This window comes from Poecilia reticulata, chromosome 9 (genome assembly GCF_904066995.2).
Source record: "Poecilia reticulata chromosome 9, P_reticulata-male-v2, whole genome shotgun sequence".
NCBI lineage: Eukaryota > Metazoa > Chordata > Actinopteri > Cyprinodontiformes > Poeciliidae > Poecilia > Poecilia reticulata.
In genome coordinates this window covers 34,051,837-34,122,105 of record NC_088838.1, presented here as the reverse complement: position 1 = coordinate 34,122,105, position 70,269 = coordinate 34,051,837, and the positions used below count along the sequence as shown (strand labels likewise).

General features: G+C 42.1%; 3 protein-coding genes and 2 long non-coding RNA genes across 6 annotated transcripts in view; 3 read left to right on the top strand and 2 right to left on the bottom strand.

Moving 5' to 3' along the window:
- sncaip (synuclein, alpha interacting protein) overlaps positions 1-1,489 on the top strand; it is a 12,298-nt gene extending 10,809 nt beyond the window's left edge. Inside the window, exon 12 of the mRNA XM_008419493.3 lies at positions 388-1,489. Within this exon, the coding sequence (XP_008417715.2) occupies positions 388-1,330 (943 nt within the window). The 3' untranslated portion in view covers positions 1,331-1,489. The remainder of the gene's footprint in view (positions 1-387) is intronic.
- Positions 1,490-9,595: 8,106 nt separating this feature from the next.
- Positions 9,596-16,028, bottom strand: rnf214 (ring finger protein 214). Its single transcript, XM_081610998.1, has 6 exons — positions 15,676-16,028; positions 13,591-13,820; positions 13,389-13,522; positions 11,876-12,104; positions 11,200-11,409; positions 9,596-10,551 (listed from the first exon to the last, which is right to left on the bottom strand). Exons 1-6 carry the CDS (start codon positions 15,794-15,796, stop codon positions 9,808-9,810), a joined length of 1,668 nt encoding a protein of 555 aa, XP_081467124.1. The 5' UTR covers positions 15,797-16,028; the 3' UTR covers positions 9,596-9,807.
- Positions 16,029-17,081: 1,053 nt separating this feature from the next.
- On the top strand, positions 17,082-43,465 carry snx2 (sorting nexin 2). The gene is made up of 15 exons (XM_008419495.3): positions 17,082-17,281; positions 26,274-26,373; positions 27,501-27,661; positions 27,784-27,850; positions 28,743-28,786; positions 29,123-29,264; positions 29,549-29,627; positions 31,275-31,350; positions 33,896-34,009; positions 34,403-34,496; positions 35,137-35,342; positions 36,248-36,391; positions 40,643-40,723; positions 40,801-40,872; positions 41,130-43,465. Exons 1-15 carry the CDS (start codon positions 17,180-17,182, stop codon positions 41,178-41,180), a joined length of 1,533 nt encoding a protein of 510 aa, XP_008417717.1. The 5' UTR covers positions 17,082-17,179; the 3' UTR covers positions 41,181-43,465.
- On the bottom strand, positions 38,210-38,569 carry LOC145552925 (uncharacterized). Of its 2 annotated transcripts, none has more exons than XR_014089059.1 (3): positions 38,508-38,569; positions 38,362-38,434; positions 38,210-38,288 (listed from the first exon to the last, which is right to left on the bottom strand). It is a non-coding gene; the product is annotated as an uncharacterized LOC145552925 (long non-coding RNA). The 2 variants fall into 2 exon arrangements; XR_014089060.1 differs by having other exon boundaries at positions 38,221-38,310; positions 38,384-38,434.
- A 251-nt stretch (positions 43,466-43,716) lies between the features above and the next one.
- LOC103470820 (uncharacterized) lies at positions 43,717-46,567 on the top strand. The gene is made up of 4 exons (XR_534532.2): positions 43,717-43,810; positions 44,689-44,840; positions 45,309-45,359; positions 46,140-46,567. It is a non-coding gene; the product is annotated as an uncharacterized LOC103470820 (long non-coding RNA).
- The last annotated feature ends 23,702 nt before the right edge of the window (positions 46,568-70,269 follow it).

Genomic DNA, 70,269 nt, shown 5'->3' with positions numbered 1-70,269 from the left:
CACAGCAATTTTAAGAAAACTAGTTTTTTTTAATTAAAAGTTTTGGCACTAGGATGAGGTGAGTTTTTTTTTTATCGTATTGAAACTGGCTTATTTAAAACACTGAGATGGAAACGATTTGATCAACAACCAGATGTTACTACTGGAGGAAACCATGAAGAAGACGACAGGAAGTGGTTGGTGGATGATGAGATGATGATGATGATGGTGTGGCATGTTTTTAATGCCTTAAACTGATTTCCATTGTTATTTAATAGAAAAACAAAATTTTGTAGAAACTTGACAGTTTTGAACAGTTATAATGTGAAGAGTTCAGGACGTTCAGCTGGGAGCTGATTGGTCGATGTTGATGATGGTGTGTGATGTGTGTCCCTCCCTGGCCTCCAGTTCCCATCAGCCCCTGGTGGAGGCGTGTCCAGAGCTGCTGCTGACGGCCGAGGCGGCGCCTGGCGACGGACACTGGCTGGTCCGGCAGGGGGGCGTGGCTTCAGACTCGGTGCTGCGGCAGCTTCTGGGGAAAGATGGCGACGGCGTCAGAGAGAGGCTGCAGCCGGGGGCCGGCCAGGGCAGAGAGGGCCCCGGCGCCGCGGGGGCCCCCGGGGCCCACAGGACCGGCCTGCTGGAGAGGAGGGAGCTGAAACTGGCCAGACTCAAACAGATCATGCAGCGCTCTCTGAGCGAGTCCGACTCCGAGGGCTACCCGCCGGAGGAGGGGCGGAACCAGGCCGCGCTGCGACCCGATAGGCCGACCCACCTGCCAATCACAGAGGAGGAGCCGGCGTCCAACCACCTCCATCAGGTGATGAGGAAGCACCTCCCCTCCTCGTCCTCGACTGAGAGGAAGCTGGCCTTTTCTCTCAGCGGGTCAAAGTCTGTGGACAGCATCGGCTACACGCCGTCGCCCACGTCCAGCGACCCGGACGCCACGGAAACCAGAACCCCGGAAACCCCCGCCGCCGACGGCCAGAAGGTCGCCACCAGCCCCAAGAGCGCCCTGAAGTCGCCGTCGTCCCGCAGGAAGACCTCCCAGAATCTGAAGCTCCGGGTCACCTTCGACGAGCAGGTCCACAAGAGCTCGTCCAATCAGGAGCCAGAACCCAGCCGGGCGCCGCCGGGCAAGGACAGGACTGCAGCCGCCAGCTCAGAGGGCAAGAGGTCGTTTGGGACGTTCCGCTCCATCATGGAGACGCTGAGCGGGAACTCCAACCACAGCAACAACAACGGCAACGGCGGCGGCGGTCCGGTTAAACCGTCAGCCTATCAGAACTCACCTGGCAGGAAGTCCGTCGGGGGCGGAGCCAAAGGCAAGAGCCGAGTCAGCAACGTCTGACCGGCCTGAAGCAGACGAGGCACAGAACATGAGAACCAATCAGATCGTAAATATTTAGGTTTTCATGGAAACTGATCAACACATAAAAATAAAAAATAATAATTAATTTGAGAACAAAATGATTGTAGCTCATAATAAACGGATCATTTTCCTGTTAAATCATCCGACTTTAAAGGGATCCAGAACTAATAGGCAGATCTAACATGGAGGGAGCTAACACCCTTAGCTAAATCTGACAATGTTAGCTAGCACCATGAACTGGAGCTAATACCGTTAGCAGGAGCTAATACCGTTAGCTGGAGCTAAAACATTAGCAGGAGCTAATACCGTTAGCTGGAGCTAAAACATTAGCAGGAGCTAATACCGTTAGCTGGAGCTAAAACATTAGCAGGAGCTAATACCGTTAGCTGGAGCTAAAACATTAGCAGGAGCTAATACCGTTAGCTGGAGCTAAAACATTAGCAGGAGCTAATACCGTTAGCTGGAGCTAAAACATTAGCAGGAGCTAATACCGTTAGCTGGAGCTAAAACATTAGCAGGAGCTAATACCGTTAGCTGGAGCTAATACCGTTAGCAGTAGTCAAAGTGAAATCAAAACAAATTGTAAGTTAATGAATGGATGTTTAAAGTGACGATCATCTTTATTAGAACAAATTGTTCTAATTGATCAGAGAAATGTTCTGATCGCGTCGCTAACCGTAATCAGCCTGCGTCAGGAACCTGGTTTCTTGACGCAGGAAACCAGGTTCCTGACCTGGTTTCAGAACCTGATTAGAAACCAGGTTCTGGTTTCTAATCAGGAACCTGGTTAGCATTTCCAAGCAGCATCACAAACAGCAGCTTTCTTGTTGACATGTTCTTGAGTTTTTCACAATAACCTCTTCATTATGAAGCAGTTAATCCTGACGGGTCGGTCCCGACCCAATCCTCCAGAAACAGTTCTAGGTTTGTCCAAAGAATTTCATTTCTGATCCATCTGTCCAGACCGAACCGTCAGATTTTTGTTTTCAGCTCTGAGTGAAAGAACCCAGTTGGTTCTGAACCGGTTCTGAACATCTCAGGTTGTCAGAGGTCCAAATTCAGGGCTGATGGTCAGACTTCTGGTTCTGGATGACCAGAGGATCCAGATTTTTAGTCTGGATTTGGACCCCAAACCTTTCAGTGCCTTTTAAGCCAACAGGACTTCCAGGCGGCTGCTGATCCGGTTTCCTGGTTCTGGTCGGGATTCTGGATGAGGTGCTGCGTCTGCTTTCCTTCTCTTTTTCTACAGTGTTTTATTATAATCTTTAAATCAGTTTCTTCATGAAACAAATCGTTGTGGAGATCTGTAATGAAATCCTTTACGGCTGATTCTGACTCTCTGGGTTTCAGTCTGATCCGGTCTGCTGGTTCCCTCCTGCCTCTAAACTTTTTAATAATCTCCATTTAGACACTTTTAGTTTAAATGTTTGGATTTTACAGTAACTTCCAATCATTTCATTATTATAAAATAATTGGAAGTTACTGTTACTGAAGTTATTATTATACAGGAGGAAATGTTCAATAAAAGTGACCCGAGGACGGAGCCTTGAGGAACCCCACGTTTAATTTACCTAAAGAAAAAAACACTCCCCGTTTCACTGCTGGATGTTCTGGACCATATTTAGAGTAAAACCAGATTCCAGGCGGCTGGATGAATCTTTCTCACACAAATTGTTCATTTCCAACACTTGTGTTTCATTTTCACGTCTCGGTTTTGTGTTGAAGGTTCTCATGTTCTTTGCCTCAACTCTTCAACCTTTTTAAACTTTTCATAGACAAACTATTTTTTCAGATCTGCCTGTATTTGTGATGAGTCTGAACACTTCAGATCATTTTTAGTTCATTTTCACTGGGAAACGTTTGAACCGATTCCTGTTTGTTTCCTGAACGCCACTACAGACGAAGTATTTATGTTTCTGCCACAGTGTTACGGTTCAAAATGAAATGTTTTAATCACGCACCAGCACAACAAATACTACACAAAACCCACTGTATATATTTTATTAGTATTTAAATTGTTTACGTTATATTCCACGTTTTATTTCTTTCTTATCTATGCAGTATTTTTGGCATGAGGTAGACGTTAGATGACGGGGAGGTTTGAAGAAGCACCTTCTACATTTTTATCTGCATGAGGTTTGAAGTGAGAGGAAAATGTTTTCTGCAGCTCGATCGATTTGATGAACAACTCCAGGAGTCTGATTCTGGATTTTTAAAGTTTCTGTTTGGCACCAAAGTTATTAAATGATCTCCTTCAGTGAGTCCAGTTAGTTTACATTCAAAGTGCTGAAACGTTCAGCCACATTTCTGAGCTTCGCCTGGATTTTCAGGTTATTTTTACAGATCTAGCGCCCCCTGGTGAGAACTAGGGGATGTAACTTCTCAGAGTTCAGCCTCTGTTTTCCATTTTGTCTCATTCACATCCTGGGTTAAAGGTCGGCGCTGTGAGCTTCTGCTGTGCAGTTAGCTCCTTCATGACCTCAGCACCACTTTAAGAGGACGTCTGTCTGTTTCCAGAAATCTCTCCTGATTCTGGTTGTTTTTTTGTAAGTTAAAGTTTATTTTGGGATCAAGTTCTGACAAAAACATTTTCAGATGATTGCAGAAAAACTCCAAACTGACTGTTGGCAAAAAGAAAAGCCCTGAACCTTGTTGAATGAAGGAGTCTGTGGTCACTGATCTGAGGTCGGGTTCATTTCTCTACCCAGCGTTTTCAGAGTGTGGAGAGTTTCACACAAACTGAAATAAACTTTTATTTCTGGACTTTTATTTGGAGTCATGTTGATTTTCTCTGAGTTTTATTTTCACTATGACTATAAAATATTAATCTCTTTTGTTTTTTAATTTCAGAAAGTCTCAAAATAACCTTAAACTGTTGTGACTAAGGAAAGTATGACGAGCAAAATGGCCTCGATGGCAGGAAGGAAAAGTTTTTCCTCTGATTTAGTTTGAATTTTTAAGAGTTCACTGAAAAACTGTTTTTTTTTCATCACATTCATAGCAAAACGTGTTATATAAAAGTGAACATATCACCTTTAATAACTTTTTCATTTCTGTTTTTTCATCCTATCCCTTTTTGTAGAAAGTGCCTAACTTCATTAAGTTGCTAATGAAATATTTAGTTAGAAATCTTAATGTTTAGCTTGTAAAATAAATAGATATTTAGTTAACACGCTTTTAGTATTATTTAACAGCAAAATATTTGGTTAGCAGGTTAATAGGCTAAATATTTAGTTGAAGTTAAATATTTATTTAGCTTTCTGGCTAAATATTTAGTCTACTAACTAAAATATTTGTTTGAAACTAACAAAAGAATAAATAAGATGGTAAAAGAATTATGTCTTATTTACCTGAGAGGCTAAATAACCCAAATTGTTTAGATCTTTACAAACAGCATCATGTTATAAACCTGATCGAGTTCAAACCACCTTCCATCAAACTGCCATTTACAGCAGCAGTAATAAGGGTCAAAGGTCAGACAGTTATTAACTCATCACAGGGTTTTCCTGAATCCCCGGCAGCAGAATATCAGCTTCCATCTCTCCGATGTTTCCTTCCCTGTCCCCCTGCAGGCCTGTTAGAGGCCCTCCACGGGTCCCAGGACCCCACTTTTGGCCACCCGGATCAAGACGGATGCGTTGTGTGAATTGTTCTCACCGCTAGTTTAATGGACGATTCATAACGGAGCGTGTATTTATTTCTGCAGCATCAAAAACAGTCACTTACCGGCGGTCAGGATTTATGGTGTTTGGAGGGCAAATTGGTCTTTGATGGTTCCCACGCAGCGCCGCCGCTTCCCCACGGAGCCTCATGGGCCCGCTCTAATGGCCGCCCTCCATCATGGCGGCAAATATGAAACACGAGCCGCCGCGTGACAATTAGTAAAACAACAAGTCGAGATGTGAGGGAGGCTGAAGGAGCTCACAAAACAAAAACCACAAGCTGTTTGTTTTCTTTCCTCCGTCCTGCAGGGGGGGGGGGAGTTAAGCTGATAAATTAGACCTCATTTATTGGACAACAGTTTGAGTCGATACCCAGGGGCCTCTGGACGAGGCTCCACAGCCGCTAATTGGTTCACTCTGTTAGCTGGGGGGGCCTCACACACCGGCTCCATGAAACTGGGAGAGACGAGCCGCTGATTTGACAGGCGGGGAGGCGAGGTGGGGGGGGGCGGGGGGGGTCATGTATAGATTTTTGTGTCTGTTGTTTCGGATTATTTGTGTGCTTCTTTTACTCAGTCAATCAAATTTAATTGACACCGCTGGGCTGTGGCCGGGGGCCCCGCGGCATGCTGGGATATGACAGGCCTTTAATGCCAACGAGCGAGAGAGTGAGAGAGAGAGAGAGGTTCTTCTGTTTCTGAAGGATGGGGGGCAGAGGGGTGAGGGGGGGGGGGGCGGTGACCCGTCAACGGCATTAATTGATGTAACGACGGCGATGATGCTAATAAATCCAACCTTTAAGAAAAAAGGTAATTGGACGACGCCCTGGTCAAAGAGCCGCACTGATAAACACCATTCATCTTCCAGCAAGACACACACACACACACACACACACACACACACACACACACACACACACACACACACACACACACACACACACACACACACAGTTAATATTCATTTTGGTCAGGACTGAACGTCGAGTCAGCAGGAAGCGTTTTGTTCCTGTTCCAAGAGTCCAAAGAGAAACCGATCATCACGGCTAAATATTTAGCTTCAAACTAAATTAGCAAGCTAAATGTTAGCTTTCCAACTAACTTACAAATTAAATATTGAGTTCAAAGATAAATATTTAACTTGCTAACTAAATATTTAGCTCCAAACTGCTTATTTAGCTAGCAGGCTAAATATCTATCTCTGAACTAAGAATTTACTTTGTAAGTTAAACGTTTAGCTTGAAACTGTGAAACTTATAAAAGAATAAATAACTAAAACACAATCATCTCGATGAACTTTGAGATTTTCTTGTAAATATTTCGTGGACTAATGAGACAGAAGTGAACCTCCAATCACCTAAACCCAAACGGACCATTTCAGAACATTTAGCTACAGTCGGGCATGGAGGTGTCAGTGTGATGATCTGGGCCTGCAGGAGAAAAAGGGGAAAGTCACCAAAAGGCATTGCAACGAATGTCCAAGCATATCAATGGAAAGTTGAGTGGAAAGAAAAAAGTTTGGTAGAAAAAGATGCACAGGTTGCAGAGCTGTTGAGTTGTTGAGATGAAAACTAACATGTTTAACGTTGTTCATGTCACAGTGATGTTTGGGTCGCCTTGTCTGCTGGTTCTGGTCGGCTGGGTTCTTCCTGGACTCCTCAGCAGAACCTGAACAGAATCAGGATGTTTGGGCCAACAGCTGCGTTTCCAAACTGGAAGAATTCAAATTATGGGAAAAGTTCACATTATTTTCAGTCTTTATTCATAAAATGACATTAATTGTCACCTCGTAGAAAATGTTTGTTTTTTTATTTTGTTGTTTTTGTAACAATTTGCTCAATTTTGCACAGAGAAAGAGTAAATAAAATTACAATACAAGTTTATCAAGTTTTCATATATATACTAATTATATAATTTTTTTGGCTTTTTCATGCTGCTGAACTTGGATTTAATTCTTATCAATATTCCCTCAAACATTTAGGTAGATGATTGTGTTATATGTTAGATTAAAATTTAATGTATTATTTTTCTTATTCTACACCTGTCTTTGCATCATTCCTTTAATTTTGTAGTTACATTTGGTGAAGCATCCAAGTATAATATCTACCTACGTCATTTTTCGGATATAACTGTATTCCCTGTAGTTCCGCTGCAGGGCCAGCAGGGGGCAGCATTGATCCGACCTGCAGCAGCAGTTAATCCGCCCATCGACTCCAGTCCAGATGGAGTTGATGGTGAGTCTTGAACCAGCAGCGGCTCCTTGTTGACGCGTTTTTCTCCTGAAGAGCCCAGATGGGAACACGCTGCCGTAAACCGGTTTGTTTCTGTAATTGCCAGTCAGGCTCAGTTTCACGGCAGTTTGTGACTCCGATCGTTGCTGATGTTCTGCTGAATGTCACGCAGCTTTACTCTCAAACTCTCCATCGATTTCTCTGCAGACTTTCCTGAAAGTCTGGATGTTTTTAGCGCAGATCTTTAACGAGCTGAATTTCGTCACCTCCTGAAACATCCGGAGAAACCGGACAGTGGTTTATTGATGGAAGAATCTGCTGCAGGAAAACATCAGAAATGATTCATCTCCTCTTTTAAAAGTTTAGATAAGTTTATAAACTGTAAGCAGATGTTAACATTAACATCTGCTTCATACATTGGGTTCTGTCAGAGGTTTGCAAACCTGAGGCTCCTGAGCCACAAGTGGCTCTTTGGATGTTCCACGCCGGGTCTTGATGACTTTGTCTAAAATTGCGAAGTAAAGATTTTAAATAATAAAGTAGATTAATTTTGAAACTTCCAAAGTAGAATGGTGCTAAAATTGCCTGGAAAATATTATTGATTCTGTTTTTCTTCTCAGGTTGGGGAAAAATTAGCCTGTTGATTTGAAAACGTTGAAGAAAATGTATCTATACTTATTTAAAATTTTTATCTTTTCTCTATTTAAAATCTAATAATAGAAGTAAAGTTTTAGATCTACAATAATAAGTATTTTTTTCCTTTTTGAAAGGCCATGTGACATTTCAGACTAAATTTATTTAACTCAAAAGCAACATGGCTGCAGACCTTTGGTCTATTTGAAGAAGGAACGAAAGAAGTAAAAATAAATTAAAAGATCAGATATTTTACAGATTTATCAAACGTTGGCTGGGGGCTTTTGGCCCCTTTAGCCCACCCTTGGGTCTGTCAGTGGTCAGTAATTTCATTAATGAGAAAATCAGTTTTTTCTTTTCCAAATAATGATTCTCACCCGTTTTAAAGACGCAGCAGTAAATAACTCTCTGTTCCTCCTGAGAAGGTTTTTCTCTGTAAGGAAATGAGACTCTGAGGGCTCAATTACCCAAAGTGACCGATCAGAGGAGGCGCTTCTCCTTTCTCTGCCCGTTTGGTTTTTACAGGTGTGCTTTATGGCAGACCTTCCCTTTAACTCCATCCTGGATCACAGATCCAGACTCAACCCTCTGCTCTCACCCTCGGTGAAATAATAGTCAAATAAAACTCTCCCATTTCACGGAGGGGCCCGGCGGGAGCCTGGTAAGGGCCCCTGAGGGTCCCCACTCCGCATTTTGGGAGCAGTCAGTCAGAGCCGCGTTTACAGGCTGCAGTAATGATGCTTGTTTGTCCAGCGGTCTGTAAATCACACCGACATTAGAGCTGAACAGGAGACACAGCAGAACATGGGCAACACCCCGGAGACGACCCGATCCATAACACACACACACACACACGCACACACACACACACACACACACACACACACACACACACACAGGAGTTCTGTCAGAGGTTTGCAGGAGTGTTAAACCCACGGCGGCCATCTTTAACAGCAGAAACTGGAAGCTCAGCTGAAACTGAAACGAAGATGTTTCAAACAAATTCAAGAGGAAACAGATGATTTAGCTCCTAATGAAACTCGATGCCAGAGTTTGTTTCTGTTCCGGCCAGCAGGGGGCAGCATGCTAACAGGTCCTTCCTCACACTGACCTTTAATAAGAATTTCTTCTTCCTCTGAACTCAAATCAGGACTTTGAGGTGGATCATGAGATTTTGTGGGATTTTATCACGTTATCAAGCAGCTGTTTCACCTTCAGTTATTATAAAGATGCTTTAAATATCAAACATGACTTAAAAGAAATTTGACTTTATTATTTGACACTTTGAAACTAAACCTCTGTCCCTTTAAGAAGCTCCGACTCCACCTTCAGGAAGTCAAACATGGCTCCTCCATTAACCCTTTAATGTTTTGACCAGCGTTGCTCTGAGCAGCAGCTCCTATGAGCTCAGCAGGTGTTTGCTAATTGCTGCTGGCTAGTCTGAAGGAGCTGAGTGGGGGAGTCATGTTCTGCAGGGTTTGATCCACCCAGGTGTTTTCCCACTGAACAGTTGCCATGGGGATGAAAGCATTTCTCAGAATCGAGGCGACACTCCAGGTTTGTTTTTGATGAGGGAATAAATTATAACATGATATGGAGCTAAAAAGAAGTCAAGTTTACAAAACACTGCCCCGCCCAAAACGTCATAAAATAACTAAAGTTTGATCTAAATGAACCTGAGCTCATTTAAAACCGATCAGGAATCAACAGAAATGGATCTTTTTCTTATTAAAGTTGATCATTTATTGTTTCTGAACAAACTAATAACATCAATAACTTCACTGATTTTCACGGTTTCTGGGTTCAAAAGAAGAACCGGAACCGAGACGCAAAACATGAAACATGAAATCAGGCTTCAAGGAAACAGAACCGGGAAGCGGTCCGATCTGGGTCCTGCAGCGGTCCGGTCCAGTCCGGTCCAGTCTGGTCCGTTACTGACCCGGACAGAAAGGACAGGAGTTGTTCTTGCTGGACTGGAGCCACATCTGGATGCAGTCTCTGTGGATGGTGTGTGAGCAGCTGAGCGGGTGCCGGTTCTCCGGGTCCACGTGGTTCTGGCACATGAGGCAGAGCTTGCGGGGCCCGGTGGGGGGCGGGGGCCTCTGGATGGGCCCCGGGGCGGGCCGGCTTATGGGCCCTGGCGCCGAGCGCTCGCTCTGGCTCAGCTTGAAGCCGACCTGCTCCATCAGGTCCTCCACCGACATCCCGGCCAGCGTCCCGCGGGAACTCTTCACCTGCTGCAGCAGCGACATCAGCTGCGGCTTGCCGCACTGCGGGAACCGGGCCCCCAGCTTCTCCAGAACCTTCTCCAGCTTCTCCGCCGGGGCCGAGGGCGCGGCGGGGGCCGGGGCGGCGGCCGGGGGCGGGGACGGACCCACGGGCAGGACCGGAGGGGACGGGGACAGGCTGGGAGGGGGCGTCACCCTCAGCGGGGGGCGGTTGTGGAAAGAGGGCGGAGCCTGGTGGTGAGGAGGGGGATGGGCGTAGTACACGTAAGGCGGAGTGTGGTAGGCGCCGCGGTGCATTGGGTGGCGTGGGTGGGGGTGTCTGTGGCGGGGGGCGTAGTACTGTGGGAGGGGGGGCTGGTAGAGCGGGTGCTGGGGGGGCGGCGGCGGCGGCATGACTTGGGGGGGCTGGGTCACCACCTGCATCACCTGTCTGAACTTGAGGTCAGCCTGAGGAGACAGGAAGCGCTGCGTTAGTCAGAGAGGAGCTGAGACGGCGCCCCCAGGGGGCGGCTGGGTGCCTCACCAGGGGGCGCCAGAGACGGACCAAACAGTTTAATGTTTTATTGGAGTCACAGGAAAAATTCTGTGGGAAATCCCAGACGGTTTAAATGACTTTCAACATTTACTGTCCCTTCAGAATCAAAGTATTTCTGAACTAGACCGTGAGCTGAAGCCTGGAGTTCCTCAGGGCTGTGGGCTCAGCCCGATGCTGTTCTCTCTGTAGCTTCTGCCTTTTGGTTTTCTTTATGTTTATTTAATCTTTCACTGTTACCATGACGACCTGCAGCTTATCAGCGATAAGCAGCTGCTCACCAATAATTTCCTGCTTTTTAATCACTGATTAGACAACAGAAGAAGATTAGAGCCACTAAAAAAATAAAACAAAATTCTGATATTTTTCTCAGGATTTTGACTTTGATCTTCTGAGATCAAAGTCAGAAAGTTCAGAAAAAATAATTCTTAAAAGAAAAGTGATAATTCTGAGAATAAAGCCAGAATTGGAAATGTTTAGTTTTTCTTCAGTGACCCTGATCCTCCCCGGTGGGACCCGGTGGGCCCCAGCAGGCCCCTCTGCGGGCCCCCGGCGTGTCTCACCATGGGGACGTGCGGCAGCGTCGGCACGTTGATCCTGGGCAGGGACTCCAGCTCCCTGCCCTGCTGCAGCTGCTGCAGAACCTCCTGGAAGCGGCTCTGCAGCTCCGCCTGGCTCTTCCGGACCAGACCCTCCTTCTTCTCCCACTTCCCCCGGTCGTGATGGTACTGCTGAGGAAACTCCACCCGCAGGGTGTTCAGGTACTGCGCCACCTAGAGGAGACAAGCGGGGATAAAAAAAAAAACACATTTAGGACGTTTGAATGTTTCTGCACTACAAAAACCCAAAAAAATCTTACCAAGATTTTCTGTTTAGTTTCTAGTACAAATATATTAAATTTGTCTCATTTCAAGTAAACCAACTACAAAGTAACCAAGTCAATAATTCCTTAATATTGATATAAAGTTCTAGTTCCACTGGCAGATTATTTCACTGTAACATTGGAAAAGCAGGTGAAATAATCTGCCAGTGGGACGACAATGTTAAGGAATTATTGGTCTAAAAAAAGCTCCCATGTCTCTGAACAACCGTCTAGTTTTGTCTCATTTCAGGTGTAGTAAAATATTTGCTCTAGAAACTAAACAAGGAATTCTTGGTAAAAATTAGTTGGTTTTTTTTCAGTTTAACGTGTACTGTCCCTTTAAGACAGATTGAGTGTTTCTGAAAGGTCATCTGAACCTCTTTGAGCCAGGACTCGATGCGGGACATGGCGCCGTCTCTCTGCTTCTCCACGGCGGCGATCTCGTCCCGCAGGGCCTGCAGCTGCGCCTTGGCCGCCTCCTTCTTCACCCGCTCCATCTCGCTCCTCAGCTGCTCCAGCTCCTCCGCCCAGCGCCGCTGCTCCTCGCTCTGCTCCTCGCTCAGCGCCGACAGCTTCCTGTCGCTGTCCTCCAGCTCCTTCGCCAGTCTGACGGAGGAACAGGTCGGGTCACATGGTTTACACCGTTAGGCTTCGTGTTGCTTTAGGTCATACTGCAGCTTCACATCAAAGCATAATGTTAGAGTGGCCTAGTCAAAGTCCAGACACAAATGTACTTGAAAATCTGTGGAAAAACTAAAGATGCACCGATTTGATATCGTGTATCGATGCAGAACGTGAAAAACATTCTAGATTGGATATTAGTAAAAATGTTCCCAATCTATTGCGTCTAATTCTACGCTTTACTCTTTATTTGACATTATATTTATATGCCTATTTGCACTTTCTGAACCATTTGAAAGGTTTATTACGTTGAACCTTTTGTTTCTGTCAGTTTCAGTCCTTTGTTATATATTTTATATCGTCTGTTATTCTCCTGACTCAACCGACTGAAGCTGTTTTTTCATGTCTGACCAAAAAGTTCAAACATTTATTTTATCAAAGAAATTTATAATTCATACATTTATGTCCGTGTTTAAAAGAAGAAACATTTTAAGTGAATTAAGTTGGTTTTTTGTATCAGCTGATAATAAACCTCAGATATCGGTAGTGAAAAACGTGGATCGGTGCTTCTTTAGGACAGACTTGAGCTGGACTTGTTCATCGGAAGCCAGCAGACCTTCCTGCAGCCGCAGACGTTGCTGCAGCCACAGACGTTGCTGCAGCCGCAGACCCTCCTGCAGCCGCAGACCCTCCTGCAGCCGCAGACCCTCCTGCAGCCGCAGACGTTGCTGCAGCCGCAGACCCTCCTGCAGCCGCAGACCCTCCTGCAGCCGCAGACCTTCCTGCAGCCGCAGACGTTGCTGCAGCCGCAGACGTTGCTGCAGCCGCAGACCTTCCTGCAGCCGCAGACCTTCCTGCAGCCGCAGACGTTCCTGCAGCCGCAGACGTTGCTGCAGCCGCAGACGTTGCTGCAGCCGCAGACCTTCCTGCAGCCGCAGACCTTCCTGCAGCCGCAGACCCTCCTGCAGCCGCAGACCCTCCTGCAGCCGCAGACCCTCCTGCAGCCGCAGACCCTCCTGCAGCCGCAGACCCTCCTGCAGCCGCAGACCTTCCTGCAGCCGCAGACCTTCCTGCAGCCGCAGACATTGCTGCAGCCGCAGACCATCCTGCAGCCGCAGACCATCCTGCAGCCGCAGACATTGCTGCAGCCGCAGACATTGCTGCAGCCGCAGACATTGCTGCAGCTGCAGACCGGATCCCGTCTATCAACAGTTTCACCTGCAGAAGGAGACTTTGAGGAAGCAGTCGGGACGTCAGGCGGCTCCTCACCTGTTCCTTTCCTCCTCCGCTCTGTTCCTCTCCGTCAGCAGCTCCCGTTTCTTGCTCTCAAAGTTTTTCCTGGTGGCCTTGGAGTTGTTGAGCTGCAGCTTCACCCGCAGCGACTCCAGCTTCTCCAGCAGAGCCTGGAACAACAGACGGTCAGAACCCGGCAGAACAGCAGCAGCAGCGAGATGAAGCCCGTCTGGGTCACCTGGTGCTGCCGGATGCCTTCCTCCCTCCTCTTCTTCAGCTGAACTTTGTGCCTCTCCTGCACCTCCTTCTCCTCCTCCTGCTCCCTCTGCAGACTCTCGTAGCGCTCCTTCAGCTGGGAGCCGAACTGGAACACGGCAGCCACCTGGCTCTCCCAGTCTGGCTCCGTGTTGACGCCGGTGTCCGTCGTGATGCTGTCCGTCTGCACAGCCTGGACCTTATAGATCAAGTCTGGGAGGAAACGGACGGATCATTAGGAGACGACAGTCAAACCAGGAGGAGTTTAATTCACAGATAAAGTAAAACATTTTGCTTTAATCTGACTTTATTGTTCAGCCTATTTTCTTCCTTCCACTAAGTGTTCCATACATATGCTTCGATAAAACACAATTTCTTTTGCAGTTACTAGAGCTGTGTCGATCAGGTTTTTTCCTGCCGATCACCGATACCGATCACATAATTATTATTATCATAAGCACTACCGGTTACATTATGTGGAAAAAGGAACCATGAATTCACCTTAATTTAGACAAAAACTTGTTTTTAATAACTTTTTCCAAGAAGAAAACTAAACAAAACAGCATTGTGCAAATTGTCCTGCTATCAGTAAAACTATCTTTAACAGACTGAAAACATATGGAGGCTCTGAAGAGGCTAAATTATGCAAAGAGCCAAAATAAAACCTCTCAACATTGCCAAAAAATTCAAGTATAAAACTTAACATTCAAAGGCAAAAACAGGATCCATTACAATAAACAATCCAGAGTTACTGAATGAAAACTTCCTGTTAGCATGGCGGCTAGCTGATTACTGCTAGTTCTGAGTGGCTGTTTCTGACTGAGCGGAGTAATTATGCAGAGCAGGGAGGAGATCGATTATTTTTTTTAGAGATTATCTGTCTCATGTTAGGACAGCGAAAGTTTTAATACGTATGTAAAATGTATTTTTTTAGGTTAGATGCTGCAGCTTTAAGCAGAGGTTCGGTGTGAGAGTCACTACCAGGTGGAGCAGAAGCGGCGCTCCGTCTGTGAAATATTACTACCTGTAGCGTAGCAGCGGTTCAACAGCGAGAGCAGAACCAGCGTCTTACATCGCAGCTCCAAGACTTAAATCATTTTATTTGTTTAGCTTTCTGACCGTCATGCTAATCCGGGTGAGTGTTTGTAGCTGTGCTGCTTTACCTGCTATCTGATCCTCCATGTGTCTTTTTTACTGCAGTGAGCCTCGATGTAGCCAAACTCCATCAAGTATAACATTGTTTTTATGTCGTATTAGATTCGTTGTGTTGATACATTTTGACCTGCTTCAATTTTCCGCCGCAACACGCAAACGTCCCCATTCACTCAGTGCGTTATAGTTCCACATCGCTTAGGATTTGTTGCTGCGCGTTTGGCAGTGTGAAGGAAAGAGGAGACCAGCTGCACAGGCAGGCTGAGAAATGAGATGCAGGTGATCCGTATCGGCAACAAGAGCCAATGATCTCCGATCACCGATCATGCACTTTTTCACGAAAATCGGCCCGATTATGATCGGTGACCGATCAATCTGCACACCTCTAGCAATTACCCTGCAAGTCTACAGTCATAAATTTGTAGGCAGTAACATTCATGCATCTGTATTAAGAATGCTGCATATGTTGGTCTGATAAACTGAATTTGAGGTTTTCTTAGCTCTGAGCCATAAATATTTACTAGAAATAAATGTTCACAATATATATGGAATACAAGTTTTATTATATTTCCAGTTTATGGGGATGTTTATATACAACTTTGGAAAAAGATTCGGAGTGGTGAAACTTTATTGCATCAATAAAAACGAAGGAAAGTAGAGATTCTTCTTTTTTTAACACATTAAAATTATTTGAATAGAAGGAAGAAACGTGACAAAGTTATTTTAACGAACTCTATTTAATTCAACATAGCAAAAATGTTGTTTACGTTCAGTTTGACGACATAATGAGACTATTTTAACAACAACAGTCTTTAAGTTTTGTTTTCCTGGAAGTTTCTTCTTCTACTCTTGATATAAAACAGAACCAGAACCGGACTACAAATACATTATCCTGACATGAACACCGAGATTTTACCTTCTACCGTCATTTTAGCCAATTCCAGGTCCAGGTCTAGATCCAGGTCCTCCTCCTGGATCCGGTTTCCCAGCTCCCCGTCCTCTTCATCAGGAGCAGCTGTTTCCCAGCTAGCATACATGCTCCTACCTGAACTACAAAAACAACCGTGGAGACTTCCGGTTGACCACAACACGCCGAGCTACCGGTCCATCCGCTTGGTGGATGTCTCAGAGGGATTTATCTTCGTTTTAAAAAAAAAAAACGCTTTTGAAGAACAAAAACCGATTTGTTTTAACTATTTCAACACGCAGTTTACAGTTTCCGCCAGTTGGACACACGGATGTTTGTGCTTCCCTAAAAGAGGTCCGGCGGAAATACCTTTACCGTTGGGACGTTACGGAACAAAGATCGTCTATAACATCAAATGAATTCACAAGTAATAAAAACGTTCACATAATAAATGTGATAACAAGAGCAGATTTTTAAGACATCTTGGATATGGTCGGTTTGTTATACGTACTAGCTAAAGGAATCATTAAATTCCAAATAAACTAAACGAAAATTATGGGATGAGGTTAAATATAAAACAGTGTTTAAAGCTAGAAACTGTTAACTTCCAGAAAACTTTCCTTTTTTCATTCTACATTGAGAACCAGGGAGGGCACTGACCTCCTCAGTACATGTTTCCTGACTAGACAGACATTTCTGTCAATTCCTCCATTCATTTCTTCATGATGTGACCATCCAACTACAAACTCTGTAGAAACATTTGGGTTAAATTAATGATGAGGTTAAACTTTAACATGGACTTGGAACCCACACATCCTGGACACAAACTCTTTCAACAAAACACTGTATATACATTTACAAGATGAACAAAATGTTTGTTTGTTTTTTACCTTTGTATATGTTTATATTTTAAATGTCTTTACACTGAGTGCAAAGCAGAACTGACATCAAATTCCTTGATTTTGTTCCCCAACACGGTGAGTAAAACTGATTCTGATTTCGCTTTTCTTATCAGTGTGAGGGAGAAAGAACTGAACATTTATTTGGGGAACATTAAATGTTCTCATTCTGTAGTAATTTGGTCAGATTGCAAAGTCTCCTTACAGAAAAAGTTGGAAAGAACATCATATTATCATAATTGATACAATTCTTTGGATGAACTATATGATGTAATAATTTTTAAAACATATTTAAAACATATGCTTCTTCTGTTAAAACATTGGATTTAAATAATCCGAAAATTGGAAAAACAATAACTCTTAATTTGCTTCTCACTTGTCTTTATTTAGATGTTGTAACAAACCTTTTATTATATGTACTTGTGTACTATTGTACATTCGCTAAGAATGAAATAAAATAAAACTTCAATCAGAGTCAGCCATCTTCGTTTTCCCGCTCCTCTCTGGTTCCCAGCAGGACAGTCACATGACGCAGCAGGAGAACCTCCTGACTCCTGCTCCTCCTCTCTTCCTGTCAGCTCCTCGGTGTTTGGATCTCCGTTAGCAGCAGAAACATGGCGGACACAGCCCGGGACCCTCCACCGGACCGAACCGACTTTCATGAGGTGGAGGACGGAGAGGACCTGTTCCCGGAGCCGAGCGCCGCCACCCCGGAGGTGAGGCAGGAGGGAGGCGGCGGGGTGATGGAGGGAGGGGAGGCCGAGGGGAGGCAGACAGCCGGGCAGGGCGTGATGGCTCCGGCTGACAGCAGAGGAAAACTCCGCTTAAATCCGAGCATGGATGAATGGAGTTCGGTTCGGACGGGGGGTTCGGGTTCAGTCTTGTTTTAGAGGAGAAACTGGGTTTTTATCTCCAAACAGTGGCCATTACTGCCACATGTACAGGAGCCGATTAGGGTCAATATTCCGTGCAAATAAACGCGCTGGTCAGGTGACGGTCACACAGGTGAGCAGGGTGGTGCTTTCAGGGGAGGCAAGGAAAAAAGAAACGGTTGTAATGCTGCAGTTCTGCTGTTCTTCAATCTGTTTTTTTATTTTCAACAATCATTAAAGACAAAAACATTAAAGAATAAAGACACGAGTTTAACATTTCTATGGGACTTTAACAGTCAGAAAAGGAAATAAAACCTTAAAGCTTCACTGAATTATATTCATTCTGGTCCAAACCATAGATGAACTGCTCTGCTTTTCATGGCTAATTATAATTTATAGTTTTCTCTTAGTAAAACAGCGTATAAAGGACAAACTAAGAAAAATAATAGTATAAGGAGATAAAAGTTGTACGAGTATAAAGTCATAGTATTATGAAAATGAAGTTGTAATAATGTGAGAATATAGTCACAATATTACCAGAATGAAGTCATAGTAACCGTAGAATAAAGTCATAATACTACAGAAATAGTCATAATAATACAATAATAAATTTGTAATAAAATGAGAATAATAGTCATAATAACTTCAGACTAAAGTCGTAATGTTACTTCCTGTTGGGCTTTCAATTTTTATTTGAAGGCAGGGATGGGCTTCCATAGAACCAGATAGAGGATCAGAATAACCAATTGAGACGCGTTTCTGTCTGGTTTAGTGTGAAAACATGAACTAAGAGACAGAACCGGACAGAAGCCAGTGTGTAAATGAAAACACTGCTATTAAAAGTTACAATCTTTGAATTTTTGGCCCATAAATAAACCAAACCTTCGCTGTTTTCTGAGTAAAAGCCACAAAGTTGCCTTGAAGTATTTTTTCTCCATGTTATCTTTATATCTGAAGGACCGTTGAGTGATAACGTGGCTGATCTGGGTTTTTATTTTGGGTTCTGAACATGTTACCCAAACTGTAAACGATAATTAGAAAAATGCTCATCGACCTCTGCAGCTTCCTGCTGCTCTCAGATAGAAACTATGATCTGTTAGTCATTGGAAGAGGATTCTTCCCGTTGCTTAGAAATGCTTGAATTTGACGTTTTTAAAGTCTAAAATCTTCTCTGAGGTGCAGCTGGACGAGCTTTGTGCTGCTCTGTGAGGTCAGAGTGAAGAAACCAACATCCGCAGGTTTTCGGCCCATCAGGTTTATGGGATGAAGAAGTGAAATCAAAAACTAGTTGTAATATTTCGGAGGGCGTGTTTTGTTTATAGATCCACCTGGTGGTTCAGAAGTTCTTGATTTGGACTTTCAGAACCTGATCTGAGCAGAAAGCAGCTGGAAGTCCAGCTTTGGTTTTATTTCTAACAGCTTTTCTTCTGTCTGGTTTCTGAATTTAAACTGTTTTCTTTATATCGGTATTTTAACGGTTTGCCTTTTTTTATTTTATTTTGCTGTTTAGGTCCAAAACAGTCGATTCGTCAAAGTTTCTGAGTTTCTTCACTGCTTTACCATTAAATCCAATTTTTTAAAATATATGTATATAGTTGTTATTGTGAAGCATATTGATCAGTTATGTTTTAGTTTCTACTGATGTCAGGCTGTAAGCAAATGAGCAATTAATCAATCAATCGATTCTGATGACGAACTAAATGAACTCATTGATTTCTGCTCTGATGATGAGCTGTAGCTCTGACTTCATAATCCAGTTTATTCATGGTTTGGTTGCGTGCGGTTTATATTCTTATTACTTGTTTTGGATATTTGAAGATTTCGTCCAGTTTCTGTTTTTTACCATTTGACAGAGGAACTTGCATTATTGTCTCTTTATCACCATGTGGCTCCAAAAAGGTTTCAAAATGACAATATTATGGTTCATCACATCGATTACTGGGGCTTTTTATCGTCCTGTAAAATGTATTATCCTGGCCGGTCAGCAATGACCCAGATGTTCATACAGCAGGCTGGACTGGGTCGCCTTCCTGGGAGGTTGGACCCATTTTATCCTGCAGAACCGTTTTGATGCTGCATGGAAAGGATTTGGCAACATGTCAGAACCGGTCCTCTGAGGTTCTGGTCCAGTTTGACGTGAAAACATCACAGTTGTTCACAGCCTGATGCTCTGTCTCGTGTTCTCCTGTCCTGAAGAGGAACATCGGCTCAGCTTTCAGCGCAACGTCTTTACTCCTGCAGAGGCTTGAATAAAACTTTATCGCTGCAGAAACACAAACAAACCGCAGAATCAGGAGCAGAAATGGGTTTATCAGAACCTAATGTCAGTTCAGAAACACACACACACGCACACACACACACACACACACACACACGCACACACACACACACACACACACACACACACACTAATAGAGGCCTGGTTGAGCTCTTTTTGTCCTGTCAGCACTTTGGGTTTCATTCCTGGTGATGATTGTCTTCCTCAAGTATTACAGCAGCTATTCAGTGACGTGTGTGTGTGTGTGTGTGTGTGTGTGTGTGTGTGTGTGTGTGTGTGTGTGTGTGTGTGTGTGTGTGTTCACAGTGTCGCTGCCTCACAAAGCCTCATTAAACGGATGTTTTATTCCCTTTCAGGTGGACCGGGTCGGGTCCAGTGCTGATTAACCTGTGACTCGTCCTGTTTCCTGCTTTGAGGCGTCACTTTGCAGATCCAATCAGTTTGGATCTGATTTTGTTTTTGATTCATGATGATCCTCTCCCAGCCGGGTTCTTATTGGATTCAGTGGTTTTGCTGGAACTGTGAAGCCCAGAAAATGTTCTGCATTATTACACATATATTTATAACATGGGATTTTTCCCAGGTCTGCTGTGCAATGACAAATAATCAATATTTAAGAATTATTGAGTTAAAATGAGCTTCGATATCTTGCTGAAAAGTTACTTGCTGGTTATTTTTGTTCAGCACAACCTTTTGCTGTATTAATATTAATTCAAGCACAAATTGCTCAGTTAAGTATTTATTTAGTGATTAATCATTAGAATAATCAATTGCTAAGATAATTGCAGCCTTAGTCAAAAAATTAGGACTGCAGCTAAAAATTTACTGTTTGAGTTCAAAACGAAACTAAAATATGTAGTTTATTGTGAAGTTTTGCTTCTTCAGTTTGTTTCTCTGATTTCAGTCGTTTTCATTCTTATTCTGCTTTTAAATGTGACGTTTTCCTCCTGTGTTTCCTTCACGCGATGCTGAGTAAGAAAGGAGGAAGTCGACGGTTATCATCACTCATTTCCTCCTCAGTCCTTCATCCTCTCCTCTTTTATGTCCTGTCAGCTATAATCTGTCCGTCTTGTCCTTCCTTTGCTCTTCCTGGACGCCAGCTGTGAGCCCGGTTCTGTTTCTGCCTCTACAGGCTTGTTGTTTTTAATCCTGCGCTGACCTGAGAAACGTCCACCTGCTGCCAGACACACCCAGCAACACGTCTGCCATCTGCAGCAGCTTGAAAAATGATCCTGTAGTTTAGTTCATGCTGCATCACGGCAACGTTGCTGTTTTCAGGCTGAACGTTGCCGGTTGAGGCTGAACGTTGCCGGTTTGGGCTGTACAATGTTGTTTTCAGGCTGAACGTTGCCGGTTCTTGCTGAACGTTGCTGGTTCTGGCTGAACGTTGCCGGTGCTGGCTGAACGTTGCCGGTTCGGGCTGAACGTTGCTGGTTCTGGCTGAACGTTGCTGGTTCTGGCTGAACGTTGCCGGTTCTGGCTGAACGTTGCCGGTTCTGGCTGAACGTTGCCGGTTCTGGCTGAACGTTGCTGGTTCTGGCTGAACGTTGCCGGTGCTGGCTGAACGTTGCCGGTTTGGGCTGAACGTTGCTGGTTCGGGCTGAACGTTGCTGGTTCGGGCTGAACGTTGCCGGTTCTGGCTGAACGTTGCCGGTTCTGGCTGAACGTTGCTGGTTCGGGCTGAACGTTGCCGGTTCTGGCTGAACGTTGCCGGTTCTGGCTGAACGTTGCTGGTTCGGGCTGAACGTTGCCGGTTCGGGCAGAACGTTGCTGGTTCGGGCTGAACGTTGCTGTTTTCTGGCTTAACGTTGCCGGTTTTCGGGCTTAACGTTGCCGGTTCGGGCTGAACGTTGCTGGTTCGGGCTGAACGTTGCTGGTTCGGGCTTAACGTTGCCGGTTTTCGGGCTTAACGTTGCCGGTTCGGGCTGAACGTTGCCGGTTCTGGCTGAACGTTGCTGGTTCTGGCTGAACGTTGCTGGTTCTGGCTGAACGTTGCCGGTTCTGGCTGAACGTTGCTGGTTCTGGCTGAACGTTGCTGGTTCTGGCTGAACGTTGCCGGTGCTGGCTGAACGTTGCCGGTTTGGGCTGAACGTTGCTGGTTCGGGCTGAACGTTGCCGGTTCTGGCTGAACGTTGCCGGTTCTGGCTGAACGTTGCTGGTTCGGGCTGAACGTTGCCGGTTCGGGCTGAACGTTGCCGGTTCTGGCTGAACGTTGCCGGTTCGGGCAGAACGTTGCCGGTTCGGGCAGAACGTTGCTGGTTCGGGCTGAACGTTGCTGGTTCGGGTTGAACGTTGCTGTTTTCTGGCTTAACGTTGCCGGTTTTCGGGCTGAACGTTGCCGGTTCGGGCTGAATGTTGCCGGTTCTGGCTGAACGTTGCTGGTTCTGGCTGAACGTCGCAGCATGTGTGATGAAAACAGGCCGTTGGTCTTAAACTGGCTCAGCAGTAAAGTTGCGTCACTCTGTGGTTTTTAATTGTCAACTGCTGCAGTTTCATTTAGAAACTTTTAAAGATGTAAAAAAAATCTGCCATTATTTTTATTTTAATAAGCAAAATTAAATTGAGAATAAAGTGAATCTCTTAGATTAGCCTCACTTAAAAAATGTTGCTAAGCTAAAATTTGTTGCAGCAGTTTTGGGTGTTTCTGCAAAGCAACACATCTAAAGTCAAGTTGGACACAAAAAGGAGCAAATTAATTCCTGCATTCTGCAAGTTCAGCATTTACAAGTAGACATTTAAAAACTGTTGGAGGAACATTAAAAATGTCCCGTACTGACTGAGAGATGTATGGATTTAGGTTTTCACTCAAATCCTGTTTTCATCAATCACTAGAGTTTATTAGTACAACACATTCCAGCAACAGGGCCGTTCACAGGGCTTTACACCATAAAAACACAAAAATAAAAAGTTATGAAAACACCAAACAGTCACCAATTGAACACCAGGAAAAACTAAACCGAGTTCCGTCACAAAAATCATCAGTTCGCATCGAATGTCTTGGTCAAAGTTTCATTTATTATGTTTCAAAAACAACTCTAAACACATGGGGTTTAGTCTTGCTTCAAAGGAACTCAGTGTTTCAGCTGTTTTTCAGTTTTCTGGAAGTTTGTTCCAGATCTGTGGTGCATAGAAGCTGAATGCTGCTTCTCTTGTTTGGTTCTGGATGCAGAACAGATCCAGGAGACCTGAGAGATCTGGAAGGTTGATCCAACAACAGCCGTTTAGTGGTTTCTAAGCTACCAGCAGTAGTTTAAGGTCTATTCTCTCATTGAAGGCCTCTAGAACCGGGTCATGTAGAACCAAATGATGTAGAACTGGGTGGTGTAGAACTGGGCGATGTAGAACCAGGTGATGTAGAACCGGGTGATGTAGAACTGGGTGGTGTAGAACCAGGCGGTGTAGAACCAGGTGATGTAGAACCGGGTGATGTAGAACTGGGTGGTGTAGAACCGGGCTGTGTAATGTAGAACCGGGTGGTGTAGAACCGGGGATGTAGAACCGGGTCATGTAGAACCGGGTGGTGTAGAACCGGGCTGTGTAATGTAGAACTGGGTGGTGTGGAACCGGGCTGTGTAATGTAGAACCGGGTGGTGTAGAACCGGGGATGTAGAACCGGGTCATGTAGAACCGGGTGGTGTAGAACTGGGTGGTGTAGAACCGGGTCATGTAGAACCGGGTGGTGTAGAACTGGGTGGTGTAGAACTAGTTGATGTAAAACCGGGTGGTCTAGAACCGGGTGATGTAGAACCGGGTGACGTAGAACCGGGTGGTGTAGAACTAGTTGATGTAAAACCGGGTGGTCTAGAACCGGGTAACGTAGAACCGGGTAACGTAGAACCGGGTGATGTAGAACCGGGTGGTGTAGAACTGGGTGATGTAGAACTAGGTGATGTAGAACCGGGTGGTGTAGAACCGGGTCATGTAGAACCAAATGGTGTAGAACTGGGTGGTGTAGAACCGGGTCATGTAGAACCGGGTCATGTAGAACCGGGTCATGTAGAACCAAATGGTGTAGAACTGGGTGGTGTAGATCCAGGTGGTGTAGAACTAGGTGATGTAGAACCGGGTGACGTAGAACCGGGTGACGTAGAACCGGGGTGTGTCTCCATCTTTTAGTCAGAACTCCAGCAGCAGCTTCTGGATCAGCTGCTGCTGGATGATTGATTTTTCATGTTGCAAATCAAAAAGCTGCAGAAAGGAGAATATGATCAGAAAACTTTGAGACGCAGCTTCCTGCTTAAACTCCAAACTGAGGTTTTGTCTCATTATGTCTCTCTGTCTCACTGAGTGGAAAACGGGTCAGTTTGGATCAGGTTACAGATCCTTTTCGCCTCCGTTAAGAGTCGGAACGCTCCGAGTTTCAGCAGGAAGGACGACACACGGCTGGGAGGGTTTGTCTGCTTCTTCTGTGGGAAAACGCTGCTTACTAAGGAGCAGAAGGAATTTCTCTGAGACGAAGTCCACGTTTTCTGTCAACAGTTTCTGCTGCAATATGAGGAAGAAATCAGATTCTTCTCCTGCACTGATGGATTCAGGGTGATGAAACCTGGATGGCAGAAACTAGGCAATAAAAAACAGCCATTAGACCAGTGGTTCTTAACCTTTTTTGAGTTACCGAACCCCCCAGGTTCATATGCTTATTCACCGAACCCTTCTTATTCCAACTCTCCCCCCCCACACCGAATACTTTGCGGTATTCTGATTTAGTAATGTAATTATCTTAGTTGTGTTACCATCCCCCACCACTAGAGGCAGTAGCAGGCCCAAAAAGATGCGACTAAGGAGCAGATTTAGACTATAGAATTTGGTAAAGACTGAGCTTTGCTGAAGTAAATAAAGGCACAAGTTTAAATCCCTGCTGAGAGTGGAGCTCCTTCAATCAGGGCTCCTCCGCAGCTCTGATTGGCTAAGCAATGTAACGTGATCCTCTGATTGGCTAAGCAATGTAACGTGATCCTCTGATTGGCTAAGCAATGTAACGTGATCCTCTGATTGGCTCAGCAATGTAACGTGATCTTCTGATTGGCTCAGCAATGTAACGTGATCCTCTGATTGGCTAAGCAATGTAACATGATCCTCTGATTGGCTAAGCAATGTAACGTGATCCTCTGATTGGCTAAGCAATGTAACGTGATCCTCTGATTGGCTAAGCAATGTAACGTGATCCTCTGATTGGCTAAGCAATGTAACGTGATCCTCTGATTGGCTCAGCAATGTAACGTGATCCTCTGATTGGCTAAGCAATGTAACGTGATCCTTTGATTGGCTCAGCAATGTAACGTGATCCTCTGATTGGCTCAGCAATGTAACGTGATCCTCTGATTGGCTAAGCAATGTAACGTGATCCTCTGATTGGCTAAGCAATGTAACGTGATCCGCTGCAGCAAGTGATGGCAAAGCGGGGCGTCATCACGACTTTACATAAGTGTGTCTTTACCTCCGCGGTCGGCAGAGGCTCCGCCGAACCCCTGGGGTTCATTCGAATCCAGGTTAAGAACCACTGAACTAGACTGAAATTAAGGAGTTGGGACTGAGAGAGAATCTAAACTTTATCCTGCCTACAAAATAAAGGCCTTCAGAACCTCTGAATTACTGATATGCCTTTGTTAACCAAACGTTAAAGATAATTTAGCCTGTGGGTGTTTTAACTGTGTTTTAGCAGTGGCACTGATGTGAGAACATATATCTATGTGAACAAACAATAATTTATGATGTAACAGACGCTCACCTGGGATCTGTGACGTTCTGAACTCTGCCTGCTCTGAGCCACATGCGCTTTTCTTTCCTGCTCCTTTAGGAGGAGACCACAAAACAGATCAACCAGACGTATTCAAAGGATCTCCATCATATTTCTGCCATTTAATGTTCATAAACTACTATCTTGTTTTGAAAACCTTGCTACCTCACCGATTTAGTAAAGAAACATTATGACTACGTTGAGTCGTTAACTGCATTTCTTTTTGTTGTCTGGACTTCAACAAGGATCCATCAGCTACTTGAGAACAAACAGACTCTTTGACATGGAGGAGTAATAGTAATACTACACTGTTAACCACCATTTCATTTGTTTTATTCTTCTTGTATTTGTGGTTATTGATCATTTCCCCAATAATTACAGTCATGAACTAAACCATTTTCCCCCAGCAACAGTAAAACTTTCCTCCTTTAGGGAAATGACAGAAAATTAAAATTAAATGAAACTTCCTGTTCAGATGAAAGCTTAGAAATCTGTGAGATGATTAGAGTAAATGTTGATCAGTCCTAATCTCATCAGTTTGATAAAACTTTAAAAAAGGGGTTTTATTTTTCCATAAAGAATTTAACTAGTTCTGAAAATCCCATCATGAACATCTTTACCTTTATTTTCGTCCACATCAGCTGAGTAAAAAAAACAAACCCAAACTAGAATCTGGTTTATGGGATGTTGGATTATTTCAGAGATCCTGGATGCTTGTTTGGGTTTCAGTTTGTATTTGTTCATCTCTGACGTAAAGAACCCAACATGCTCTGTTTATTTGGTTTTTAAGTCGCTTTAAGTCTCTGTTTCTGTGTGTTTAGTCACAACCAGCCAGTCTGTCTGCGGTGGACATCAGCACCAACGCAAATGGACCCAAGCAGGACTCATTTTTTGATGATGACAACGAGGATCTGTTTGCAGGTATGAACACACACACAATAATAATAACAAAGGTTATTTTACTTTAATTTATACTTTACTCAAGTGTCTGAAGTGCTTCCAGTGGTGTTTATTGACCTAGAGACAGCAGAAGAAGTGCTCTGAGGGAAACTGAGTGAAAAGATCTGCTGTGGCGCCCCCTCAAGGCAGCTGCACAAAATATTTAACTTTTTTAGGGGTTTTTTTCCACTTTGAAAGTCTTTCCATCAAAATTGAAGAGTAAATTATTCTTAAGTAAAATTACATGTAGTTTCTGTATTTGGAACTTACATTATAAATTATTACCTATATTTTAATGTTTTTTGTTAATATAATTGTTGTTGTAATGGTGTGTTTGTTCAAGGTTATGATACCATCTGAATTTTATCTTATTTCTTACTCGGATAATAAAAAGTGCACAGTTTTGGGGATATTTCCAACTGCATGAAATGAGCCAGGTTGTAAATGAGAGCTCCTGTTTTTCTTTTAAATATGGAAATGACCAAGTAGTCTAATCGAGGGGCCACTATGGAGACAAGAATGTTATGGTGAAGATTATCTGGAAAATCTTTTTAGCAAGGTTCCAACTCATAAACTTATTTACTCTTTTGAATCATATTTGTGTTTAAGGAATTTCATATGAACTGCTTCTTAACTAATTAATTTTTTGTTTTTAATCACATGTTTCAAATAATCTGCTTTTATACCCTTTTGCCAATATGTAGTTGTTTTTGCTGATATAGCTTTAAACCTAAACTATGACTTTGGGATATTTGTGTTTGTTAAAGTGGTTTTGAAGGGTATTTCAGATGTTTAGAGTGTGCTGACCTTCAGCATTTTTTTTGTATTGTCTGTTAGTGAGATGTTTGTTCTCTCAGACTTTTCATTCTAGAGTCCCTGACTGGCCTTTGGTGATATTTTAATCTGTGCAAAATAACAAAAGAACATCTGTTAAAAAAAAAAACAAAACATGGAGGACATTTTTGACCCCATAAAGCAGTCGATACCCAGGGGTTCCATTGAGACATGACGGCATGTATGTGTGTGTGTGTGTGTGTGTGTGTGTGTGTGTGTGTGTGTGTGTGTGTGTGTGTGTGTGTGTGTGTGTGTGTGTGTGTGTGTGTGTGTAGAGGCTACAGAGGAGGTGTCATTGGACAGTCCAGAGAGAGACGTTTTGCTGTCTGACGGCCCGTCGCCCGCCATCACTCCCATCACGCCCCCCACCTCAGTGATAACTCCTCGCATCGGCCACACACATGATGACATGTTCACACACTCCTCATTTGACGAAGTAATCACACACACACACACGTGCTCACACACACACACGGTGTTTTACTATAAATATGAAATGTTAAAAAGAATGATGTTTCATAGAAAAAACTGAAAGTACTTTGTTTCTGTTTCTTGTAGATTGAAGAGGAAGAAGGTGGAGATTCATTTGACATCCACATATCAGTGTCAGATCCTGAGAAAATTGGTGGGTCATCGCTGATAAACGTCCCTGTTGCCCTGAAATAACTCGGCATGTCCCAACATTAAAAGAGGTGAAACAAAAAGTTGGGCATAACAAGAATGAGATGATATTTTTCCCAAAATAGAGGGCAAAGCTGAATCTGCTTCATCAAACTTACTAATTGACACAGTGGAGCCCCCTGGAGGTTATACTTGTCACTGCAGCTACAGTATATTTCCAACAGAGCAGCAATAACTTCTTTGTTTTTACCTGAAGACATGTTTGTTCTGATCAGACAGCAACTTTTTTTAACAGTGTGTCCTTTTAACCTTTATGTATCTAAAATTAATGCCTTAAGATATCTTGCTCATGAAAATGTAAGGTTGCCTTAAATATATTAATCAAATTTATTGGATTTTGTTGTAACATGCCTATTTAATCTCATATAATCATGTAATTTATTTTATTTTTTTAATTGTGGGAATTTGTTGTCAAATTTTGAGTTGCGCACACAGATAGTGTTTTGTGACTAGTTACTAGATGCTAATATATCCTTGCTAGCTAGCTTTTTTGTGTGTGCGGTGTGTTAGTTCAAATCTATGATAGACACAGTACATTTTTGTCATGAAACGTGTTAAATTTAATTCATAAAAGCCTTAAGATGTGTTAAATTAGAGTTGGTAGAACCTTCAGGAGCCTTGTTTTTATAGTTAACTAATTCTCAACTTGGTCCTCAGTTCCTGTGTTTAAACATTAAATCAACAGCAGTAAATAAAACGGTTAATAACCAGTCCAACCAGCTAACTAAACTGCATTCTTCCTTCAATAATCAGTTATTCTATTTATCAGAGTTTCTGTTTTAAAACATCGTGTCATGAAACAAGCAGAGCAGTTCAAACTGGTATCTGTGTTTCAGGTGACGGTATGAACGCATACATGGCCTACAAGGTGACAACGAAGGTGAGTTCCATCAAACTGAGTTTTTATCTTTCATCCAGGTCAAATCAGAGCCTAGGTGCAGAAGAATACTCCTTGATGACTTATTTTTACCTACTAATGTTCTATTTTTAGCCCTGCGTCACTCTGTTAGACAACAGTTTATTTTAGGAAAGCATTGGTCTATAAAAGGTGCATCTTGATTGCTTCTATGTGGAAATCCTCACTGCTTAGAGTTAGTATGTGGTGACAGTTTCAGACCTCCATGATGTTCTCTGGTTGGTTCCTTCACAGAACCAACTGCTGGAGCTTCCTAAATTATTTTAAAAGCTTTTAAGTCTTTATGTCTGTCTCTTTCAGTCCTCCATGTCTCTGTTTAAGCAGAGAGACTTTGCAGTTAAAAGGCGTTTCAGTGATTTTCTGGGTCTGCACAGTAAACTGGCCTCCAAGTACCTGCACATAGGCTACATTGTTCCCCCTGCACCAGAGAAAAGCATTGTGGGTAAGTTGAACTAGAACCATGACAGTTCTGGGCTTTCAGTGACAGAGATTATCAGGTTATGACCTGCTTTAACAGTCTGACGGGTTTGCATCATCATCTTCTGCTGAAGATGAAGAAAACTCTTGGAGAATTTTTGATTTCTTACAAGCAGTTCTCAATAATTTATCTCAAAGCAAATTATTAGATATTCAGGATGTCAGGAAGAGGAATTCAAGCTTAAAGTCTTTAAAATTTTCTCTAAAATAAATATTTTAAGTATCTTAAATATTTGTTCTCTTCTGCAGGGATGACCAAAGTGAAAGTTGGGAAGGAGGATCAGTCATCCAACGAGTTTGTGGAGAAAAGGAGGTCCGCACTAGAGAGGTACGAAGAAGAGAAAGAAACACAAATGTAGTTAATTATAAAAACGTTTTTGACTTAAATAAGTGTTACTCGTTTTTAAAGTAATATTTGCTGCTTAATGTACATTTATTTTAATAATTTGTTTATAAAGTAATTAATAAGCTTCAGAAACTGAACATATACTTGGAGTCATACTTCTGATATTTACTCAGTTTTACTTAATAAAGCTGCACAACGCTGACTTTGAAATATATAGTGCAAAGAATTACGGTATAAAAAATAGAGATGCACTATGAACATTTTGTTCAGTTAATGTTAGCGTTGTTTTTTTTAACTGCTACTAGCATTAACTAGACTAGCAGTTCTAAGAAGCTATCTAGAGATCATTTTGGTGAGCGCTGCTACGTGCCAACCACAAGTACTTATGGTACTTATGGTACCACAAGTACTTACCATAAGTACTTATAGAAAAATTATAGAAAAATTATCAGATGATCATCTAACTACTATTAATTTTGTTAGCAGTTGTTATTCAGGTGCTAACCACTATTGTTATAGTTAATACTGATTCTGTTAGCAGCATTTAGCTGCTAACTCCTGGTAATTTGCTAACAGATGCTAGTTGTGGACATTGGCAGTTCAGAAACAGCCAATCATTTGATTTAAAATGAGCACTTTAGACAAAATCAGTAGGTTTACACCTGACCGTTATTTATGCTAGCAGTGTTTTGTTAGTTGCTAACTGCGTTAATTACCTTAGCATTGCAAGCAGTGCTAAGCAGCTAACTGCAGCTAATTTCGATGCTGCTACATCATAGCCACACATACTTCTGATAAATAATTTTGTTAGTAGTTGTTTAGGTGCTAAATTATATTATTATGGACTATGTTATTTTTTCAGCAGTAATTAACTGCTAAGAAAATTAGCAATTTTAACAAATCTAGAAGTGATCAGCAGCCAATCACTAATTTTCATTTTGTTAGCCTTGAAATCAGACATAGCTGATATTATAAATTAAACCATTTTATTTATAGTTAAACAGAGAACATGAAAACCTTTTTCTAGGCTAAAACCAGTTTTAGCCTAAACTGTCTAAAAGGTGAAAAATGCTGCCTTTCTCTCATTGTGTGTCCGCGTATTAAAGTTCAAAGAGATCAGAACAGTAAAGGCTGAAAGGTTAAACTACAAATATTAGATACATCATTATCACAACACACATCCTGTGTTTGTATGTAGAATACTGAGGAGGCTGGAGGGTGAGGAGACGGGTCGGGGTTGACATTCTGCTGCCCTTTATTGATGCCGTTTGACTGGCAGGAAGGTCAGCCGGCGACAGCTGATGGAGCTCAGAGTGGCAGAACTACATGCTGATGGACAAACACTCAGAAACGCCTAATGAGGACAAAAATCCTCACTCTGGAAATTTAGGAAACACATTTTTCTTTTTTGTCATAAACTGTGAATGTTTATGATTTAGTGACCTCGTTTGCTTCTCATTACTGGCTTCCCAGCTCCACATGGATTTTCACGCAGCTGAAAATGGCTAAAAAGTGAAGTTAGATGTTTGGCAGCAGCGGAGCACGTCAAACAGGAAGCATTAACAACCCAGATGTGGTCGAACAAACGCTGCTCTTCCTCTTCTGATCGGGATTTCCTCCCTGCTGCAGGTATCTGATGAGAACGGTCAAACATCCCATCCTGCTGAAGGATCCTGACGTCCTGCAGTTCCTGGAGAGCACCGAGGTAAATCAGCCGCTTTAACCAGGAGCTGCTCATTATCTCCACATTTCTGCCTCATCTGGAGCCCCTTTTAATAAAAAAGACAAAGAGCAGCATCAATACTTAGAAACTGCTGCTGGTTGTGCTTCACTGCAGAAAATCAACACCTGCAAACTGCTGGTGTCTGAGCTCCAAATTGGAAGTTTGTTGCTTTAGCTCCAAATTGAAAAGCACACATTTTGTTTGATTTTACCCAAAACCATCTTTACTTGGTTATAAAATGTCTTTCATTTGTACTCCTGTCCTCCTAAAGAGGGAAAACTGTCCCCAGGAAGCTGAATTACTGCCAATTCCAGACAAGAAATGGGTAATAAAAATCCCTCAATGATTCCAGGAGGGTTCAAGGTGTTTGGTTCATCATTTCAGGACCTTTGAAAACAAACAAACAGAAATGCTGTTGAATCCTGGGGTCAGACTTTAGATTTTCTCTGGTTGTCCGATGAAAATAATATTAACTGGCCAGTTTTTTCTCCCAACTCATTGTAATCTTTATTATTTAAAGAAACCACCATTTTATTTCTATTTTTGGGTTTTAAAATAAAGGAAATCATGAAACTTTAGCAAAAAAAAGGTAGATACATTTTCTTCAATGGGGCGTTACTTCTGAAATGTAAAAAAACCAAGTAAAATATACTCCTGGTACTTTTAGTACCATTCTGTCCAGTTTTATGAAAAAACTTCTAAGACCAACATTTGTTACTTTGTTTAAAAGGATTAATATTATCTTTTGTAATTTGTAGCCAGACTTATTTGGAGCCGTCGTAGAAGATCCAGACCTGCAGGTTGCAGATTTCTGGTGAACATCTTTTGCTTTTCAGTTTATTTCTCTTACATTTAAAGGGTAACCAGCGCCCCTGTGATAGCGTAGCCCTGCTCCCTGACGAATTTAGAAAAAAAAAACAAAGTGGGCGGAGCCAAGAGACACTGGGGGCGTGGCCACATGTGATCCGGACAAAGGAAGCAACGCTGCCAACTTAATGACTTTGTTGCTATTTTTAGCAACTTTTCAGACTTTAAAAAAATGAAAGAATGAACGTTGTTATTTCTTATTGTTGGAGACTTTCATGGATACATGAAGTGGACATTAACTATGCTGTGCTGCTAGAACCAATGGAAAAATTCACCTGCAGTAGCCACTGTTCAACCCACAGAGGGCAGCACTGAGATGGTTTTAGGCTAAATGTACCAGAGTTAAGAAAATGTACACAAAAACTTAAAACTAATTCCTCAGAAACATAAAGATGGAAACATAAAAATGAGTGAGTATACTTTGTTTGGGGATTAGTTACACTTTCATGAATTACACTAAATCTAACCCATAATGATCAGATTAGTGGATATAATCTGAATATTATGTCTGTGCAGTTTCTACACACACATTTCTACACGCATGCTCAATTTTTGAACGTCCTATTCTCTCTCTGATGTTTCTAATTGAATTTGGGTCACTGTGACAGATGATTGATTACAGTCCGTTTTCAACCCGACTCAAAGCTGTTGGATAATATTTGAGTCATAGAACTAAATTCCCTGCCCTAGAGTTATGGGTATTAGAATTAGGAAATGAGTTTCAGTGGCTGCTTGAAGCCTGAGCGGTGCCAAACGTCCCGTAGCCGCTGGTTTTATTTTACACCTGATGATTTAGGTGTAAAAAGTACTAAAACCTCCACCTGCTGTGTAGAAAAGTCACCAATCACCAGTAAATGAATTCATTCTGTCATTTATTTTGTTTCTGTCAGGGAAATCACTTCGTAAAGCTTTTTATCTTCAGCAAATATAAACATTTTCACCCAATCCAGTAAAATTTGACTCCAATATTTGTTGAGTTTAACTTTTTCCCGGACACACAGATAAATAACACTTCTCTCTGAAAAAAGGCTGAAAACTCGGATGTCTTTGTTTCGTTTTTCCCCCAACAAGGTCAAACCAGAGGTCCTCTGGAAACTAGCGCAGGCTTTAAGACGTTTCTTCCATTTATTTCCACTCACACTTAATCGTCTGCAGCGCGTCGTCCTGTCGCCTCCGACCGATCCGCCCTGGTTCCCGTCCACCCGACGCCTAACTGCGGCCGGGATTGTTCTGGCTCCGATAAATGGCTCCGTGTCACAGATCTATCAGACGAATCGCCGGGAAGCTGAGCGCGGCGCTCCGTCCGGTCCGGTTAATGAAACACGAGCGGACGAGATGCAATTTAGAGCTACTCCACCCCCGACCCTCCCTCACCGAGGGCCCCGGGGACGCAGCCGTCCCCTCAGCGCCGCCGCCGCTCCGGATAAATGAGGTCTGAGCGGCCGGAAGGGGAGAAGGTAAAACTTTCCCAAAATGAAGAGAAATGAGCCTGTTTCCCACCTGGTCCGATTGGTTCTGCTAAAGTAGCTCCGCACATAAAGTGGCTGATTTAGGAAAACATCAGCAGCGTTCCAACCAGAGCAGAGAGACGAATGGGAATGATAATTAAATAAAAAATAAGAGCCACAGAAAACGGATTAAGTTTCAGTTTGTGTTGCAGCTGCCGCGCGCCGTCAACACCCAGGCTCTGAGCAGCGCCGGGATCCTGCGGATGGTCAACAAGGCCGCCGACGCCGTCAACAAGATGACCATCAAGATGAACGAGTCGGACGCCGTGAGTGGAAGAAACCAGAGCGATGAACAGAGAGAGGGGAAGGAGAGTAAATAAGGAAGTTAAAGGAGAGATGGAAACGACAAAGAAGTTAGAGAGAGAGAGAGAGAGAGAGGAGGGAAAGTTGCTGGGAAACAGGAAGGAATAAGATGGGAAAAGAAAAAAGTAAGTTGTGACAAATGAAGAAAGATGGAAGGAATATAAAGAAGTGATGAGACGAAAAGGAAGAGGGACAGAGGAGGCGGCAAAAAACTAAGATAGATGGAAGAATAGAGGAGGAGAATCTAAACGATACAGAGGAAATATTAAAGAAGAAACGAGATGAATGAAGGATTTAGTTTTAAAAAGTGGAGAAAATTTCAGCCGTTCTTCAGATTCTGTTTGTTTTCCCATCAGTGGTTCGAGGAAAAGCAGCAGCACTTTGAGAATCTGGACCTGCAGCTCAAGAAACTTCACGCCAGCGTGGAGTCGCTCGTCTGTCACAGGAAAGGTACACTTCCTGTTACCAAAATAAAAGCATATCAACTAGTTTGGCTTTTATACGTCTAAAATGTCAATTTAACTTAAATCTAGTTAGATTTGTTGTGATTTTGATGATGCTTGTCTTAAAAATTAGGATATGACCTGGTAGCTTCCTTGAGTTTATGAAATAAATCAAAGTCTAGTTTTATCTGTAATTGGTTGAAACACAAAACAAAATTAAAAAAAATCCAAGCAATCAGTTGATGGAAATTAACCAAATCATGGAATCTACACTGGATTAAGAAAAGTGAGTCACGATGATGAAACGGTAAAATTGAATTAATTGGCAGACGGCATCCCTATGCAGAACCTGCTGTTGGCAGAGCTCTGGTCATTTCATGGACTTCCCTTTCTGTTGGTGTTTTCACAGCCTTCTGACCATAAGACAGAACATTTAATAATGTTAGGACATTTATTAAGGCTGAAGGTGGTTTAATGATAATAATCTTTACCTTGAAAATTTCAAGAAGTTCTAAGAGTTTTCCTAAAACGACGTCATTAGCAGCTATTTTAAGTATAAGGACTCTACGATCCGACAGCTCAGAAGATCGATGGATCCTCCCGACGTACGGATCAGACGTTTAAGTTCTTCATCTTCTCGCCTCCAGAGCTGTCCGTAAACACGGCGCAGTTCGCCAAGTCGGCGGCCATGTTGGGGAACAGCGAGGACCACACGGCCCTGTCCAGAGCTCTGTCCCAGCTGGCCGAGGTGGAGGAGAAGATCGACCAGCTGCACCAGGACCAGGCCAACGCCGACCTGTACCTGTTCTCCGAGCTACTGGGCGACTACGTCCGGCTGATCGGCGCCGTCAAGGTACGACCGCAGAGACAGGAAAATCTAAATATTTACTTTGGTTCTTTATGTTTTTACATCAAACAGATGTCTTGGTCCTGACTCAAAAACTATTATCTGTGATCTTCCTGATCTCCATTCTTGAGGTTTAGCCAATCAGAGCCAAGGACAATAAATGGCGCTTCTAGAGTAGCCATTTTGCAAACACCATCTGATAGCTAGTCAATTAGCATGGCGTCCAGATATTTCAGCTTTTAAGGCTGCATTTTCTTTTGAATAATTTAGATATGTTGTACAAAGGCTGCACAGTGGCGCAGTTGGTAGAGCTGTTGCCTTGCAGCAAGAAGGTTCTGGGTTCAATTCCCGGTCTTTCTGCATGGAGTCTCCATGTTCTCCCTGTGTATGGTGGGTTTTCTCCAGGTACTCCGGTTTCCTCACACAGTCCAAAAACATGACTGTCAGGTTAATTGGCCTCTTCAAATTGCCCCTAGGTGTGAGTGTGTGTGTGCATGGTTGTGTCTCCTGTGTGTCTCTGTGTTGCCCTGCGACAGACTGGCGACCTGTCCAGGTGACCCCGCCTCTCGCCCGAAACGTTAGCTGGAGAGGCAGCATCTCCTGACCCACTGAGGGACAAGGGTGCAAGAAAATAGATGGATGGAGATATGTTGTACATAAAACATCTGGTGCCACATAAATTATCCGCTAATAATTTGGATAAAAATCCACAACTAGACGGAGGGTCACTGTAGTTTTGGGCAGACGAAAAAGTTCACAACATGGAAATATTTCCTCCCAAATGTCCAGTTTGATCCAGATTTGGATCCTTGGAATGATGACATGAAAATCCTAGTAAAACCTGAGAGGAAAGTGCTATATATTTTTATTTCTGTGACTTTTATTGTGAAAGTGAGCGTGTTTTTGTCCAGGGGGTGTTTGACCACCGCATGAAGACGTGGCAGAAGTGGCAGGACAGCCAGATGCTGCTGCAGAAGAAACGGGAAGCTGAAGCCAAACTGCAGTTCACCAACAAACCGGACAAACTGCAGCAGGCCAAAGACGAGATCAAAGAGGTGAGGGAGTCCAGAACCGAGCGGGTCGCCGGGCAGAACAGGGCTGTGGTTCATCTGGTCGGGTTCTACTGGTACCGTCCTGAAACGGATCAGAGAAAGATTCACTTCTTCTCGTTTTCATCCCTGCTGGGGCTTCCTGAAACAACCTGGTAATCACCATGGCAACCTTTGTTTCAGCATCTTCTGACATTACTCAGCAGATTTTCTATGATTTTAATTTTTAACAGGAAGTTGAGATTTTGTGGATTTTCAGATTTTTACAGCTCATAATTATAATACTCATAATTCAACCAATGATTCTCAGATTCATATCAGGAATCATCAGATTTGATCCAAAACATTAATATGACTTCAAGTCAGAAGAAACATGAGCCTGGCAGGGTGTGAATACTTTTGGGCTTGAATATAATTTTAAAAACTATTTAATCGACAAATCGCTCTGTTGATTTAATTAAATCTAAACCAGAAAACGCCAGAAGGCGTCAACATTCTCACTCTGGGTCGTTTCGTTTTCATCAGGTTGCTCATGTGGCTAATTTTTTCACAGAAATCAAACCTCAGGCTGCAACAGGAAGCTGAGTGTTTTCCTTTAACCCCAGATGACAGAGTCTGGAGCGCCCCCTGGCGGTGGAAAGCAGCATTACATTTAATTATCATTGGTGCAGGTTTCTCCCCAAGGCTTTTTATGTTGCTCTAAGCTGTTTATTTTCTGAAAAGAGGCAGAATGTTGATCTGATCTGAAGAGTGAAGAAATGAAACCTGTGATTAAAGCTGATGCAGAATCAATGGATGCACATTTTAGTAAAATCTGAATTTAGAAGCTGCTTTGATGGAACATCATCATCATCATTGTTTCCTCGGACTCTGCAGCGTTTTGCTCTGATCAGCTGAATCCTTTCCCAGTGAAACAAAGCGGATCCCGTCCGGCAGCCGGGAGAAACTCGGCTCAGTCATCCGAAAACTTCCTTTCCTTCCCGTCTGCAGACTTCAGCCCAACTCACAACGACAAACAGGAGAGTCGAAAAGTACTTTAATAGAGCTTCTGTTGAAGCCGTCACCACACAAATTCACCCGTCAGAACACACACACACACACACACACACACACACAGCGAGGTCGGGGGTCGGAGCATCAGGGGGGGGCTGTCTGTCAGAGGCTGCAGGCGCAGCGATCGCAGTAGAGTTACAACCCACATTTATTTGGAGTTTCCTGTCAGCAGTCGGGCTTCGGCTCCGACAGCAGAAAACACACAGCAGCTTTTTCTGACGGGAAAACGAGTTTTCCTCATTTTCCTCACCGCTGCAGCTGGAAACCTGCAGCTGATCCAAACCGGAGCTGGAGGGAAACCTGGGAGCAGAACCTGGACGAAACACAACGAAGCAAAACCTGCAGCTGATCCAAACCGGACCTACAGGGAAACCTGGGAGCAGAACCTGGACAAAACACAACGAAGCAAAACCTGCAGCTGATCCAAATCGGACCTACAGGGAAACCTGGGAGCAGAACCTGGACGAAACACAACGAAGCAAAACCTGCAGCTGATCCGAACCGGAGCTGGAGGGAAACCTGGGAGCAGAACCTGGACGAAACACAACGAAGCAAAACCTGCAGCTGATCCGAACCGGACCTACAGGGAAACCTGGGAGCAGAACCTGGACGAAACACAACGAAGCAAAACCTGCAGCTGATGCAAACCGGACCTACAGGGAAACCTGGGAGCAGAACCTGGAAGAAACACAACCAAGCAAAACCTGCAGCTGATCCGAACCGGACCTACAGGGAAACCTGGGAGCAGAACCTGGAAGAAACACAACCAAGCAAAACCTGCAGCTGATCCGAACCGGACCTACAGGGAAACCTGGGAGCAGAACCTGGACGAAACACAACGAAGCAAAACCTGCAGCTGATCCAAACCGGAGCTGGAGGTAAACCTGGGAGCAAAACCTGGAAGAAACACAACGAAGCAAAACCTGCAGCTGATCCGAACCGGACCTACAGGGAAACCTGGGAGCAGAACCTGGACGAAACACAACGAAGCAAAACCTGCAGCTGATCCAAACCGGAGCTGGAGGGAAACCTGGGAGCAGAACCTGGAAGAAACACAACGAAGCAAAACCTGCAGCTGATCCAAACCGGACCTACAGGGAAACCTGGGAGCAGAACCTGGACGAAACACAACCAAGCAAAACCAAAACCCTGCAGGTTCAGCGTTACACCAGGGATAATCAGCAAATTAACTCTAATGTTAATGAACAGTTTCTGCTGCGATGCAATCTCTAAGTTAAAAACTTTAATAAAAAGATTTTGTCTAAAAAAATGTCAGTTTTAATCATTTACTCACAAAAATGTACAAAAGTAACAATAATCCTGTCAAAATAATTTTCCTTTCTTGGTTGAATTAGAAAAAAATAATTTCATTTTGAGTCCAGTTGTGTCTAATAATCATCATCATCATCATCATCATCAAGCTTCTCTGTGATGAAGGCTCCTCCGCTGTAAATCAGGGCATTAACCCACACTGCCCCCTGTGGGCACCAAACACAAACTGCAGTCAGCTGGAAACTGCTGCTCAATAATCAGTTTAAAGTCACTGACGTGTATAAAACTGGCCAATAAATACATTTAAACAATAAACTCAATCACTGCAGTATTTAAAATCTCAAACTCAGAAATTTCCTGTTTTTTCTAGAAAATTTCTGAGACTTTCTGGCAGAAATGTTCTTGTTTTTCCATCTTCAGTGGCCGTAACTCGATGTAAATGTCTGCTCTCAGTTTTAATCCTATTTAAACTCACAAAATAAAAGTTTTAGATTCTTAGAACCAAAAACTAAGGAGTATTTTCAGAATATTAACTACTTCTGCTCCAGACATTTTCTGAACTTCTCCTAAAGTTTCAGTTGATCATTTTTCATGAAATCCACTAAAGGACTGAAATTTATCAGCATTTTTTCTGTAAGTTTGCAAATTTTCCCTCAGTGGTTTTGTTCTTCCTCGCTGTTTACTCATCTTTCTGGATCTTCCTCTTTGGTTCTGGAAGCTCTGAGTTTATTTTCTCCAGCCTCTTAAATTTTGTTGCGTTTTCCTTGCCATGCCTTCCCACCACCAGGAGATTGAGGAGGTAGGACCCGCCCCCGCCTGTTTCTGTCTGTCTGTGTGCTGCCTGTCTGCTGCCTGCTTCACGCCTTCATTTGCCTCATTTAGTTCACCTCTCGCACATTTAGTCCAACATGTTTTTGCTTTTGCTTATAGTTGTTTTCACATTCATCCTCCGCCACATAAATTGGTCTGAGTAGAGATGAAAAATCTTTCTGACCTTAAATTTGACTTTTAAAACCTTGAAGTTCCTCTGAAACGGTGATTTAATGAGTAGGTTGCTGGTTTAAATCCTAGTCTGCTCTGATTGGTTGAGTTCAGTAGCCTGATCAAGCCCCGCCCACCATTCTCACTTTGTCATTGGACGAAATGTTGGTACACGCCCCCAAGAGCAGAACCTAAACGATTTTATTCAGTCCAAAAAGTTTTTAAATGTTTTTATTAATGAAGCTGAAATTAAAACTGAATTTCACAGAAAGTTAAAGTCCAGATTTATCTACAGTGAGGTCATGTCAAGACGTTAAGAGCAGTAAATATGTTTAGACATAAGTGATGAGTTATTAAAAAGTAATTTCCTAATGCGGAATATTTTTCACCTGTAATAAAATACTAAAATTATGTTTTTTCTAAATTTCTCACTGTGAGTAGAAACTTTCTAATCATGAGAATAGTCGTTATCAAAAGAAAGCTGCAGAGCAAACTCGCAATAATACGAGAATAAAGTTGTTTTAATGAGAATAAATTTATAAAAGTTGTAGTTTTATGAGAACCCCTGAATGCAATCTAATTCAAATTAAAGGAATGTTGAGTGTCTTGTGAAATTATACATTATTTATATGTTACAAATAAGAAAATGCTTATTTTTTTAACGCCAAATTATTATCAGTTGCTGTAATTTGTAATGATTGTGCAAACGACTGAGTGTTTAAAAAAAGAACCACATGGACTCGGTGAGCTGATCACTTTATAACTGTCTAAACTTTGTTCCAATTAAAATGACTTTTCTCATAATTTTACAAATTTATTTTCAAAATTTAAGAAAGTTTCTTAGTGTGGCCCCACATTGCTGGTGCAATAAAGAATTAAATGACACATTTATACCAGGCAGCATGTATTAAAGACAAATAAACTGAATATTTTCTGCCTTCTGTGTTTCAGCTGGAGGGGAAAGTCCAGCAGGGCGAGAGAGACTTCGAGCAAATCTCCAAAACCATCCGCAAAGAAGTCAGCAGGTTCGAGGTACGAGTCGGACTCGGCTTTTTAAATCCAGCGCTTTCTGCTCTGTTAGTTTCAATCCATCCATGTTTCTCCTGCAGAAGGAGAGAGTTAAGGACTTTAAAATGATCATCGTTAAATACCTGGAGTCGCTGGTTCAAACACAGCAGCAGGTAAAACATTTTATTTTAAACCTGAGTTACACGAAAAAAAGACTTGTTTTTGTTTAATATATTTTATGGAACATGTTTATTATTATTCATCAAAGTTTTGACATCACTCATTTTTTATTAAAAAACAAAAATTGAAACAAAACAGGAATTTAATTTGAAGTTGTACATTTTTCTTTTGTGTCAAATTTTTAAAATTGTTGCTGCAACTTTTAATGAGAATCTAAAAGCAAAACAATCGTCTGTTTTCTGACCCGCAGCTCATTAAATACTGGGAAGCCTTCCTCCCTGAAGCCAAGGCCATCTCATAGAGCCCCGTCACCACAGCAGAGGGACAGACTACACTACCCATCATGCACCTCTCCCTCCTCCTGTTTGACCTGGAAACAAAGATGAGGAGCGAGACAGATAATCAGTGTCTTTTTGCAATTAAAAAAAGCAAAGTTCACAGTTTGTGGTTTTTGTTTTTGAATTGAACTGATTGATTTCACGTCTTTGATTCAGGAAACAACCAAATTCATGTAAAAACTGAAATAAACAGTAATTTCTGTCAGACAGTGAATGCAGCACGAGTTTACAACACAGAAGACGGCTTTAATCTCAAACATCCAAAGCTTTTCATTGATTTATTAAGCATCTGACACAAGGGGGCGCTGTATAGGGACATCTCTATTAAAGGGCCATTTACAAGAAAAGTGTTGGGTAAAGAAATTAGTTTTTGGATTTATGGAAGCCCGTTGTTGCCTAAAGATGTAGAAAAAGGTTGAAAGTTGAAATGAAAGCAGAACATAAACTGATGTGTTGCTTTTGCAGCAAAAAAGCCAAAATCTTTTGCTTATTTTCCAGAAACACAAAAAATATAACAACAAAACTTTCATATAGTTTTTAACTTTCAGTTGTTTTTTTGGCCTTGTCAATTAAAAAATCTGGCCAAACAGTAAGACCAAAAATTACAGTTGAATACATAAATAAACTAATTAAAAAATAAAGAAAATAAATTGTATTTAGCTTGAAGTGGTTTGTTAAATGTTCAGTTGAGATTCCTGGTTTCAGATACTTAATAATTATCAAACTGATGTCCAAACACTAAACATGTCTTAAGATGCTAATATGTTGAAAAGGAGGTTTGACAGCAGTCCAACAGTTAAACGTTGTTCAGTGTTTGTGCCACTAGATGGCGCTGTATGATTCACACTGGAACTTCAAACATTAGAAAGTTAAATATTCAGTATTTCAGTTTAAAATACGCTCAAAATTAATCTAATTTTTCTGCTTTTCTGGCAACAAGGATCTTCCGTACGTAAGGCAAAATACTCCGTTACCCATGAGCCTCGTTGAGATGAGAAGTTTGATTCAGGATTTTCCAGAGAGCTGCACAGTCCTTGAACTTCAATGCAACATTCCCTGCCTAGCAACTGAGTTGAAGTGCTCTCTGATTGGTTGTTTGTCATTTTTTACTTTTTCTGTTGTTTTAGTGAGAAAAGTTACTCAGAAAGATCCTGAATATCATTTAGAACCAGAACCTTATTCCACCTTTATTCACAGCATTGAACATGAAGCTCTTTAAACGTTTTTCCAAAAACAATCCTTCGTCATCTTCAATCGCTGATCTCATCATGAAGTTATTCCTCTTTGCTATTACTTCCTGTTTCATATTAAGAGCCTTGTTTCTGTTGCTGTATGATCGAAAGTGAAGGCAACGTTTTTGTTTGAGCCCAGACCTGGAAGAGTCCCTCCCTCTGGTTCTGTTCGCTGCAGATCTAAGAAAAAAGGCTCAATTTGGATTATAAATAATTGAAAAATCTGATAAATTTACTAAATTTGGCTTTTTAAGAGTCCAAAATGGCACCCTGGGTTATAAACAAGCATCTTTTATTTCTAAAGATTTGTTCAGACAGAAATATAAGAACAGAAACGGGTTGGATGGGATTAAAAGCAGCTATTTCTGTTCAATCAATGTTGTTTTTCTGTATAATCTTTAAATTTATTTGCAGAATGAACAGAACCAGTTTATGTTCTTGACATGAATAAACCGGGAAAGTGAAGGTGATGCTGTGAGCTGTTAGTTTCCTGAAAGTGGGAACTTATCAGCTTTATCCGTCCCTGAATCAAGCTGAAGACATTGACTTTCTTTTATTTGTCTGTGAATCTTTGTGAAGCTGCAGTTTTATGTGTTTTGTAGCAAATCCTGCAGTTTGTTTTGATTTTTTTGTGTGATTTATTTTAAATCATGTTGCAGAAAACGTCCAGAATCTGTTTGACCTGAAAGTGTTTTCATCTCTAAATGGTTTGAAGCCGAAAGAAGAACTGGAAGTAGTTTTGATTTTGAATAATTTAATCTTTTGCATATTTCCAGCTCTGCTCATCTGAAATCTCAAAATTTATTGGTTTGTATGATTTTTAAAAAAATCTTTTTCATTCCTGCCAACCATTGAAGTGCAATGGTTGGGAAGGTTTTTGCTGATTTTCTTTTGTATTTTCAAAGACGATGAAATTCTTGATTTGTTTGGAAATCTTTTGATGTGACATTCCTGCAGTGCAGCTGAGCTGATGATTGAAGACTTTAATTACAATAAAGAATGTATCTCATCCTTTATTTTACCGTGTTCTGAGTATTTGTTTTATCTTTAATGTTTTAATAAAACACTGCTTTGTAGATAATGTCAGATTTAGCTGTTAATACATTTATTTTGTCAACCCTATGTCATTAGTTAGTATAAGTTTTCCAACTTCCATCTATATACATTTTAAATAAATACAAATCTATACACATTATCCCGTTTATAAATATTTAATATTTAAGCCTTACACCAAAGCGCAGTTATGAAAATTCCCCACAATTTTATCCCGGGACCTTTCCTCTCCCGGAACCAATAAATATTCTCTGTATCCCTGGGGAAACATTTGCCCGAACACCCTGGAGCGGAAACGGAAAAGACAGGTGAGCGTTTGGATTTTAGTATTTGAATTTTCTTCCAATTAAACGAAATTGGTGTCAAACGTTTGTGCAGCAAAAAAATTGTTTGTGCCGTGATAATTTTTAAGATAAAAAAGTTTAAAGCAAACAAAAAATATATAAATTGAGTTTGATATTTTGTGCAACGAGAATATTTGTAGTACCGTTTAATTAACACAACATGTGTCTGGTTGACCATTAATAACCTCTGGAAACATTTATTAATATCTTAAAAATGATAACGGCACAAACGACACTAATTCCGTTTGATTTAAACTAAGTTGGTTAACCTGCGGCACAAATGGCTACATGCTAGTTAAATATCAATAGTTAAAATTTCTTGATTCCAAATGGCTATTAATGTACAAATCTGTGCTTAAAGTGCAACCAGTGCTAAATAAAGTGTTTTTAATAAAGTGCTTTTAAAATGGACCCCGTATTGAAGTCTTCCTCGTTACAGGTGGTCAAACTGATCAGGTTAAATTAATCAAGTTAAATGATCAGGTCATTAGATCAGCAGAACCTCAGTTTAAGTCCTTTACTGCAGCTTTATATGTTTTATTTTGACTGTCTGATATGTTGTCTGTGTTTTTCTAACGCAATGCTAAATTTAAATACAACAAAAACCTCACTTATTTGAGTAACTGAAATAAATAAACTTTTTAATAATCTTATCTGTTAAATATTATATGAATATACAGTTGGAGTTGTGAGGAGTTAATTAAACTGAAATTTGAACTACAGCAGGTGTTTTGACCTAAATGTGTGGCAGTGAGACGTCAGTTTGTAAATGTTTGACTGTAGTTTGTGTTTTTGTCTGTCTGTCTGTCTGTCACCTGTGTGCTGTGGCTCTCCTCTTTCAGTTTTTGCCGTCCTGACACTGAAAACGTGAAGCGGTTCCCGAGGCGGTAAACCACCAGCTCTGCATATCTGAGCTCAAACTGCTGTCAGAAAGTTGGCGCTGTGGTAGTTTGCATTGTCGCTACATTGACTATCTGTCATATTCATGCTGAAGGTTTCTGCACAACACAATTCATGTCAAACCCTCCTGAGCAACATTTACTGTTGACGCTGCTTGTCGGTGTGAATTTCAACATACAGACTGAAGACTAAACATGAACATTTTGCCTTGACATCAACAAAAAAAAATATTCAAAATAGTTTTATTTGTAAATCAGTTATTTACTTATTGTGACCAGTTGAAATTGTTTGCATTCCGGCTCTTGTTAAACTATTTTAATTTATCAAATAATGTATATTAATCACCCTTTCTAGCATTTTCTACATGTTTTTCACATTGCATTATGATTTTGGAAAGTGTGCATTGTTATGTAATTAAGTAGTAGAAAGTTAAATACTTGGTCCTAATTTTTGTGTGCAGGTTGTTTTAGCAGCGTGTGACAGCATTTGTTATGAATGTGTTCAGTAAACTGAAGTACTAATGAAGTGATTTGTGTCATAATAACTGTTTTCTCTCCTGTAGGGATTCACCAGCAGCCGCTGACTGTGGCCTTCCAGGCTCTGAATAAAGCAGGTAAAGCTGCATCCTTAACCTCCCACTATCACTTTAACCGAAGAGTAATGGTTCACACAGTTTTCCAGCTTCACCTCCACCTCTAAAAATTTCACTTTGACTAAAGAATAATGCCTCTGCATCTGTTTTTCTCGCTCGGCCTAACCTCCCGTACTCGCATGACTCCAGAATAATGTAGATGTATTTATTTTTACCCCCTCAGCCTCGACCTCCGTCACTATCAATCTGGCTTTCTAATAATGTAGGCACATCTTTTCTGCTCACCCTCCTCACCTCTCAATTTCCCCGCCACCTCAGGATAATGTAGGTGCATCTATTATCTCTGCTCTCTGCTGTCTGCGACCCCGTTGTTAGAATAATGTGGCTGCATTTACACAACCTCACACGCTATCTGACAGGGTCGGGGAATGAATAAATAGCCCCGCATGCATGCTGAAAGCACACTTTCTCAGCTTGAAGCTTTAAAATCATGCAGAGAAATCATCTGTTATTTTAGCTCCGGAGTTAATCACCAGATGGTTGCAGGTTTTTGTTAACTTTCCCCTCTTTTCTCCGGAGACGCGGCCACAGAGCAGAGAGAATGAAACAAAAAGCACTCAGAGGCTGATAAGAGTGTTGTTGCAGCTTTTATTTATCATATCTCCAAATAACCGTGTAGCTGTTGTGCTGTGGTCAGGATACAGTGACCTCGCTTGATCAACTACTCCCCCCTGCAGCCTGATAAGAGGGCTAATATAACAGCGAGCCGGTCTGTAACTGTAATTATTTCTGCGCTGTCAGAGGAGGAACGGACCGCGGGCCCTCCAGCCGATTTAAATCTGCAGGGAAACTAAAAAAAACACAAGAGGAGGGAACCGGCAAAACATCTTCAACACCAGCAAGACAAATATCAGCCGGGCGTCCCGACACGCCTGGAATTGGACCAGTTTGTCATGCACAACACGAGGGCACACATTCAGGACCCGATTCAAACTTCACTGCCTGCGAGCTGCAGACCAGGTTCTGCTTAATACCACAGAGGAAACGGAGAATAAACTGATGTTGGCCTGGAAGCTCTCAGTTCATCTCTGGACAGAACAAATGCAGAGTAAAGAGATTATCCAGGTTAAAATGCACAAACCAAAGTTTCATGTCTTTAATTGTTTATAATGAACATTTGCATAGAAATGTAAATTCAAAAGCATTTTTTTTTAAGGTGTAAACTGTAAAAAAAAAAATGTCTCGGATTAGAAATTTTAAATCAGAAAAATGAGAAAACTCAAAACTTTTTAAATGAATAAATTATTAAAGTGTAACCTGCATGAAAGCTTAGCCCCGCCCCCAGACGAATCTGACTGGCCAGCAGTCTGAGGGGCGTGGCCATGAGACTCAGAGGGGCGTGGCCATGAGACTCAGAGGGGCGTGACCATGAGACTCAGAGGGGCGTGGCCATGAGACTCTGAGGGGCGTGGCCATGAGACTCGGAGGGGCGTGGCCATGAGACTCTGAGGGGCGTGGTCATGAGACTCAGAGGGGCGTGACCATGAGACTCAGTGGGGCGTGGCCATGAGACTGAGGGGCTTGACCATGAGAATCAGTGGGGCGTGGCCATGAGACTGAGGGGCGTGACCATGAGAATCAGAGGGGCGTGGCCATGAGACTCAGAGGGGCGTGGCAAGGTGTTGGGAGGAGCAGAGCACAAATGATCCTCCAGATTTAATTCCCAACAGGAAGTTGTTTGTTTTGAAGCAATCTGATTTGCTGACGGGTTTTAGCTTTGCGCTACGCTGCCCCCTGCGGGTCTGGCATGTTTAAAACAACGCTCAGGGTCGTAGTTGTTGTGCAGGTTCATGTGGATGAAAACTTTTCTGTGTCTATGATACCGTTTTTATTTTTTTATTTTATTTATTTCAAACAGACAGAAAAGACAATCAAGAAAAAAGAAAACAAAATAAAATAGCATGAAACAAACGTAAGAAATAAAAATGTAGAACAAATTATTCTGCACATGTGACGTGCGAATGTTATATTTTCTGTTCGAAACGGAGCAGGTAGAAGATATGATATCTTATAATACTGTTTTATTTTTGATAACGTGACAACAACCTCGTTCAGAGGGAACAAAGAGTCGATGATTAATGATGTTTTATTTCATGAAGTTTCCGTTTGATTGTTTTGTGTTTTGAGGGAATTCAAACAGTAAGATAAATTCTTTTGTCTTTATTTTAATTCCGTCATAAGTTTTTCCGGCTCCTCGTCCCGACTGTCTGGCTGCTCATCTGTAAATGTGTTCATTCTGGACCTGAAACTTAAACTCCTCAAAGTTTTGTTCGACCTTGAAAGCGGCTGCAGCATAATTGTTGGGAAGCAAAAAAAATATGTCAATTGTGGCTTTTATTGTGAAGCTGTGAGGATGTATGGGCCGGCGTCGGCCGGTGATAGATGACACGATACACGGCTTTCCTGATTTCGCAAATTTCTATGAAATGTGTCCTGAGTTCATGAAGGCGAGGAGATAAGAGGCTGGATGAGGCTCTCCGGCCAATAGGATTCATCTGTTTCTGCCGCTTATCTGCTGATGGAGGAGGACACTCTCCTTACCTCCTCTCCTCCCCTTTGCTTCCTCATCACTTCTTTTATTATTTCTTGTTCTTTTCCTCTTTTTTCCATGTTGCTCTTCTTCCCCGTGTCACCGTTATCTGCTGTTTTTATTTAATAGGCTCTCATGTCCCAATTTAGTTCTGATTTAGTTTAAACTTTTTTCACTTTAGTGCTGAAAGTTTCTGGCCCAAATTAATAAAAACTAAACAGGCATTCAGGTTCTGAGACATTTATCTGCGTTTACATTACAAAAACTTTAATATTACTATATGAATTACAGTGTTTGCAGGGACTGTGTGGATCTACTGCTCCGCTGAAATCTGTTTTCTTCCACACATTATTATTATGTACCAATGAGATTTTTTAAACGGTGTTTTATGTAGGTTTATTTAATAATTCAAGTATTTATTATTTTCTCTTGTTTGAAGTGTTTTGTCTCTGTAGTGCTGTTGAAGTTTTGGTTCTCAGCTTGTAGCGGCCAAAGCAATGAAGGAAAAACACGATAAAACCCGTGAATAAACTGGAGCTGCAGGCAGTTATACAGGTTCATCCTAAACGGGTCCGTCCGGCTGCGCCAGGCCACGGCATCAGTTCTGGGTGAACAGTTCATGTCTCTGTTCACAGCAGCAATAACGACGGACTGTGGATCAGGCGTAAACTTATTCAGCGATCAGAGCTGGCGGTGTCGTCACAAGCCAATAGGATGAAGGAAGAAAAAAACCCCAAAACATTCAGAATTCAGACGAACGTCTCATGAAAAATGAATGAAATGCGACTTGGCAGTTCTGATGCCTGGGAAACTGTCAGATATGTATCCCGGTTTAGTAGAGAACTGGCAACTACTGTCTTGATTGCATTTGTTATTCAAGACGGCAGCAGCCATCTTGGTAGGCAGTTGCTACGGAGTTGCTATGACAACAATAAACAAGCCACAAGTTTAGAACGAGCTTTCGCCTCGTTCCCATTTAAATTACTAACAATATAAGTACACTACCACTATTACTTCATCACAATATTCCGGTAATCTGCCCAGCTCCGTGTAATACTAAGATAAATATCAGAGATATTTACTGTAGTACTGAACTAGTCTGTAGCTTTTACCAGACAGACTTTACTTCCAAACATTAGATCAGCTGCAGTCCAGAATAAAGGATGTTATGAAGATGATGATGTATTTTCCATAATGACTGAAATGTGTTTAGCAGGTAAACTGATCCAGAGTCGGTGTTTCCCGCTGGTTGAATAAAATCTGATCCGCAGTGTTTGTTTGCCTGCTAAACCCTGGGAGGTTCTGTGTCTCCGGTAAAACTGCCAGCGCTGCCGTTCGTCGGGACGAGACACTAAATCTTCTTTAAGACACCTCCAGCCTTTCTGTTTTTTTAAGGCTCTTTAAAACAACATTGATTGTTTCCCAGAATGACTTTCTGTCGCCGTTTTAATGATTATGCAGATGTGAGACAACCTTTCCGTTTGACGGCCGGTTCCCACGGGGGAGGCGGTGACACGGCGGCGGCTGCTGCCACGGCGACAAGCGACCGACACCCCCGCCTCACCACGTCCTCACCCCACCCTCACCCATCACCCCACCTCACCCCCGCCTCACCACGTCCTCACCTCACCCATCACCCCATCCTCACCTCACCCATCACCCCATCCTCACCCCACCCTCACCCCATCCTCACCTCACCCATCACCCCATCCTCACCTCACCCATCACCCCATCCTCACCTCACCCATCACCCCATCCTCACCCCTCACCCCATCCTCACCCATCACCCCATCCTCACCCCACCCTCACCCATCACCCCACCTCACCCCATCCTCACCCCATCCTCACCCATCACCCCGCCTCACCCGTCGTTAGATTTTTCAATATATTTATCTGAGTAAAGATGGGTAAAATAATATAAGTAATTATTTTTATAGCTAATATACATATATTTTAGCTATATTTATTTGTTGGGGAGAGTTTAATTACAAAATAGGCCAATTATTGATTGTTTTTAATGATCAATTCTGTCCTCAAAATTCATAAGAAGCATTTTTTTCATGTTGTTGCTATGAAAAAAGTTCCTTTATGGGATGAGTGTGTGATATGAAGGAGTTTTGTAAACAAAAATACATTTCTATAGATTTAATTCAAAAATGCTATATTATTCTCATTAAATCAAATTCTTCAGTTATTGTAGATGGTAATGGTCTCTTTAAAATAGAAATAAAACCAACTAAAAGTGACTGGCATTTTAAAATAAATTCAAATTTATTTGTGTTTGTTGTTACACATCTAGGCGACATCATACGATGTACATTTTCCCACATTATTTAAAGTAATTTTACTTTTTTTGGCAGTTGCTAAAACAAACTTAAAAATGAACACAATTAAAATCACACTTCATTTACAGACATACTTAAAATAAACATTAAATATGCTCATATTAATGTTGTCTAAAAGTCGTGAATAGAGTAAATTGAAGCTTCAGTGAATCGTATTTTCTGTAGATTTGCTTCCTTTGGTTCTGCTTCCTGTAAAACCAGATTTAATCCACATGAATCGGCCGTAATCTGACAGGAAAGCGTGTAAAACTCGCCTGCTCCTCCAATGACAGCCCAGCTCTGATTTATTCCCTCTGATGATTGGCCGGCTGCCGTCGCCTTGACAGCGAACCTTCTTCATCAAATCTCCACTTTTCCTCTTCTTCTTCCTCAAATCATTTTTCCTTTCATATCAGGTTTTTTCCTCCACTCTCTCTCCGCCGGGTTTTACTTGACAGGAAATATTCCAGGCGATGCGGCGTGGTTGTAGATCTCCGGCCGTGGCAGACGCCATCGATCCGCCTCATTTGCATACATAAATCTATCGGCTATCTGACACTTGCCAATATTCTGGGCAGCGGGAAGCGGCGGTGCTGAGTCGGCCGGGTCACATTATCATTGGTGATGGAGCTTTGATGAAGTGTGACAGCGCCGCACGGCTGCTGGCCGACTGTCTGAGCAAACGCACTGTAAAAAATGACTCCTCACTTCTAGCTGGTTCTAAGTATGGAACCACAGGAGTGCCACAAAACACAAACTATATGGAAGCACATAAATGATAGTATGTTCAACTTTTGTTCAGCTGTGTTACCATATAATTACACAAAGACATTTTGAAAATAAATTAACATAAAAAAACGGCAATTTTGAAAAACCTTGTTTTTTGACAAAAAAGTCTTGACGCCAGTATGAAGTGGTTTGTTTTGGTTTATTTTGCAAAACTGCAATAGAAACACCTTTTTGCATCACCAGTCACATGACCAACAACCAGATGTTACTACTGGTGCAAACTAGGAAGAAGAAGAAGAAGAAGACAGGAAGTAGTTGGAGGAATATGGCGCCGTGATTTATTTTGTTTAATGACTCGTCACACAAACAAACTTATTCACCTGCAATTTTAATTGTTTCTTATTTAAGCAATTACAAGATAGTTTTTTCAACATTAGCAGAAAATTACCAAAGATTTTCACACATTTATAAAGGAAATGCAGCTGTGAAAACAATATATTTAATATATACTTTCATTAAAAATAGTTATTAAAAGTCAAACAGTAAGACACAGATTTTTGATGATGGCCAAAGATTATTATTATTTTTAAAAAATGAATGAGAGTTTTGAAAGTATTGTACCGTATATAAAACTCAAGTGTCCAAATTAGGAGAGTTGTATTAAAACTTTGGGATTTTGATTATTAACAATATTGAAGGGGAAATTAAAAAGTTTGTCTTTTTTTAAGAACAACATGGAGTTATTGGCTTTGGGACGTAACAGGGATCAGTTCAAACCAGCTGATGTTCAGGACGACCTAAACTTTAACACCGGCTGGTGTTAAAGTTTAACACCAGCTGGTTTAACACCGGCTGGTGTTAAAGTTTAACACCAGCCAGTGTTAAAGTTTAACACCAGCTGGTTTAACACCGGCTGGTGTTAAAGTTTAACACCAGCTGGTTTAACACCGGCTGGTGTTAAAGTTTAACACTGGCTGGTGTTAAAGTTTAACACCAGCTGGTTTAACACCGGCTGGTGTTAAAGTTTAACACTGGCTGGTGTTAAAGTTTAACACTGGCTGGTGTTAAAGTTTAACACTGGCTGGTGTTAAAGTTCTGCTACAGATTCTCTACTGCTGTTCAGAAGTTATGATTTCACATTTTCCACATTATTTGCTGTTTTCTAACGTAAGATAAAAGTCTGTATTTGAAATCTTTTTATACCTTAATGTCTCGTCGCGTTCAGGAACCGTTTCAACCTGTGGTTCTGGTTCTGTGATCTGGTGTAAACACACCAACGTTTCCACCTGAGCGTTCTGCTGCTGCAGTGTTTTTCATTCCAGCTGGCTCCTGACTGAGCATGTGCGGCTCCCTCCTCACCTGGAGGTGTTCCTGGTGTCGTCGCCGTGGGAACGACCCGTGACAACCTGCTGTTTGTGCATGCAGGAGACGGCCGGTGGAGCCGGAGCCGAGTTAATAGCTGTTCTGTGGTGAAGCTGCGGTCCAGCTCTCATCAGCGCCGCCCCCCCCCCCTCCCCGTCGCCCTGATACAAACACAGAGTGGCAGAATTTAATGAAGTTCTGTTCTTTAAAGCAGGGATGGAGCCCCGTATGAGCAGCCCTGCACCTTCTTCCCATCCGTTTCTTTGAATAGTTTCCGCGCGCCGATCGATGGGCCGGTTTTCTCCTGGCCTTTCGCCGCTGTCACCCGTCATTGAGGGATGCAAATTCACATCAGAAACCCGCCTGACACTTTTCCTGTCGGCGTCCAGGGCGCGAAAACGGCGCGGCTCAGCAATAAACGGGGTGAAGGCCTCATTTCTCAGAGAGAGGGAGACCTTTTCCATCAAAGTTTTCTCTCTCTGCTCTGACAAGACGAGGATGTGAAAGGACGGCCGGTAAAGTTCATCTCTCTGCAGAGGCTGGGGAAACTGCAAAGGAAGAAAAGTTCTTTGATTTCTGCTTTCTGAGGGGAGAAATAAAAAAGTTTTAGAAACGAAGAGCAACCTGTGACGGAAAGAAAACGGCTCCGACATCTTTATTGGTGGCATGAAAAACTGCTGCTTAAGAAAACAGAATCATCCATCAATTGAACTGAACTCAATATTTAGCTTTTTTAGAGATATATTTTATGGTAATTTAACTTTTTTCTTGTAATAATGCTTTCAGGGCTGCACAGTGGCGCAGTTGGTAGAGCTATTGCCTTGCAGCCAGAAGGTTCTGGGTTCGATTCCCGGTCTTTCTGCATGGAGTCTCCATGTTCTCCCTGTGCATGGTGGGTTTTCTCCAGGTACTCCGGTTTCCTCCCACAGTCCAAAAACATGACTGTCAGGTTAACTGGTCTGTCTAAATTGTCCCTAGGTGTGTGTGTGTGTGTGTGTGTGTGTGTGTGTGTGTGTGTGTGTGTGTGTGTGTGCATGGTTGTGTGTCTCTGTGTTGCCCTGCGACAGACTGGTGACCTGTCCAGGTGACCCCGCCTCTCGCCTGGAACGTTGGCTGGAGAGGAACCAGCAACCCTCCTGACCCACTGATGGACAAGGGTGCAGGAAAATGGATGGATGGATGGATGGATGGATGGATGGATGATGCTTTCATATTGAGTGAATGAATGCTGGGTGACCAACAACCAACCCCAAAAGTCACATTTAAAATGTCAGGAATGAGCTAAATGCTGTAAATGAGCTGTAATGATACAAACAGAGCAAACGCCTTAAAGATCGTTGAAGACAAGTAGACTGAAAAAAGCTCGTCTCAGAAACCGACTTCAACGTGTTTAATGAAAACCAGAATCCCTGGGAAACTTGATGCTGATGTTATTTCTGAAGGTTGTCGAGGCCTGAGATCTGACCTTTCACCTCCAGATCACAGAGGTCGTCTCCACCAGACTTCAGATTTAGGCAGAACAAATCCTGGTTCACTTGGTCTTTCAGAAACATGAAGGTTCTTGTGACCTTGCTCTTCGTTTTCTGTTTATGTGAAACGTTGAATTCAGTTTATTTAACCAATAACGTCTCGAGGCACTTTACACAAAAATTAAATTCAAATCACAAACATTCAATTTGTTTCTAGTTGTCAAACATTCAATTTGTTATTCAAAGGTGAGAAAACCCAGATTGACCTGCATCATTCAGACTGAGCCTGCATGCAGTGACAGTGGAGAGAAACTCCTGTTTAACAGGAAGAAACTGCCAGCAGAACCAGAACCGGGTTCAGTACCAGAACCGGGTTCAGTACCAGAACCGGGTTCGTACCAGAACCGGGTTCAGAACCAGCGACAATCTGCAACAACCGACTGGGATCCGTGAAAATTATACAACAAACAGCTTAGATTTTATTCCTGTTGGTTAATGTCATTAACCAGATTTAGTTTAATTCATAAATCTAAAAAGTCTTGGAATAATCCATAATCAATACATTTTAATATTGATTAAACCTATAAATAATAAGATTTCTGTTCATATTTAGACTCTCTCTCTAAGTAGAGTTTTGTGAAGTTGTTTATAATTTTTATCTAGTTGACAGGTCTTGAAGATTTAACCTAAAACAATACATTTAATAACTATACATAACAGTCTGACCTGTTTTAAACCAGAGAGTCCAGTAATAATCTGAGTTCTGCCTTTTGCTCCTGGGATTTCCTTTGGGAAACTCGGAACCGCCGGGGAAACGGCATCACATGATCAACTTTCTTCTTCTTGACCCACTTAGAACTTCTTCACTACAGCGAAGCTTAAAAAACCACCAGCAGCTTTTTACTGCGGCTCTTTGAAACTCTGGTTTCAGATGAAAATATTGTCATTTTGTAAATAAGAATTTGTTTTAACAGCTTTAATGCTGCTCTGGTTAGCATAATGCTGCTCTGGTTAGCATAATGCTGCTAATGCTGCTCTGGTTAGCATAATGCTGCTCTGGTTAGCATAATGCTGCTAATGCTGCTCTGGTTAGCATAATGCTGCTCTGGTTAGCATAATGCTGCTAATGCTGCTCTGGTTAGCATAATGCTGCTCTGGTTAGCATAATGCTGCTCTGGTTAGCATAATGCTGCTAATGCTGCTCTGGTTAGCATAATGCTGCTCTGGTTAGCATAATGCTGCTAATGCTGCTCTGGTTAGCATAATGCTGCTCTGGTTAGCATAATGCTGCTAATGCTGCTCTGGTTAGCATAATGCTGCTCTGGTTAGCATAATGCTGCTAATGCTGCTCTGGTTAGCATAATGCTGCTCTGGTTAGCATAATGCTAATGCAGCTTTGGATAAAGGTTGCTGATATTTCATTTTTTAAGTTAGAGATGAGGCTCTTGTTGCTGCTGTTCTGATGAGGTGTTGACATCGTGATGTTTTCCGGGTCAGATTCTGATCTAAAAGGAGGAACTGAACGGCTCGGATCTGAACATTCATGTCTGGAATTTGCTGATAAACCCAGGAGGAGCTTCGTGTTTCGGTTCCAGCAGAACCCGGTTGAGCCAGATTTAACTTTTTATTTATTTATTGTTGCAGTGCTTTTAGAGGACATTCTGCCTTTGGGATCTAAAGATTTAAAGGGTATTATAAATAAAATCTATTATTATTTGTTGTGGATTGGGATTCTATGCACAAGCTGAAATAAATAACAGAAAATCCTATTTATATCTTTCAAATAATCTGAATTTGTGTAGCCGTTTCACTCTTTCTTTTGGATTTTCTGTAGTTTTTCTCCTGCTGTTTTTCTTCTGTTCCACTGAACTTATTTCACCAAACCACCTCTTTTTTATTGTCTATTTTCTTCACTTCCTTTGCCTTCTGTCCTGTATTCGGCTCATCTTCTGCTCTCTTCTTTCGGCTTATTAAGATCTCAAAGATACAAACGCCGGCAGGTTGATTGCTTTCAGGGATTCTGCCTTTAATAATTACAGGTGGAGAAGGTCGAGGTGGCGTCGTCGGGCCAGAGAGTAATGGAAAACTAGATCTTTTTCACTAAAATACAGAGAGGGGCTTCGGGGGGAATCTATATATTGACAAGCCATCAGCGAGCCGCGAATCAGAAGAAGTGCTTCGGACTTATCGAAGAGAACGAAGCCAAACTCTCTGTGATGCTCCGGGTGTCTGCGGCCGGGTTGAGAGGAGGATCAAACCAGAGGAGGAGGCTGCAGAGTTAACCTTTCTGTTTCTGATGACTCCCTCCTCGTTTCATCCACGACCTGAATCAAAATGTAAATGCTGCAGGAACGCGGGGCTCTGGGATCTGTTGGTATCGATTATATGAAGTGAGTCGGAGTCGCTCTGTTCGGCGGCCGAACGCGTTTTCCCCCGACGCTCAGTGACAGGAATTACTAAGAGTTCAGCTGCTTCAGCCTCTGCTGCTAATGATGCTTCTGCATCAGATTCAAGGACTTTTAATCATCTACAAGACTTTATTCATTTCATAGAAAACTAATTTTTAATACAATGATGAGGTTACTGGATAAAACAAGGCAATCTGACATCGTTCTGTTATTTTTAAAGAGCATTAAATGGGCTTGAATTGTTCCACAAATGGGATTATTAAAACTACATTTCAAAGGAAGAAACTTGGAATTACTTGGATTCAGACGAGAAGTTTCTGGCCAACTGAAGTGACTGAGATGAATTTTCACTCCCACATACTCGGGCGTTTTTCACTTTGTGGAGATCCGAACCGAGTGAAGACGGTTCTGAACCACATGCTGCAGGTAAAGTGCTTGGGAACCGTCGTTTACTTCAAACTGATGAGGCTGAGACTCGGTGCCATCTTGTGGACGAAATGCAGTCAAATTTTGAAGAGCGTCACATGGAAGAGATTATAAAGTATAGAAACTTTATGAAACCCTCCCGACCACACTAAGGGACAAGGGTGTTAGAAAATGGATGGATGGATGGATGGATGGATGGAGGAACTTTATGATACATTGATGAGGGAATATGAGAACCTTCAGACAAACTATGTGGTTGGAAAGAACTCAGACTCAGGGAAAGGAAAGGGTACCGTCAAAGTAAGTGGAAATACTGGAATATGAAGGAAAATGGTAGAAGCCTCTTCCACAGTGCGACCAAAGTCTGAGTGGATCCCAGAATACGTAATCGTTTATGGGATCCTTCGCCTGAGATCCTGGGCCTCTGCCAGGAACTAGAAAACTTAAAAGACTTGAAACTCTGAGCTGAGGAGCTTCAGGATCTCAGGGTTTTGTCCAGAATGGAGTCTGTAGTTCTTCATGTCCGAAGCATCCGGTTGAGATTGATTGGAGGTTTAGATGGAGTCCTTTTGGACACCTGCCTTAAAGAGTTTATCTGTTAATGATTAGATGCATAGCTTCTCCATAGTGACACTGATTTAATCTTCTTACCTTGTAAGAAATGTTAACTGCAAATCCGTAAACGCACCAAGAGCTGCCAGTCGTTACGAAGGACAACGTGATGCACTGACGGCTTCTTATCAAAACATTTATGATAAAGTATAGGTTTGGTTTGCATCCTGGTCTGTTTGTGCAGCAGCTATGAACATTTTTACAGCATGACCAACTAAATAAAAGTGATATTAAGCAATCAGTTGTTCTTGAAGAGCTTCTTCACAGGAGTAGATGTTGGCGCAGCCTGTGAGGTGGAGCCGGTGGCTTTCTGAAGAGTTTAACGTCAGGAGCAAATGGATCCTGATGTCAAAAAGGACAAACTTTCCCCTGATATTTCCTGTGATTCATTGCTTACATGCAGAATTTCCTGGTTTGCCACCAAATCTGCAGGTTAAAGTTTTGTCACCTTATTGAATTTAATAGACATTTTCTAATTCTACACCTTTAATCCAATCTGTGACAGAAAGATAATAATTAAAACTCAAAGAAAATTGAATCAAAGCTCGTCTTTGTCTCAAATTCAGGTCATGTTTGTTTGACCTATGACCTTTACCTTACTCCACTGTTTTCATTGCCGTTTCTGATATTTCTATAAAATAAACACCTTGATGCCACGTTCTGGACAGAAACAAGGTTTTGACACCCTGAGAAGCTGAAGTTGGCCTCAGCCTGATGGCTCCCACGTCTGAAGTGAATGTTTTTCTAGCAGTGAAACTGAAACCTGAGAGTTTTCACCGCAGCCTTCGGCCTCCTCTGAAGCTACGTTTGCGTTCGTTCGCTTCATGTGTTTCACTGTAAACACCGACTTTAAAGCCCAACCTTCTCAAGAAACTTGATTTTCACTTGCTCAATTACATTTCCACGCTTGAAAAGCGTCCCATGCCGGACGGAGAGGTTGTGTATTTTTAAAAAGCTCAGTGAGAGCTTATCTTGTAATCTCCAGTTTTTCAGGTTTACTCAGATGACGAGTCGTGGAGTGAAGTGAAGTCTGCGCTGCAGCCCGGCGTTTCAGCCAACTGATCCATCCATCATCGCCTCATAGACTCTCTGCTGTGTTTTACTCAAACGTGCTTTTTGTTTGGAAACCATCCATCACGGCCCTGAGCGCGACGCACCAGTCCAAGAAGCCAAACACCGAAAATTCTTTCCACAAATTGCTTAATTTTCATCCTCATAAATTGTGCTGTGTGAACATATGCCGACACTTTATGGCTGTTTATGTTAAAAGTTGAAGTGATCCATAGCTTAGGAGCATGAGAGCATGAATTCATGTGAGCCTGAGACCTTTTTTAACTGATTAAGGGTCTGAAAGCACAGAAAACTTCAAACATTCAGATTAGTCTTTGCTTTTATCAAAACTGAATCTAAGCCTTTATGGTCAGGACTAAAGAGCAAAAAATTAGGCTGTAAATTACAAAATAAATGATCATTTCCACTTCAGTAACTATAAATGGGTCAAATCTTTGGAGAGATTTGTTATCCTTTAGTTTTCAGCAAATATTATTCTATAGAAATGCATCTTCTATGTTAATAGTTTTTTCTTTTATTTTCAGTATGAATTAAATAAACTGCTGTCAGCCTCAGAGGTGCTTGTTGAGAAAATAAAATGGGAACAAGTAGTTTAAAAAGAAAACTGAAACTTTGTGTTCTTTAAGTTGATTTAACACAATAAATGTTCCAAGTTTATGAGCCTTAACAAATAACTCTGACAGTTAACTGGCTTTTCTGTTTCTTTAAACGTTTTGTCTCACAAACAAGCTGAGAATGAAAAATAGTTTCACTGAAAACGGCGAGGAAAGCAGAGAACGTCCAAGAAAAACTTAAAAACAACAATTGATCAAGACCAGATAAGTTTACAAGACAGTCTGGAGGCTTAATAGACGGAACAGATAAAGTTTTTATTCAGTGTTTTAAAATATTATCTTTTATCATTCTGAATGGATCAGCTCCACATTTAACTCTGAAATCATTCAGTTTGGATATTCTTGGACGCACCACAGTGAACATTTTGACTTTTTTACCATGTGAACTTTGGATGTTTTTTCACGTTGAATTCCCATCTGTTTGGTTTAAACTCCAGTCCGTCTGTGTAGAAAGTCCGGTTTGTTGGGGAGGTGTGAATCCATAACCCAAACAAAAAGTCAAACTCTGGTCCTCAGTTTGGTTGAAATGAACTCTGGTTCAGTTTGGATGCATATCTGAACGCCAAACGGACCAGAGAGCGCTCCAAAAGCAGGAAGTGAACTATAGTGCAGGGCATTCTGGGTAAATACAACCAAAACAAACTGCATCAAAAACAGAAGAGAAATCCTCCAACTGCTAAAATCTGATGCCACTCCAGTTTGGTTTACGTTTTGTGAAGAAGGAAGTTGCTCTCAGTGTCTCCTTCAGAGGTTTATGTGTCGTTTCCCTCAGTGGTTCTTGGTGCAGCGCCCCACAGGTGAGGAGGGGAACAGGTTGCTCAAAGGGTTTGGTTGGTTTGACTCAGAGCGGAGAGAAAGCAAAAACTGCAAGTGTTTGAATAAGTTGAATTAATGCTTTTACACTTAAAGGTTCACTAACATCATGCCTAACCTAACAAACAAACTAAACTGTTGAACTCTTGTTTTTTCTTCTACCTCCTCATCAACCAATCCCATAAAACATCCTCCCTCTGCTTCCTCGCCTCTCTTCCCTCCAGTCTTTGTTGGCTCTATAAATAAGTCTCTCTGCCGCCCCGTTCCGCTGCTGCTCCCCCGTCCATCCGTAACCCCGTCCTGCTCTGCAGCTGATCTTCCTCGGCCGAGCCCTCAGGTACCAGGATAACCGGAAGCAGAGGCTGGAGCATGCATCACTGTCAGCCTAAGTGTGGAATCAGCATTTCTGAGCGGGCCGAACCTCCGGCTGGGCCTAACCCCTACCTGGTCAGTCCAAGCAAGACGCCGTGGCCCCTTAAGGCTTCACACCTCCCTGGTATTGATTTTACCTTTTTTTTTTATCTGCAGAAACAAAGAGACTTTCTCTGTTACATGATATATCATAATCACATCATTTGTAGCTTTGAGGCCACAGATGTGCAGGAAGCGAGCCGGCGTGGCTGACGGGGAGAGACCTAGATAAAAAAGTGTGGCCCGTCTGAAGCTAAAACTAATTGTAGCGTCGAAATTTCTGCTCCATTTCCCCGTTTCTTCAAACTCCTGTAGAATCTACAACCAGAAGACGTGACGGCTTTTTACACAAACTGACGGGATTTCTGCAGGTTTTACTGAAACGTGACAAGCTAGTTCATCTCAAATATACAGTCATATTCAATACATTAAGATATTATTGAAGTTTATTTCAGTAGCTCACAAAGTTAAGACGCATTTTATCGATCAGAATGTTAGTAGTGATGATGTTTTCGATTGCAGTCGAAAACATTTAAGATTAGAAAATTACATTTGGTGAATTTATGGATCTAAAGCTATGCAGTGAACCACAGTATTCACTTAAACTGCCTATTGTAAGTAGATGAAACACCAAACATGTCTAATATGCATTCATACACACATTGAGACAGTTTTTTTGCTGGAAGCCAACATGAACCAGCAAAAGCAAAAGCTGCTTCCAGGTCGGCTGCTTGTCAAATCCATTTGCTCCTGTTGGTATTTCAGCTTCCCAAGCAGCGTTCCTTTAAAACTGATTTTAAGTCAGATTTTAGTCTGTTGAGTTCTGCCGATTTTTATCTATTATAAAATTATACAGGGCTGCACAGTGGCGCAGTTGGTAGAGCTGTTGCCTTGCAGCAAGAAGGTTCTGGGTTCGATTCCCGGTCTTTCTGCATGGAGTCTCCATGTTCTCCCTGTGTATGGTGGGTTTTCTCCAGGTACTCTGGTTTCCTCCCACAGTCCAAAAACATGACTGTCAGGTTAATTGGCCTCTCCAAATTGCCCCTAGGTGTGAGTGTGTGTGTGCATGGTTGTGTGTCTCTGTGTTGCCCTGCGACAGACTGGCAACCTGTCCAGGTGACCCCGCCTCTCGCCCGGTACGTTAGCTGGAGAGGCAGCAGCACCTCCTGACCCCACTGAGGGAAAAAGGGTGCAAGAAAATGGATGGATGGATGGATAAAATTATACATCTTTGAAAAGCAGAAGTGGAGCCTCCTGCATAACCAGCAGGAATGCAGCAAGTGGTTTGTGGATGGTAAGAAACCACCAATCGTTATGTGAAGCTAGGTGACAAACTGGAGCACAGTTTGGGTTGCTAGGTAACGGGTTGGGCTTTGCTGGGGTTGCTAGGTAACAGGCAATGCCTACTGATTTGTGACTTTGTTACGTTTCGGAGATTTTTGGATCTGTTGAGTCGGCGCCACCTTGTGGACGAAACGCAGTCGAATTTTGAACGTCGAATGGACGAGATTATAAACTATAGAAACTTATCAAAAAAGGAATGGGAGCCCTTTCCTTCACCTTCTTCTCCGTTGACGTCATTTGTGGGAAATGAAGGAATTTGTCATGAAAAATGTCAGAAATCGTTTCATTCAACCATGAAGTCTCAACAGTCGTCTCGGTTTTTCGGAGAACGTCCGGGTTTGTGGGAGCCGTTAGTCTTTACATTCCCGTTTTACAGTCATTAATCTCAGGATTAACTGTAATCACTCTGGCGACTTCCAGCTAATGGGTCAAGCTGAAACGAGGCTGTCGCCGCCCCCGGGCTGCGTCGCCATGGTGACGAGGCAGACGGGCTCTGGGCGGCTGCCAGGATCAGTAGAACCGTCTCTCAGAATCTGTTTTTCTGTGTTCATCAAAGGAGGAGGAGGAGGAGGAGAGGTCGGTCTGTCGCTCTTCAGCATCATCGCTCCTCCTAAATCACTGAGCGTCTCGTCTGCTCAGGTCGGATTTTCAGCAGGTCAGGATTCTTCTGAAGTCCATGAAGGCTTTTTGTTGTTTTTTTCTTTAACAGTTTTGAAGAACAAAAAAAAATCCAGCAGCCTCCTGGATAGGGAGGAGGAATCCTCCCACATTCTTCTTTCCCTGCCTCTGATGTCGACCCCTGACCTCTGACCTCTCAGTGGAGTGCGTCGGGGATCATCATTAGGCCGGTCTGGAGCCGCTGGGAGACTTCCAGCTCCAGATTCTCCACAAAGCAAAAAATGTCATCTGTAGCCCCAGCAGCTCAGTGTTGCATCTTGTTTTTCTTCATTTTACTTTGACTTTTCTCCTCCTGATTGTTTTATTTTGTATTGTTTTAATCAGAAGGTGATTTAATCTGCTGGAGAGCATCACGTGTGACACGGAGTGAACACGGAATGAACACGGAGTGAACACGGAATGAACACGGAGTGAACACGGAGTGAACACGGAGTGATCATCCGCAGCCCATCGGTCTTAAAACCAGCAGCAGCAAACATTCACACCTGTGCACTCAGGCACCAGCTGTGTTCAGTTTTTTCATCCAGAGACAATATTACAAATGATTATTGAGGAACTTTATGACTCCAACAAATGTTCACACCTAAATAAACACATCTGTGATTTGAGCTGCAGGCGTTTTGAGTTTGCACCTTGTGTGTGTGTGTGTGTGTGTGTGTGTGTGTGTGTGTGTGTGTGTGTGTGTGTGTGTGTGTGTGTGTGTGTGTGTGTGTGTGTGTGTGTGTGTGTGTGTGTGTGTGTGTGTGTGTCTCGGTCCAGCCTCCAGCTCCTCGCCACTCAGCCGCCTCGGCTGGAATTCACCTCCAGACTTAAAATATCACAAAACTAAACTGTTTCATTCAAACTGCAGGATGGCCGATCGATGCTTAGCAACATAAATAGTAGTTAATGGAAATTATCGCACAGAGAAAACTTTTTTTTTAATGGCTGTGAGAATATTTAAACATTTGGAGGTTGCAGAGTTTTGTGTCTTTAATCTTATAAATTGTACATATGTTAATGTATGTTTTTAATTACATGAATTTACAGTTTGCAAGGTTGATTACATTAATATGCAGGAATATATATGTATTTCTACTGTATTTTGATGTATAAATTGTATTTTAATGCAGAGAAATGCCCAGCCAGGCTGCAGTTGTGAATTAGCTGCAACTATAAACTCTTGGTTCCAAGTTTGCGTGAATTTTTCCTGTTAAATAAACTAATAAATGAGATAAAAACAGAACTGCAGCCAAATGACCTGACAGTCGTTGGGGTCGCCCCTGACCGCCTTCAGGCAGGTAGGGGGCGGAGCTTCCCGGTGCGTTCGCTGTCAGTCAGACACGGACGTGGCAGAAATTCTCTGGTGGAGTCAGGCTCAGGTTTGCCATCTGTCAGCCTCGTTATCGATCCGGGGTCACACCGGGACCCTGACCCCCCTACATCACACACACACACACACACACGTTTCTGTGACGGCGGTGTGACAGTCATTTTCCCAGGGTGACGTCTGTCAGTGTCAGCCTGCTGGGCGGCGACGCCTCTGTCATTCCTAACCTTTCTAATCCTCCACGCTGACCCGATCAGACAGCAGCCGTCTCTCAGGACGGCCTGCATCCTGAGACACAAAATGTCTGTGTCCACATGTTGTCATGGTTACTTGGTAGTTAAAACGACAACGAAAGCCTGGACTATCTGAGGTCCGAGTTCGGAAAATGATCCAGAATTTTAAATCTCCGACTTTAAAATCCAAAATGGCTGCCTCTGAATCAGTTTTCATGAATCCTGTTTGCCTGCATCATTTCCATCTGTGGTGGTTTTTTTAGATGGAGGTAAAATGGCTCTCTGCTCAGAGCGTCATCCTGCTGGGGGCGAACTGCTGAAAGCCAAACGACTTGATTTCCTCATTTGCTTGTTCATTTTGTGATGATTTGGCACCAATATGTGTTGATCACAGTTTAAATGTTGGATTAAAAATATTTCCATCAAATGGAGTTTATTAAAGATAAGCAGCTGTAATGAAATAAATGTAATTAGCTCCTATGCTAAGTGTCGTCTTGTTCCTGTTTTACCAAACAGAGAAGTGACTCTTTTAAATTAATAGTTTCTCTACAGGAGGGCTGAATTCTCCTCTATTTGTTGCTTTTGCTCTAATTCAGTTAAAATAATGTCGTACTGTAATTAATCGTATTTTGTTCTCTTCGTTTTTAGAAATAAACCTGGTCTTGACATAAAGCATGGGATCGAATGTTTCTGCCAGCATCGGTGTGGAGTTTGACACTTTAGTGTCGTAACAACTGGAAAGGACTCTATGATGGAGTTTATCATTTCAAGGTACAAAATAAAACAACGTTTTTCAGTTTCTTCAGCGTTTTCAGCCGTTGGTTGGTTGTTTCTTTATTCTCAGTCGGAGCTTCAAGAGAAAATTCCTGAGAGGAGAAACTTTAAAGGTTTCTAAGAAAACAAGATGTGAAGGTAAGTGGTAAATAATTAGAGCAGTTTTTTTTTTTTTTAAACTGGGAAGTTACTAAGAAAGCTTGAGAAAAAATGGCAAAAAATTGAAAGCAATAATTAGTTTTTAACCCTAAAATTACTTATTGAAATGTTTTTACCCATGGTCATCTCTCTGTCAAATTCATCAAACTGCTTTGCTCCTTAGTTTAGTGCAGCAGCAGGAAATGGAAAAGTTTGTTAAACGGTTTCATGGTGTGGAAACGTTTGGGAACCTCAAAACAGTCAAACCTCAAAACCCAGAGCTGAGACCAAAGATGATGTTCCTGCCACTTTTATGGGTTTCATCACGTCTTCAGTGCATGAGCGACGTGTGAATTAGCCGTTAGCTGCAGCGTTACCCCAGGAGGCCGTACGATCTGTAAACGTAAAGAGTGAAAAACCCTGAGCTGAATAAAAATCCTGTCCGTCCTGCAGCCCGGATGTCCAGCAGAGGAAACGTCTCTAACCGGGATTGATGCTCCGCCAGGAGTTTATATAACGAGCAGAAAAGCAGTTTTCTTCCTTTTCCCGTTTGCTGCTGCGCCGCTGCTCGTTTGTTCAGATTAAACCTCGTTGACGATGAGGAGGGATCCTTCATTGCCTCTCTGTCTTCAGACTGCTGCAGCTGCGGAGTCTCTGGTTCGATTCCTGCTGAGTTTCTGCATCAATCAAAGCTCAATCCGATCACGCTAAAGCTGTGCAGCTCGTTTTTCCTTTCCTGATCTTCAGGACACGCCTCTGACGCCTCAGACTTTCATTTTCTTTACAAATTAACAGAAACTTTTTTGAGTTTTCCTTCATGTTATTCATCAAACACCCACCTGGAATCGCCTTGATTCTTTCATGCATGTTTGAGAAATCCTTTAGTCTCCATGACAACCATTCAGCTGTGCAAAACGCCTGGGTGGACCTAGCTCCGCCCTCAAGACGCAGCTCCTCCCCCACTCTGCTCCTTCAGACTAGCCTTAAGTGATTAGCAAACACCTGCTGAGCTCATTATAGGAGCTACGTCTCAGTGAAAAGCTGTAAAAACGTTAAAGGGTTAATAGAGGAGCCATGTTGGGATGACTTCCTGGAGGCGGAGCTTCAGGGAGAGCAGGAGATTTTAAAAACACAGAGGACCAATTTACACACGTTAAATTGGGAAGTCAAATTTCTTCTGTCATTCTTGATTACTTGATTGTGCAGTTTGTGGCAAGAAAACACATAATACTGTATAGAAATGTAGAAAACTTAGTTAATTATCTAAAAGGAAATAAAAATCCACACTAAATACAAATTTACAAACAAACAAGTCTGATTTTTGTGGCCCTGAATTAAACCTGAAAGTTTCAACTGAAAGTTTGTATTTTTCTGGTTTGCTGGAAGTGTGTGTGTGTGTGTGTGTGTGTGTGTGTGTGTGTGCGTGTGTGTGTGTGTGTGTGTGTGTGTGTGTGTGTGTGTGTGTGTGTGTGTGTGTGTGTGTGTGTGTGTGTGTGTGTGTGTGTTTTATCTTGATTTCATTGTGACTGCTGAATTCCTGTAAATCGTGTTTCGTGATTTCTGTGACGTTTTGTTGGATCTTCCTGCTGAATAAAATCCCAGCTGTGTAGAAACGTTTAAACGGCGGTGAATCTGAAATGTGTGCAGCGTTTCTTCCTCTAAGTGGAGGAAGAGGAGGAGGAAGAGGAGGAGGAGGAGGAGGAGGAGGAGGAGGAGGCAGGAAGTAGGCGGGGGTCCAGTTTTTCTTCTTCATTAGCGTTTGTGCCTTTAGGTGTTAAATAATATTAATGACCTCTAGCGTCATTACTTTCCTCTGAGCCTCAAGTGATTTTATCGACTCGCCACTCCTCCGCCGCGCCGTGTGTGTGTGTGTGTGTGTGTGTGTGTGTGTGTGTGTGTGTGTGTGTGTGTGTGTGTGTGTGTGTGTGTGTGTGTGTGTGTGTGTGTGAGGGAGATTATTCTGCGGCGATATTATCAGGAACTTTAATAAGTTGATTAGCAGCGAGGCGCTATCTGCTAACTGGATCTAGATGATGACGTTGATTGGACGGAGCGCGGCGCCATCCATCTTTCTGATTGGCTAATAACTGAAATCCATCACTGTTTCCCTCGGTTTGGGCCCGACGTGTGTGTGTGTGTGTGTGTGTGTGTGTGTGTGTGTGTGTGTGTGTGTGTGTGTTGGCACAGGTGAATTAACAGGACATTTCGCCTGTATACACGCAACACTAACGGGACATTTTGAATTAGTGGGACAGTGTCGATGTCCTCATAATTCTTGCAACGTAAAAATGATTGGAGGGGGTTTCAATGCATGCCAAAGGGTTAAATTCCAAAATCAGGCAAAGTCCCAATAATTCACATTTACATGACATTTGTGTATGACCTGTGTATCGATATTGCGCCCCTGCTGGTAACTTTGGGTATTGCACTTGCTCATGAATAATTCACACACGTGTATGTTTTTAGACACGCTGATTGGCCAGCATAGGGGGGTCCCTGTAATGAAGGTTTTTGCGGGAGAAATGTGTGTTGGATAACAATTCTCCTAAAAAATACTACTTTATTGAATGCAAATCTGGCTAAATTAAAACACTGATTATTTTAGAGGTACAAATCTGTAGCTCGCTGTTGGGTGATTCATTTCAACAAAGTTAATCTTTAATCTATGGTTTTAATAGTATACTGAAGGATGACAGAGGATTAATAATATCGACACTAAAATGTCAGTGGCCTAATGATATGGCATCACTGACCATAGCATATTTTGGATTGTAAATTAAATGTTGAATGATTAAAAGATAGCTGTTAATAAATATTGGGAGACTGGAAGATAATTATCAGATGCAAATGTAATAGTTTAGGTGTATGGACAAACCTTACCCAACCAAATCCTAACCTACAGTGATGCAACTCACTAGAGGTTGCAGATTTAAGGAGAAAATGTTAATTTTACTAAGAGAGACTTAGACTTGTAAGAAGTTATGTGAACCTCTCTGGATAACACCTTTTTATCCATATATACAGTGAATCTGGAAAGTATTCACATGCTTCACTTCTTCCATGTTTGGCTGTTATAACTTTTTTTCCAATTGTATTAATCCCTTTCCTCAAGATTGATAACACAAATGTCCTATTATGACATGATGTGTGAAAGTGTGATTTTTGCAAACTAAAAACAGAATTACTAACAAATTACATTTACAAAGTATTCACAGCCTTTATCATGAAGCTCAAAATAGAGGTATGTTTACTGATAATTGCAGAGATTAAGTTCTACAACTTAAATAGAGTCCACCTGTAATGAATTCTGTTGATTTGATTAGATCTGGAAAGGCACACACCTGTCTTTGTAAAGTCCCAAAATGGACAATGTTTGTATGCAAACACCAAGCATGAAATCAAATACAATGTCTGTAGACCTCAGAGACAGCATTGTTTTGAGGCAAACATCTGGGGAACGATATTAAAAATTATGTTGTTTTGAAGTCCCCAATGAGCTCAGTGGCCTCCTTCATTCATAATGGAATCAGTTTGGAACAACTCTATAGAGCTTGTTGGTTGTCTAAATTGAGAGGGCCTTAGTCAGGAAGAGTCAGGAGAGAAGGGCCTTAGTCAAGAAGGTAACCAAGTACCCTATGGTTACTCCAGTGTTCCTCTTTTGATAGAGGAGAACTGAGAATCTGACCCCTGGCTACAGAAGCTGGCTCTTGGGATGTGGAATGTCACCTCTCTGGTGGGGAAGAAACCTGAGCAGGTGTGCAAGGTTGAGAGGTTCATCTAGAAATAGTCTGTTTTACCTGCTTATTGCCATGGAGTCGGAATTGATGATGCCACCATACACCTTTATCAAACCCACTGTCATCTGGACAAAGCAGGCAGCACTTTGATGATCATGTCCTTTGATTTCTCAAGTGCATTTAACACAATTCAGCCTGATCTGCTCTGTGAGAAACTCCAGAAGACACAGATGGAGCCCTCAACAATCAACTGAATCTATGACTACCTCACAAACAGACCACAGTTTGTGAGACTGAAGGACTGTGTGTCTAACCTGGTGGTCAGCAACACAGGAGCTCCACAGGGCACTGTACTCTCACCATTCCTTTTCACTCAGTACACGTCATGTTTCCAGCATAAGTTGGACTTCTGTCACCTATGAAAATACTCGAATGACTCTGCAATTGTGGGATGTATCAGAGATGGACAAGAGGCTGTGGCTGGGGATGACTGTCAAAATTCTGAAGATAATGATCCACAGAGGGATTTTGCATAAAATCCACAAAACGTTTTAGACAATGCTGACCATCCTTTTATTTCAAATCCAAATCTCTTCAGCCAGACGTTTCTTCAGATTGGTTGTAAAACGGATTGCTACAGGAGATCTTTCTTGGTCATAATCTTTCATAACTCCTTAAATTAGTTACGTCAACATTTAATTTCCTTTTTGAATAAGCAAATTATTTTTTAATTTAACTGAATAAAGACTCAATGAGATCAAGATACACACCAGAGGTCACTAATAGGCGGACCCTGGTCTGCATCTAGACGAAAATTATGTCTCATGCAGACCCAAAACTGATACCAAAACAAAAATAACAACCTTACATCTTGTTGAGCACTGTCTGATTTACTGGCACAGCTTTTACAATCTAAGCAGATTTATCCCTGAAGGAAGAATCTGTAAGGACTGATCCTTGCACTTTCTGGCTCCAAAGGGCTACTGTCCTCAAAGCTTACACATCTCTGAGGTAAGTAGCCCTGCAAATCTTAATTATGTTTGGTTTCACACACAACCGTGAGCCAGCTTTCTCCACAATGAATATTATAAAAAACAAATATTGTTCCTGGCTCACCAATGAGCACATCCACACATGCATGAGACTGGTTCTGACATCATTCAAGCACATGTTAAAATTCTGGCATGACAAGCAAGCGCTCACTTCTGTCACCGAAAGCAAAAGAAATAAGTGAATTAAGTCTAAAACTGTTCAGTTATAAATCTGTTCATCTTTAAATAGTTTAAGTCCAGATGGTAAACAAAAACATAAATCAAGCTTTCTTCAATTTGTTTTTTCTGAGGTCATTCACTTGTGAACATGCAGTTTCTTGTTTACTTAGGTTCTTCTTTGACTTGACATCCTACTTTTACTCAGTGAATGAGAGATCAAACATGACAAATTAAACATGCATATTCAGCTCCCTGTTCCATGACAATAAATATTGTCAAAAAGTACTTGAATGACATAATTCATTTAATTTGAAAAGCAAATCAAGGCATGCAGACGCTGAAAAAACTACCCAGCTACTAAATTTAAGTTTATATATATATATAATTTTTTTTTCTTCAGACCTTGGCATCATAAAATATTGCTAAGATATCATGAATTGAATACCCCTGATCTTGGAAATCACTTTCATAAAGGTCTAAGGTAGTGGATAAATAATTAATCTATCACAAAACCTAGTGAATGATTTGTTCATCAAAGAACACCTAATTGGAGAGAGGAAAAGGGGTGGAACCTTAACACCTCCCCACCTGTCATTTTCCTCCCAAGACTGATGTTGCGCTCTCTGCGAGGAATGTACAATTATACTGCGGTGCAACTCGAACGGACGTGGAGAAGTA

Excerpts from the sequence above, each read along its gene's own strand:
- rnf214 (XM_081610998.1), bottom strand. The coding sequence starts at position 15,796 with ATGTATGCTAGCTGGGAAACAGCTGCTCCTGATGAAGAGGACGGGGAG. Across the intron at positions 13,821-15,675 it reads GGCTAAAATGACGGTAGAAG|ACTTGATCTATAAGGTCCAG; the intron begins GTAAAATCTCGG and ends GTTTCCTCCCAG. Across the intron at positions 10,552-11,199 it reads CGCTGCCGCACGTCCCCATG|GCTGACCTCAAGTTCAGACA; the intron begins GTGAGACACGCC and ends CTGTCTCCTCAG.
- snx2 (XM_008419495.3), top strand. The coding sequence starts at position 17,180 with ATGGCGGACACAGCCCGGGACCCTCCACCGGACCGAACCGACTTTCAT. Across the intron at positions 27,851-28,742 it reads GTCAGATCCTGAGAAAATTG|GTGACGGTATGAACGCATAC; the intron begins GTGGGTCATCGC and ends TCTGTGTTTCAG. Across the intron at positions 34,010-34,402 it reads AGATGAACGAGTCGGACGCC|TGGTTCGAGGAAAAGCAGCA; the intron begins GTGAGTGGAAGA and ends TTTTCCCATCAG.